Source organism: Lutjanus erythropterus, chromosome 6, assembly GCF_056507025.1.
Source record: "Lutjanus erythropterus isolate fLutEry1 chromosome 6, fLutEry1.hap2, whole genome shotgun sequence".
In the NCBI taxonomy this organism is placed as follows: Eukaryota; Metazoa; Chordata; class Actinopteri; order Lutjaniformes; family Lutjanidae; genus Lutjanus; species Lutjanus erythropterus.
In genome coordinates this window covers 33,895,645-33,956,082 of record NC_139322.1, presented here as the reverse complement: position 1 = coordinate 33,956,082, position 60,438 = coordinate 33,895,645, and the positions used below count along the sequence as shown (strand labels likewise).

The following is a 60,438-nucleotide window of genomic DNA, read 5'->3' as shown; positions in this document are numbered from 1 at the left end:
AGTGATTTGACTCCAGCACTGATCCAGTCGCTGTTAAAAGTGCTTTTAAGGGAAACTTATCCAGCAACTTAACAATCAGTCACATATATTCTGTTTTTTTTTTTTTGTTTTACAAATTTTATTTTTGTCGCTACATACTGGGTAAAAAAAAAAAAAAGAGAAACATGCAGGTTTGTACTTGTGAATTATTAATGGGTCCCAATATGCCCTTTTGTATCAAAATTTCTTTGACAAAAATAAAAAGGTTACTATTTTGATTTGACCCATTTGAACCATAATCTTGTCTTTCTGTAATATCATATCTCTAATCATGTGCATTCATTTGACATAACTTAAAGGGATAGTACATAACATAACTTGACATAACTTAAAAGGATAGTACACCCAAAAATCATTTAATCATTTCAGCTGCTAAGAGTTCTTTTAACCACAAAATATTAACACAATAAGATTTTTGATAAACTGTCAACAGTAATGTGGATATACACCGATCAGGTCTAACATTATGACCACTGACAGGTGAAGTGAATAACACTGATTATCTCCTCATCATGGCACCTGTTAGTGGGTGGGATATATTAGGCAGCAAGTGAACATTTTGTCCTCAAAGTTGATGTGTTAGATGCTGGAAAAATGGAGGATTTGAGCGAGTTTGACAAGGACCAAATTCTCCAGAACTGCAGCTCTTGTGGGGTGTTCCCGGTCTGCAGTGGTCCAAGGAAGGAACAGTGGTGAACCGGCGACAGGGTCATTAATGCACGTGGGGAGCGAAGGCTGGCCCGTGTGGTCTGAGCCAACAGACGAGCTACTGTTACTCAAATTGCTGAAGAAGTTCATGGTGGTTCTGATAGAAAGGTGTCAGAATACACAGTGCATCACAGTTTGTTGCGTATGGGGCTTCATAGCTGCAGGCCACATCAGAACTGGACCAAGGAGCAATGGAAGAAGTTGGCCTGGTCTGATGAATCATGTTTTCTTTTACATCACGTGGATGGCGGGGTGCGTGTGCGTCACTTACCTGGGGAACACATGGCACCAGCATGCGCCATGGGAAGAACCATTTATGTACAAAAATTAAATATTCTCATCTAACTTCTACAACTAATCTAAAACACAAATTTGAATATTTCCCATTTTTAATTTTATATGTAAATGTGTAAATTCCATCTAACTTTTGAAAACACCTTTGTATATTATATATATTGTTAGATGTCATTCTTCACCTGCTGCTGCTCCACAAGTAATGATACTGGTTTAATAACTGCTAAAGATGATCGCTACTGGGGTTTGGCTTGCAGCCACAGACAGGCGTGTGCAGAGGAAACCACAAAACGTTGGAAGCCATTTACGCAATCATGACACCTTTCTCGGGAAAATTATGTTAAGTTCATATGTCACTAAAGAAAAGCACACCCTACTCATCACTCAACACAACATCAAATCAAACCACTGCTCCATCACACTCTCTTACTGGTTTTAACAGACGACATCACATCACCCCAATCCTGGCTTCCCTCCATTGGCTTCCCGTACGTTTTAGAATTGATTTTAAGATCCTTATTTGACGCTGCAAAATCATGGTAGCGTTTAGATGCAAATATGTTTGGGTGTCGCTATATCATTGACATCATGAGATGACGCTTTTTATCACATAAGAATTTATAACAATGCTATCCTGGACGGTGTGATATGGCACAGCCCTAGTTTTATGCCTATTTAAAAATCAATCTTATCATAAAAACAATCATCAGATATTGTTTGTTTTATATTTTAAAGGCCTTTACTGTATTTTTAAATGATTTAAAGTCGTGTCAAGGGTGTTTTCTGGCACGGAGCAAGTTTAGAAAGTCAAACAGATGATGAAGCAGGTCATTCTCAGTGCAGCATACTGTGCTCACAAACCTCAGATCAATATGTAAAACTAGATAGTATCGATCAATATTCTGTTACTGCATTGCTTATTTCTCATCTAAAATCTTCCCTGAAAGTGGTGCATTGTTACACTGGAGACAAACACACAGAAAAAAGGTGATTAGACAAGTTGCAGTGGTGTCATCTGTCCACCAGATGTCAGGATTCTCCTCTATAAATTATATTAACTGTTTGAATGAGCTGCTGTGACATCTGATGAGTAAAAACATCTGGAAAATCTATGACACACACGTATTTAACAACAATATATCTTAACATTTCTGCTGAGGGGTCACAGAGGTGAATTTTTAACAGGTAATTAGTGTAACACTTTAGATTACAGCCCGCAACCTACTGCATAATCACTCCGGAGTTAGTGAGTTAAATTAACAAGTGTTTTCTGATGCTGTCATGCTGACCGGCTGTCAGTTGCTTCTTCATTTATTGTTGATGATTGATAATAATTGTGGTGTTGGGGAAGTTGAACTTCTCTCGTGCCAGGCATGCCAGAAAAAATTTGGGAACCACTGCCATAAATTAAGATCTTTAAGGAATAGTTTGACATTTTGTGATGAGCACCTTGACAACAAAAAAGCTAATTTCACTGCTTGACATATTAATATGTCATATCTCATGAAATTTGTACAAAAACTAAAAACAAGCTGTAGTTAAATAAAGCTACCCGTCTCCTGATTCTAGAGAGGTGTTGATTTTCTCACCCACCTTTTGGCAAAAGGCAAATTTGAATATTTCTAATTTTTAATTTTACATGTAAATGTGTAAATTCCATCTAACTTTTGAAAACACCTTTGTATATTATATATATTGTTAGATGTCATTCTTCACCTGCTGCTGCTCCACAAGTAATGATATTGGTTTAGGAACTGCTCATGACACCTTTCTTGGGAAAGTTGTAATAAGTTTATACATTACTTAAGAAAGCGCACCCTAATCATCACTCAACACAATATCAAATTACACACCCATTTCCAGTGAAAAATATGTGTGATTAGTGTGAGCATGTGTGCTGATTGTTGTGAGTCATGTCAGTGTGTGACAGTGAGTGACATTACGACATTAACTGTCTTTATTCTTGTGTATGGATTGTATTGGTTCAAAAACATGCATTTAGATGTTGCAATAAAGCACTTTAAATTTATAATCATAAACTTAACATGCCATCATAATAAGCTTACATTTCGTTATTCAACAACTGAACATGAGCACATTATAATGTAGAACATTTTGTAATTGGAGTTTATGCAGTATACAATGGCTTAATTTAGAAAAACAACCCAAACACTATATATCCTCATCACAAAGCACTTTGAAAATACTAGAAGGGTTTACTTAGTAGAGATCACATCTCTGCCAGGCACTCTGAAAAGAATATCTGGATGTAACGCCTTTGTAATCGCCAACATTTTAATTACTAAATGTACTTTAATAACAGATTTTTCCCAGTAACTGTAATAAATCCCACTTTGCATTTTAATTATGTGCAATTACACTACCAGTCACAAATTTGGGCAGACATTATATTGTTAATACACATAAAGAGTTACTCTCCACCATTGATTATATCCTATCAGGCTTTTGGTGAAATTTTGTCATAATTATCTCTTCATGTGATCTCTTGTGTGTGTGTGTGTGTGTGTGTGTGTGTGTGTGTGTGTGTGTGTGTGTGTGTGTGTGTGTGTGTGTGCGTGTGCGTGCGTGCGCGTGCATGCGCGTGCATGCGTGTGTGTGCGTGCGTGTGGTGGACCTGGACTTTGCCTGCAACTAATCTTGCACAGTACTGGACCCATTAGCCTAATTTATTTGTGCACATTCATGACTGAACGCTGAAGGACTTCTGGAATTTAGAATATCTGAAAAACTTTAAAAAGCCTGTTGTTATGCTTTTGGCGACAGTGGTGGGCAGAGGCGTTATGTTTTTGGGTCATTGCCTTTAACCACCGACGTCGAATCAGTTCATCCTGGCGTCCAAGTAGACATTTGTGTCAAGTTTGAAGAAATTCCCTGAAGGTGTTCTTGAGATATCATGTTCACAAGAATGGGAGGACATGAACACATAAAGCTGCAACCACAGTGTGAGGCCACAAAAAAAGGTTTTCAAGGTTTTCAAGAATTGGGTGTCACAGAGGTCTTTCAGCATACAGTCATGGATGTGTGTAATAAATAGGCTGATGTTCCAGGTCTGCACACACGCAAGCGATTGCATGACTCTGCAGACTTACCACAGGCAGAGATAAAAATAACAACTTACACTCAGCAGTTTACATTCAGCTGTACATCACGATCATCTCATTGTGTGGCACTGTGTTTTTTGAAATGTGACAGTTGTCATTTCTTCACACCTACATACCTGCAGTGTGAGTTCACAGCAAATGATGTAAAACAAGATGAGTTTTCTCTGGAATTCATCACATGACATAGAGTTTCTCCACAGACAGTAAGTATGCAAACTTTGATTAATCACTTCCAGACCTGATGGATCACATGGATTTTGAAATCAAGTAGTTTTCGAAATTAAACCGAGCACGTGGAATCAAAATGAGTGATAATTTTTTCAGCCATGCCATAGTGGTGTGGTTCTGGGGAGAGAAATGTCTGACCACATCTGACCAAATTACTGAGACCCCAGAAAACCTACATGTCTCAGGTTCAACAAGTGACTTATTTAATGTGAGTTTTATTATGTTCATGCAAGTCAGTGATATATTTCATCCACCTCTTTTGTGTTAATGGAGAAGCATCTTGACTCCTTAAAGTAATCCAAAACCACAAACTGTTTCAGAAATGACTGAAGAGTGGAATTAGCAACACTCTGACATTGGAAAAACCAATAAAACATACATTTTACATAGGTAGTTTTTATTACAGGGATGATGCAATGGATTTAAAAGGAACGTCATTGTGTTTGTTCTTGCTATTAAATCCCAGTGTTCTGCAGAGTCTTTACACTGAGTCATCTAAAGCAGTGGTTCCCAACCTTTTTTCCTTGGAGCCCTCCCTACATGTATCTAAGAAAAGCTGAGACCCCCCAGCCCAAACATAGACTTTTGTATAAATTGCAGGGTCCATAATGGTGCTGGAAATCCTTGAAATCACTTGAATTATAATGCAGTGTTTTCAAGGTTTGAAAAGTGCTTGGATTTTGGATAAAGTGCTTGAAACCGCTTGAAATTGTAATCGCATTGCTTTCATGATAAATTGCTGCCTGACTGACCTTGTTAACTTTTCAGATGAAGAAATAAAATAAGTCAGATATTTGGTGAGCCTGATTGTACAGGAAGTTAAGGATTAATCATTAACTGATTAATTGCCAAATAAGAATTTAACCAATTAAACATGTATTTATTGATAATTAACCAATAATCTAGAAATGGCAGTAATTGCACCCCATTTGACAAAATACATAATTTTGGTTTGGTTTGAAAAGCACAATAACATCTGATTTAATGCAATGAAGAGGTAAAATACCATGGACCATGGAGCAATGGAAGAAGGTGGCCTGGTCTGATGAATCGTGGTTTCTTTTACATCACGTGGATGGCGGGGTGCGTGTGCGTCACTTACCTGGGGAACACATGGCACCAGGATGCACCATGGGAAGAACCATTTTTGTACAAAAACTAAAAACAAGCTGTAGTGAAATAAAGCTACCCGTCTCCTGATTCTAGAGAGGTGTTGATTTTCTCATCCAACTTTTGGCAAAAGGCAAATTTGAATGTTTCCCATTTTTAATTTTACATGTAAATGTGTAAATTCCATCTAACTTTTGAAAACACCTTTGTATATTATATATATTGTTAGATGTCATTCTTCACCTGCTGCTGCTCCACAAGTAATGATATTGGTTTAGGAACTGCTCATGACACCTTTCTTGGGAAAGTTGTAATAAGTTTATACATTACTAAAGAAAGCGCACCCTAATCATCACTCAACACAACATCAAATTACACACCCATTTCCAGTGAAAAATATGTGTGATTGGTGTGAGTCATGTCAGTGTGTGACAGTGAGTGACATTACGACATTAACTGTCTTTATTCTTGTGTATGGATTGTATTGGTTCAAAAACATGCATTTAGATGCTGCATTAAAGCACTTTAAATTTATAATCATAAACTTAACATGCCATCATAATAAGCTTACATTTCGTTATTCAACAACTGAACATGAGCACATTATAATGTAGAACATTTTGTAATTGGAGTTTATGCAGTATACAATGGCTTAATTTAGAAAAACAACTCAAACACTATATATCCTCATCACAAAGCACTTTGAAAATACTAGAAGGGTTTACTTAGTAGAGATCACATCTCTGCCAGGCACTCTGAAAAGAATATCTGGATGTAACCCCTTTGTAATCGCCAACATTTTAATTAGTAAATGTACTTTAATAACAGATTTTTCCCAGTAACTGTAATAAATCCCACTTTGCATTTTAATTACGTGCAGTTACACTACCAGTCACAAATCTGAGTTATCTAAAGCAGTGGTTCCCAAACTTCTTTCCTTGGAGCCCTCCCTACTTGTATCTAAGAAAAGCTGAGACCCCCCAGCCCAAACACAGACTTTTGTATAAATTGCGGGGTCCATAATGGTGCTGGAAATCCTTGCCAATTAAACATATTTATTGATAATTATCCAATAATCTAGAAATGGCAGTAATTGCACCCCATTTGACAAAATACATAATTTTGAATTGGTTTGAAAAGCACAATAACATTTGATTTAATGCGATGAAGAGGTAAAATAATAATTTTTTACATAAATATGGTATTTACCACAGTGGTTAAGTGCTGGAAAAGCTTGAAAATCTTGAAGAGAGCTTCAATTCGATTTTGGAAAAGGTGCAGGAACCTTGAAATGTGATTTTAGTTGACATGTGCAAATCTGACTTTGAGGTTCTCAGAAAAGACAAAGTCTTTAGGGACCCCTTATGATTTCTGGCGCCCCTCAGAGGGGGACCTGGACCCCAGTTTGGGAAAAAATGATCTAAACTCCCTCAGTGCTGTATATTATTGTAAACTGTATGGTGAGATACCACCACTTGCAGTTGCAATCACTTCTTGTTAACTTCATTGACCAATGGGAGCAGAAGACAGAAAAAAAAAAGAAAAGAAGGCAGGAGAGTGAGATATTTATCAGTGGGAAGGTGTAGCCTGTTTGTCATTCCTTCAGTCACCTGTAACTCCTGCAGTCAGACAATGGACTACATGCAACAGACAGTAAAAAACATATGTGGTGAGTTCATGCTTCAAACTCTTAATTCTCCAGAGAAAGGTGTGTGCATGCTTTTGAGTTACTTTTTTGTTCCATATTGTTAATGGAATTTCTTTTTTTAATTTTAATTACTTACTCACTTCATTTCTGGCTGGCAAGACACTTTTAAACTTTTACTGTCCCAGACCATGAATGAAGTATTATTTCAACTCAAATCAAGTCAAGTTAAAATGAGTGACTTTTTTTTTCTTCTTACTACCACTTGGTTGAAACACATGTTTGACTTTGTAAGTATTTTAGTCACTGAGGTGCTAATAAATTCACAAAGACAGGCTGTAAAGTCATGAATGCAAATAACATGGTTGCAAAGCAGAGTATGTGACAGAATGTGAGGATGGTCTGAGCAAAGGTATGTGACAAAACAGTGCAGCTTTTCAACGTGTGAAAAGGAACAGCCGAGCAGAGTTAGTAGTAAATATTTAGTCCAATATTAGTTTAGTTCTTTTACCCACTGTCTGTCACCCTCATTGACCTTCATCTCCAAAACTTAACACGTCTTTATATTCTCTAGTTCTTGACTGATCTTTGTGACTTGTCCTGTGAGTGAAAACGGTGTTTCTTCGCCAATCTTTGAATCAGTGTATTTTTCGTAATACATCATCTGGTTCCCAGGCACCGACGAAGGCTGCTGCCGACTGAGGCTGCTCAACTTTCATGCTCATGAAAACCACATTTCCCACAAGACAGAGGGCCTCAGCAAAAAGCAGCTGGTGGTGCGACGAGGGAAACCGTTCAAACTCACTCTGCTCTTCAACAGCCGTTCGTGGAATCCTCACACTGAGATGCTGGTCCTGGAGGTTTGGCTAGGTACCAAAGATGAGATTAAATCTGCTCACATTTAAAGGTGGGGTAAGCAATTCTGGAGATAGTGAGACTCTAGTATCTGTCTCCTGAATCGCTTACCCCACCTTAAAGCACAACCGTGTCATTTATCAAAGATAAAATAACGGCCTTACCCTGACAAATGAAAATTTTACTTTATGACTTACTCAGTAGCTCAGGGGGAAATCTTAGCTACTGTTAGCAAACTTTGCAATAGAGGTATTACTGATACTACTGATTCCCTACTTCCAGTGTTTATGCTATGCTAGGGTAACAAAGTCCTGACTCCAGCCTCATACTCACTTAGTTGAGACCAAGTCAAGACCAAGTCAGGATGAGAGTGAGTCACATCTCCAGTGCTCTCACCCTGGTGAGGGGATGGTACTGCAGCATATAACGTTTATATTAAAACTAACATCAATTAATGTTGTCTGTGAAGATTCTCAGTCATCCAAGTCATGGTATTGACCAAGGGTTATCATAGGCAGGTGGACTTGGTTAGGTTCTTGAAGATGTTTCACCTCATCTTTAAGAACCTAAGCAAGTCCAGCTGCCCACAATAACGCTTACCTTAATGTTGAAGTAACATAACTATTTAAACATACACTACATAGCTTTATGTGGCCTGTTTTTGTCACCAGCAAAAAACAAAACTTAGCTAACTGACTTTGCTAGTATCACATTAGCTTACCCTTCTTTAAGCTTCCTGTCTAAATGCTGATATAAGTTTGATGGTCCCAGCTGTCTCAGTAAGTGCTGCATTGCAGAATTTACCTGGTGTTATGTGTTTTCTTTTGGATGCTGTTTTGCAGATCAACTCTTTAGGGTTTAGGTATGTTAGCCAAATTTTATTACAGACGATTTGGTTGGCATATCATTGGCAGCCACAGCTTCTTCTCCTGTCTCCCACATTCACTTTTTTTCATTCAGGGGTAGGGAGGGGAGCGGTGACAACTGGTAATGGTAACAAAAATATCCAATTAGAAACTAGCGAAGTTATTGCTTGCATTTAGAGCAGTTTTAAATTCAAACACAGTCATGATCAAATAAATCAGACATTATTGCTCCCAAACTGAACATTTCTTTTGTAAGATGGAAGCGATGTTATTTCTTCATTTAAAAGATAATCTCATTTTAAGTAAACTCCAAACTCCACTTTTCTTCACTATACAGGCGATATGTCAGAGAGGGTCCCAGTCCAGTTCCCTGAAGAGAGGTCCAACCCCCTCAAGTGGTCAGCCAAAGTCTACCCAGAGGACATGCATCCTCAGTCAGTCACCATCCACATCTGCTCCCCTGTTCTGTCCTCGGTGGCTTTGTATCACCTCATGGTCCACATAGAGACCATGAAGACAAGAAGGAGCTATACAGCGGGAACATTTGTGCTGCTTTGCAACCCTTGGCTGAAAGGTGGGCCCATGTATTTAGGTTCCTGTTATTATCCACAGTTTTTGTTATTATCTTGTTATAAAAGTCGTTCCATACCACTGTTTTTGCTTTTCAGATGATCCAGCCTACATGCCACTGGATGCCCAAATAGAAGAGTACATCAAGAGTGATTATGGGTTGGTGTACATGGGCACCAATCAAAACATTGCTAGGCGGCCCTGGTCGTTTGGTCAGGTATGTGACATTCTACTGTTGTATAGTGCTAGGTTCATCTATGTTGAAAAGAAAAGCAGAATGTCCGTGTTTCAGGTCATTTTCAGGTCGTAGTGGTGTTTGACACAGGGACAGTAGAGTGGACATGCCCCCAGTGTTTTAAAGCAGAAAGAAATGCTATTTTTGCATAATTTTGACACAACATTTTATATACTCAGTGACTTTTTTAGCATTTAAATGTGGCTTGGTGGTTGACAACACATTTCTGTGTTGTGACAAACTGAGAACGCACATTTATTGTTGCTTTACATGATCTTTAAAAGTTGCTGAGGAGCCTCTGAAAGTGACATAAAGTCACATCTTAAGTTAGCTAATATTACCAAAAAGTTCACTAACTAGCTAGCTAATCTACATAAATTGTTAGCTAACTCAGCATTTTGGTAACATTAGCTATCAAACTAGCTAGCTAATATACATCAATAATGACCTAGGTAGTTACATTTGATAGCTAATGTTAGAAAAATGCTACCTAAGTAGCTAGCTAATTTTCATCAATCATAAGTTAGCTGGAGTTTTGCTGATATTAGCTAACTTAAAATGTGACTATGTATTTTTCACTTTTACAGGTCCCCTAGCAACATCTTTTAACCATCCTCAAAATCTGGCTTTCTTTTCGACAAAGACAAGCCTAGCACATAGCATATCTGTCTATCACAAAAGGAAAGAAGGAAGCTGATTAAGGTTCTGCCGGGTACTAAGCTTGCTCAGCTGTTATTGAAGCGTAGAGCAAAAAGGGGTGAAATTCAGGAAAGGTCAGTTAAGTATTTTATTAGAAATAACCAGATTATTTACAAAGTAGTATGGCTTGTGCAGGGTCAGTAGTGATGGAATGTATGTCAGTGATGCAGGCAGCAAAATGTTTTACTAAAACAAAACCTGGAAGTGTAGATCCTAAGGAGAGAGAGGACTACAGCCTTGGTAGAAGTCTACACAGGAGCCACGAATCAGTGTAACGACCAACCTCAAATCCGGGCTCTTGCAGGAGAAGACAAGTTTGCGTTGTGCAGGCAGAACGGGAGGGATTGTACCAATTATTGGCTGGTAAAAAAATCAGCACAGCTACACTTGTGTTTCCATGTGTGCAGTATGAGCCTGGAGTTCTAGAGGCATGTCTGCAGCTCCTGCAGGTCAGCCCGCAGCACCTCAGTGACAAAAACAAAGACTACGTTCTACGAGGAGACCCCGTCTACATCAGCAGGGTGGTCTGTGCTATGGTGAGATAACAATCGATAACATGCCTGGAATTTATTGAACGATTTTCTCCACAGCAAAGAAAGAAGTAAAGGTCATTAATGTTGCCTTCCTGTTCAAGGTGAACTGTAACGATGACCTGGGTATTTTGATGGGGAAGTGGCAGGGCAGCTACAAAGATGGTGTCAGGCCCACAGACTGGAGTGGCAGCGCTGATATCCTTCACCAGTGGATCTCGTCCAACTACAGCCCCGTGCGCTATGGGCAGTGCTGGGTCTTTGCAAGTGTCCTCTGCACAGGTACTTTGAAAAACTGCAACACAAGAGTGTATTTATATGGAAACCATGGGAGACATTTCAATGTTACTGAGTCATTTCCAAAGCAAGGCAGTTGCTCAACACCTCATCGAAATTTATTGGCCAGTAACACAGAGAAGCACTCATAGTTCTCAAGGTTTCAATTTCATACAGTGTTCCAGATAGTTTTTTTTTTCATTTATCACTCATCTGTATTGTGCAAGTGTGATGTATTATCCACTGTCATTCTTATTTTGCAGATGACTTAACAATCGTAAATATGCAGTTTGCACTTAAAGTAGATCACTGAGTTTTTTGTCAGAGGTTAAATAATGTCTTTGTTAATCTGATTAATAGGAAACATTAACATCACAATTTAGGCCTTGGCTTTGTTAAATCGTTCTGTATAGCAGACGGTTACTATGAATAAGACACTGTTGCTATGGACAGAGTTCTGATCATGGACTCTAAAGCAGAAATACAATCCAAAATATTTTTTTAAGTGAATATTTTGTGTCCAAATCTTGACTTTTTTGGTCACTAACCATTTAATAAGAGGGATAATGTACAGTGAACAGCGTATTATTGCTAAATTAACCCCTTCAAGATGATTCAAGACCCCTCCGCTTCATGTACGGGTCCTACATCACCTTGACTGGGTTTATTTTGCAATAATGACCTGCTCACTGTGCATTATTCCTTACATGTTGGGATCTATGGTTTTCTTTCATTACAAACAACTGTATTTTCTCACTTTCCACTGTTGGTGTCTGCTGATAGACCATGATGATACAGACTGGCTCTGTGTTGTTGTAAAAATTAAAATAAGTAATAAACCTTTTTATAGGTTTGGTTGATTTTTTTTCTTACAATTTTGTCAAACTGAACTTAAAAACATCATCATCAACATTTTTTCCATGATTTTTTTGTGACTTTAAGGCTAATGTTTTTCTTCCAGTGATGAGAGTGCTGGGGATTCCCTCCAGGGTGGTGACAGTTTTTAACGCAGCCCATGACACAGACGGCAACTTGACAATTGAAGAATACTACTCAAGCTTGGGGGAAAAGCTCAGCCTCTCAAAGGACAGCGTTTGGTTGGTGTCTATTGCTCTCATATTGATGAAAACTTTTTTTTTTACAGTTCAGTATATTGTTAACATTACCCGTATTAAAATTTTAACATTGCCTGTTTTAACATTAAACTAATGACAGTTTTATATGAACATATGAATCCACAGAAAAGTAGAGGCCTACATTTCTGTGGATCATTGTCAACACCTTAGTTATATTTGTAGTGTTTAGTCATTTGTTGAGTGTGTGTGTGTGTGTGTGTGTGTGTGTGTGTGTGTCCTCTTGCAGGAACTTTCATGTGTGGGTGGAATGCTGGATGACGAGGCCAGACCTTGGCGTAGGGTTTGACGGCTGGCAGGTAGTTGACCCGACGCCCCAGGAGAAGAGTGCAGGTGGGTCCATCCACAAGTGGGCTTCCACATGGTGCTGTCATTTATTCAGATATGAGTTTTTAATAACTTAATGGATTTATTTCACTCCTGTCAGCAGATATGTTGTATAACCCAGAATTTATCACTAATTTCTCATTTTAACTGTGCAATGCATACAGCATAATTATTTACATATTTATTACATATTAATTACATGATTCTTATTTTGTTATTTTTCTATTTCCCCTTTTCTATTTTATATATATATATATATATATATATATATATGTATTGTTGTTACTTGTTAATAAGGCACATATTTTACATACTTTGTTTTTTAATTTGGTATATTCTTATTGTTAAATAATTGTTGGTTATATATTGAACATTTTTACATGCTATTTTCTCATTTCTTACAATTTCTCTATGGTTATATTTATTTTTATTGTTGAATTGAAGCACCTGTAAAGTGACCCAGTTTCCTGATTTACCTTTTCAATTAATCTTGCTGGAGATACCGAATCAAAACTGAATAATTAAGGTCTGTCTCCTTGTGTAAATGTCACAGAAGGTGGAAAATAATGAATAATATGACTTATATATGACTGATAACTACCTAAACACATCATTCTCTGCAGGGATATTCTGCTGTGGCCCTTGTCCAGTAGTTGCCATCCAGCAACATTGCCTCCGTGCCCGTTATGACTCCTCGTTCATCTATGCCTCTGTTGACGCCGACATCGTCCGGCTGATTGTGCGCAACGGACTGGTGGTGGGGAGGATGGTGGACACTGAGTCTGTGGGACAGCTCATCTACACCAAGAGCATTGGCTCAGACAGACCAGAGAACCTGACTCACACTTACAAGAGAAAGAAAAGTGAGACACTGTCCTCTACTGTGTGTGAGGCTTTCTATAGAGAGAGATTTACAGAGTTAAAGGGACAGTTCACTCCAAAACCAAAAAGCATATTTAGAGATATCTGTCTTCTCTCCAATATAGTGGGACAAAATGACAGAAGTCCTGTATTGTTTTAAGCACCAAAAAAAAAAAAGAAAAAAAAAATTCAAATCCAGCATCACTTTCCAAAAATCATGACCTCATTACTTAAGAAATTTCATAGATCTTGTGGTGAGCAGTTTCATGTAGGAACTACTTTCTCTCTATTAGAAAGGAAGTTGTTCTAGTAGGTTCTAAAGTAGTTCCAGTAGATTCTATTCCAGAAAAAAAGTAGTTTGAAGACAAAACTGCTCACAACAAGGTCTGTGAATTATTTTGAGAAACTAGGTCATGATTTCTGTAAAGAGACACTGGTTTTTAATTTTTCTAATGTAGTTTTTGGTGCTTGAAGCAACACATGGCTTGTGCCATTCAGTCTCATTATGTTTGAGATAAGGTAGAAATCTCAATGGTCAATATTTCCCTAACTCTGCAACTTACACCAAATCAGTACAGATGAATAAATAGCACTGCACTAGAGGAAAAATTTATATTTTTGATTGTGGGGTGAACTGTCCCTTTCACAAAACAGGTTAGATACAGTACAGTGTATCTCCTTAAAAAAGCTGCCAATTTGCGCAATGAGAGGAGTCATCATGATGCAAACACAACATACAGACAGTAGTAGTAGTGTGCTCTCCCTCTTTTTTCTCAGCTTACAGTATGTTTAAGTTTTTGTTTTCTGTCCATTTTCAGGGCAGAAACCAGCAGACATCTCAAGATGCAGGTCGTTTGGTTAGTAGCATCTTCACCCTGCACTCTGTGCAGAACACCCACACAAATACCTTAAAATGGAAGGTATTTTGCAACTTAAAAGTCCTCTGTGGACTTTTTTCCCCTTCTAGTAGTAGTATGGCGCTGTTTTTACATTCTTTGGTACCTGTTCTGTTTGTCTCGCCTCACACAAGCACATACACAATACATGTTGCCAATGGCTTTACATTATTGCCCTGATGTACGGATGGCGGTGACATGCCCAGAAAGGTGAAGGGTAATAGAGGGTGTGGACATGATGTTACAGCAGGTGGAAGTCACTGCAGTTACACCCACTGTGGCAGTGTTAGCTTTCAGCTTGAATGCTGTGAAAACATAAGAAAAGAAAGATATCCTTTTATCTTCTTCATGACAATTTAATACTCTCACTTCTTTCATGAGAAAATCTCTCTCATTTTTACAGTTTCTCGGTCTGAGCCGGCCATGAATATGAATGCTATACAAGGTAAGCTTCCTATCTACTCAAACTATCACAAAGCATGTGCTTAGACACCATATTGGTTTTATTTTTACAATGCCTCCATAGACTTGTGACTTCACTTTGACTTGAAGATTTAAAATTGTTATTTGTCAAATCACATCATAAAAGAGAAAGTTGTGTGATTGAGTGTACAAAAAGATTCGACAAGAAGTTGACAGAACAAACTGACAAAAGCCAAAGAAAGAGAAGAAAATAAAAAAGAGAAGAAAATTAAAAAAAAGAAAAAGAAAGTTAATGTGGTGACATTCTGATGCAAATTATCACGTCCAATAATTTTCACATGGGCATGAAGAGATTTCTTGGAGGCCAATTTAATTTCAAGTAGCCTAAGCTGCACAACAGATAATTAACAGCTGTTTCCATCACTCAGACATCAATTTGAACGTGATTGGACAAATGCAAAACCCGCTGGTGGTCTTTGTTTTCCATTTTTAACCTACAATAAAGCTTGTCAGATGTTCCAGAGACCTCACATTCCTTCCTCTTTATTATCCACATATTAGTTACTAAATAATTCAAAAACAAGAAATAGGTTGCGCATTTCCAAATGAAGCTGCACCATTTTATGTGCACAAAGAATGAGCTCAGAGCACGTAGTCAGGCTGAGCAAGTGTTTTGTTCTCTTCCAGAAAGATATCCTTTTATCTTCTTCATGACAATTTAATATTCTCACTTCTTTCATGAGAAAATCTCTCTCATTTTTACAGTTTATAGTTCTGGTGTGCAGTCCATGTATAGTCAGTCTTTCGCAGGTAAGCTTCCAATCTACTCAAACTATCACAAAGCATGTGCTTAGACACCATATTGCCTTTATTTTTACAATGCCTCCATAGACTTGTGACTTCACTTGGACTTGAAGATTTAAAATTGTTATTTGTGCCATGAACCAATTCAAGTCCCTTCATTTTCTAAATCAACTAATGTTAACCCACTGCTGGAATATAGTAATATTATCTGTGCAAATGAGGAACTTTGAATGAAAACATTTTAGACTGTCTATTCACATTGTCTGAAAATCAGCCGCTTATCCATTCATCCACTATTTCCCACATAATAATAAAGCCTCAATATTTTTTCTTTTAAATTTCTTATATTTACGAGTAATCATCATGTCACACATGTCCCCACTGACTTCTCCTAGACTGGCAAACTTCTATCAATGGTGAAGATTTGCATTTTTAGTTTTCAATTCAAAATGTGTTATGTGTCCAACCAAAGCAAGTCATTTAACACCACAGCTTTCCAATGTGACAGGAACATTTGAGTTAGTCTGCATGTACGCAGCTTGTACTGATTATTAGGTTCAGGAAATATACACAAACAGCCCGATTCAAGTAATATTTGATATATAATGACATGCTTTAAAGGAGAAATCTGTAATATATTTACTGTAATAAATAATATAATGAACATTATATGTCATGAGAGCTCAATAAAACATGTTGAGTTGAAATACTCACTTCTCTGACTCAGCAGCTATTGTGTCCCCCTTTGAAATTTCTATTTTGGGCCGGAATAATAGACTTTCATATGGCTATTTAATCAAAGTCAAAGTCAAAGTCAGCTTTATTTGTCAATTTATTCACATGTGCTTGACATACAAAGGAACTGAAATTACGTTTCTCGCTGTCCCAAGCGTAGACAAAGACAACAGTAAAGTGCAGATGCACAACAAGACAACAAGACAAATCCTAAACACTAGGGTAGTATTAAAATAAATAAGTTGTAAGTAGCTTAGGGCTTATCCCATAGCTAGTGTTACTAACATAACAAGATGTAACCAGACAAGACAAGACTTAAGTACAGTAAGGTGTTTCACAGTGTGCATTTGAGAAGTACTGTGTTGTGAGGTAGCTCCTCCGGTTGTAGTTGGTAGGAATTAAGGTTTTTTGGTGCAAGGACAGTCCATGGCAAATTGTAGCAGCAGTAATGAATATTAAATGGTAAAAATAGCAGCAGGTGTGTGCAAAATTGCATGTGCAAGGTAGTCATCAATGATAGTAGATGTAAGGGTTTTTTAGTGCAAAAACAGTCCATGGCAAATGTAGCAGCAGTAGTAATAATGGCAATAGATAATATTAATTGGAGTTCAAATAAATGCCAAATGTTCACTAAATGAATTAGTGTATCTTTATGCGTTGTAAGTGAACAATATGTTAATGGAGTTCAGCAGGCAGTGATACAGGCAGTCACTTAACTCAAAGTCCAAAAATCTCAAAGTGTGAATTTACAGAGCAGTGGAATTTTGTTAGGCTTAACTTTACATTGAAAAACAAATGAAAGTTATAAGCAGCTGATCAGCTTGCAGTGTAGGACTTGTCATTACTTTCTCTTGTCAGTTTATGATGTTGCATGCGTCTTGCATTCCTGTGAAGCTCCTGCAGCCTGCCTGAGCTTACCTGAGTATGGGGAGGAGGGGGCAGAGGAAACAACTCACTTCAACCATAGGTCGTATATTGTATAGGATTTCAACCTATTTAATATACCATATATGGCTCCATCTCACTATTTGGACTGCTGTGCTCATTTTTGCATATCCAATTGCTACATATTGTTCCTGTAAGTGTGTGAGATTTATGGGGATTTGTTGAAAGGATATGACAGAAATGGAATGAAACACTCAGCATTTATACCTCTCTTCCACGGAGGCCACCATGTTGCGTTGCCATGTTTCTACAGTAGCCCAGAACAAGTTTAAGGCCACTGTGGGTTCTCCTACACACTTGGAATGGGAGGGTGAGGTGAGGTGTTTGCTGTTTGCAAGTTCACCACTAGATGCCTTTAAATTTTACACAATGTGTCTCTATGGGGAGGTTAGATGTCAAATGTAACATGCTTCAAAGTAGTTGTGGTGACCACAGAATTTCATGCAGTTGAAAGTGACAATGATCTTGAGCTTTTGTTTTATGGTGCTTTGAGTACCACAAACCAAGTGCCATTTAGTCTCATTTGGCTTGATAGAAGGCAGACATCTCTACTATGCAACTCACACCAAAAAAATCTATATGGATAAAAATATGGGGGGGAAAATTTGTATTTTTGGTTTTGGGGTGAACTGTCCCTTTAAGATTGCAATGTTGGGTACAGTATCATAAAGTGTTACCAATGGAATATTTTCCTCACTGGTTTGTCTGGTACTTATTTTTAGCAACGCTCACATCTCTTCCTTTCAGCTCCAGAAGCGAAGTCACCTGGTCTGGACGTGTCCCTGAACATAGATGGGGTGCCATCAGTGGGCAACAGCATCGTCATGTGTGTGATGGTCACAAACCAGTCAAGCAGCCCCAGAATCCTCATGGAGCACGTCAACGCTCAGCTGAAGGAGTACGACAGTGACCCGCAGGAGAGCTTCTGGAAATCACACAAAGAAGTGCACATACAGTCGAATGAAGGTGAGGAGTATTCTTTCAATACATTTTTCAAATTACATTTTTTGTACAATTGGCTTGGGTGCAATTATATTACTGTTTGATGAATTGAATGGATAAGATAGAACTTTATTACTCCAGAAGGCGATTCTTGTATTGAAGATTGCTCCAACATTAGAGCAACAGAATCAAACAATAGAGCAGCCATTCCCAAACTTAAGAATGCCAAAGGCAAATGTGTAATCTGGAAATCTTCTGAGGCCCACAACAACTTTAATCACAACTCTGATCAACACATGAGATTAATCGTGTCAACGACAAGATACATGATATGGAAAAATTAAGAATAAGTCATTTAAATGCCATGGCTTGGGTTTAGTCATGATTATTTTTATGAGTTGATCATAAATATTTTATGGTCATTTCAAACTCAAAAAAATCCAACTTAAAAATATTTTTATTAATTCTTTTTCATGATGAAAAGAAAGCAGAATTCTGCAAAAAATATTGTAATAAGTAATAGTAAAACAAACACTAAAGATTATTTGTAATTTCTATTTGATTGGTTTCTTTCATGTTAATTTTTCCACATCCTTTACGTTCTCTGCAGTGTTGAAGCTCTGCCACACCATCCCTCTCTCTGAGTATGAGTCAGTGGTGGCAGCTGACGACATTGTGAACGTGGCGGTAGTGGTGAAGGACGTGAGGACAAAGGAAAGAGTCCTGGCTGCGCAGGAGTTCAGGATGAGCTCACCAGAGATCACCATAGAGGTAAAGCAGCATCCAGCATCCCTACTCTTCAGCTCATAAATAAATGATGCAGTGTTGTCTTCCCTTCTCTTTCTTTTTCGTCTTTGTTCACTTTGATCTCTTTTGTGGGTGTCAGTTGGACATGACAATATGAAGTTATTATTTTAATGAGTACAGACAGAACTTCATATCAAACTTCATATTCAGCATCACCCCCCCCCCACCTCTGTGCATCCATGCTTGGTGACCTAGATGTTAGAACCTTTCACACTCACTAAATAATATCATATTTATAATACATCATTATACACACAAAATTTGCCATGTGTGACAGTTTATTTCCATCATCACACAGTCTCACAGTCTTGGAGGTTAATGTTGTACACTAAAAATGGTCTGAGGGTAAAATAATTTTTCTTTATTCTTTATTTCGATCCCTTTAGCCTCCACAAAATGTTTGCTCATCTTCCAGGGTTCCACACAAAAGCAGCATCAGTAAAAACAAACTACAACTTAAAATCTAACACTGTCAAAAGAAAAGGCAAAACAAGTTGGATCAGTGAAATTATTTTCTACATATGAAAAGGTAGATAACAGGAGTGTGCAATGAAAACACACAACAGAGGAAACCAAAAGAAAATGGGAAATCAAACCAGGTCCAAACAGCAATAACTGAAAAATGTGTGAAATTTGTAAACTTTTGTGACTTCTAGTTTTGAAACTAACAAAGGAGCAAATTCCAGCCAAAGGAAACTTTATAGAGAACAGTTCTCATCATGCATGTGAAAATGCCACTAATAAGATGGCCAGTGCTCACTTGACATATATCAAACTGTCTTCATGACAAGAACTTATTCATAATATGACAAGTTGCATAAGTAACAGATGACTACATGAATTCATCCTCTACATTTAGCTATGATAATCATCGACACATCTCACACGTACATGCATTGAATGGAAAATGAAGAGAACAAATAAAATATCGCTGCTCTGTTCTGTGCAGCGTGATTATTTCCTAAATGCTTCTCAGCAGCTAATGTCAAATGTCTGGGCAGTACTGTGTGACAGAGAAATTACAACAGAAGAAACTGCAATGCACATTTTCGTCATGGAAACAATATGACCAATCTTAAATTAAGGCAGTAAATTATGCAGTTTAACACCCAACAATATGGTCTTTGTGACAACTGATATTTCATCTATAGACAGGTTGAGAGGAGTGGTTTTAGTAAGAAATTTCCTGCAAAAACAATACATTTAGTTTTGACAATGTTCAGTACTAAACTGCTCATTCTCATCCATTTAGTGGTATGCAGCTCAGCATATAGAGTCAGTCTTATTAATGTTGTTGAACAGAATTGAGTCATCTGCATACATTACTACAGAGGGGTACCAGCCACCATCCAAATGCTGGTAAAATATCCAAGTGTCCTGGTACATTTGCTTCACTCACCAGCCCAAAAACAATGCTAATGAGTGGCTGGTAAAATTTGAACAATGACTAGCCATTATGCTGGTGCAACTAATTACAACCACTCAAATTACTGTGATTATAAGTAGTTTTTTTTTCTTGATACTTTTTTCTTGATGCTTTTATGAGTACATTTTCAAATCTGTACTTTTACTTTAAGTATGCATTACACAATATAATCTACTTAGTTACTTTTAAAATCATAGTTGAGTACTGAGTACAATTTGAATTAATATCCAAACCTTGCATCTGCATTTTAGTAGCCAGTAAGGTGATTTGATCGCAGATGGACCAATGAAAACCTGAACATATGGATGAAAAACAAAACAAAATGCTGCAGCAGCTCATGTTTGGAGTAAGGAAGTTACTGATCAGTAATTAATCAATTAATTGCCAGTAAGAATAGAAAGAAGAAGAAAAAAAGAAAATAAGGGGAAAAAACTTGTTTTGTATCTCGTAAATTATCAATGATTAATCAACTGTTAGCATTTTCAACCATGGGTAACTGTAACTATGGTGTTTCCACAGATCGAAGGAGGGGACAGCATCCAGATGAAGAAGGAGTACACTGTCCACGTGTCCTTCGTCAACACATTTACCAAAACTTTGAGTGAAGCTGTGCTGACTGTAGAGGGATCTGGCTTGTTACAGGGCAAACAAGTAGCCGGGTAAGTCTGTTTATAGTTGGACTGAAAGACAGACAATAAATCATCATTTTAAAGAGATATTTCTGGTTACACAAAACTCCAAGGCATTTTGTTTTAAAACCATTAAAATTCCTTCTTGGTCACAGAATGGTAACACTAGAGCTTAAAACAAACAAACCACATAAGGACATTTTTTCAGGACATGATATGACAATAAAGGCATTTTAATTGTTTTAATTTATAACTTTAGTTGAGTTCATTGGAGTTTTTTGTGATTTTCCAAAGAGCAACTCAAACAAACTCATTCAAGCTCAGGAAGTGAAACTACCTAAACATTTTTTTTTTTTTTTTTTTGATATTTCTGGTTGTTGCCTGCGTGGCTCGTTAAGATAACAGAGGTGTTCTTAAAAAAAAAAAAAAAAAAAATACCGTCCATCCTGCGATCACATTCTGGTCATGTCATGCATGTCTTCCTCGTTTGAGGTGAGAAGGAAAGATCGGTTTGTGGTTGAAGTGTCTGAGGAATGTGGTCTGGGAATGCTGTCAGGTATGTTGTTGCAGCAGTGGGAACATAAAGTTGTTACAACTGAACGTGGCTGCATAACTTTGTGGGCAGAGTAAACTACTTCTACAGATGACTAAATCACAGAATTTATAAGAAAAAGAAAAGTGAAAATAACTTCATAATTGAAAGTAATGATGAGTGCATCAGAAAAATCAGATTCATGTGCATTGTGTCTCTCTGGCTGTGACATGCACTGTCATTTTTTAATATTTCATCACAACCATTCTGTGGGTAATTTCAAATATTCCAAACACATTTTTCAGAACAGTGTCTGTTCCTTAAAATATATACCATTATAACCCATGACCAGCTTCTTAAATCTTCAGCTGACCTCAAGGTATCCCTCCTTAAACTGTAATTTGCATTATTGTATATTATATTATTGTAACGTTACTGTTCATTTCAAACAAACCTAATCCACTGCTCTCTACAGTGGTCGCCTTATAGTTGCAGCATGTTTAACTTTGCTTTACTTATACTGAAACATTAATCTGCACCTTCGCTCTGTGTGCAAGTTAGAAAATGTGTGTTTTTCCACATGTAAATATTTAATTTTGTTTTGGTCTGAGAGTGTGTCATGTTCTTAGTATTGTATTTATTTTCATACGGGAGACTAGGGGCAGTTTTAACAGGGGGCAAGTGTAACACGCTTTATTTGCCCAATCACAAACAAGCTAGAGTGATGACACTTAACACTGCACTGGAATTTATAATCTAGTTACCACTACAGTAGCTTTGCTTTGAATGCATATGATGCCTGACATCTAAAATAATTTGAAAAATCTTAAGTAATACTATCAGATACTGCCGCAATAATGTGATTAATTTCAGGTTCATTTTTATTTGAGATACAGTGGGTTAATATGATTTGTTTTTTCAGTGTTACAGTTGAGTCCAACCCCCCATCTGCCCCATCGGACAGCTCGAACAGTGCGACTGTAATACTCTTTTTGACGCAGACATTTGACTAATAGACTTTTTGCATTTAATTTAACATTATAGTCTTGTATTTCTTAATGAAAATATATCAGTTGTGTTATTAATTAGCATCAAAAGATTATTGGTGTACAATTGAGTTATGAAGGAAAGTGTTAAATATGTTACAACTGTCCCCAGTCTCCTCTAAAGAGCTTGATTCCTCTGTCTTTAATCAGTGTTGAAGGACGTGTTGTCTTGTTGTGACTCCTGTTAGCAGAGCTTAAACATTAAACATTTTGTCTGCAGTCAATATTCCATATTTACATTTTGCGGTTTCCTTGTTTGCAGTTTTAAGATGTAATCCAATTTCCTCTGTTCCTGCCCTCCTTTACTTCTTTTATGGCTTTTACAAACTTTGTTAATGAAAGTTTTTTGGTTTTTTTTACTCCTTCTTTTCCTGCTTCAGTATTTGCCCCTTATTTCAGTCCCCTGGAGACACGGTGGCTTTTTATTGGCACAGACAATGAATCAAAAGTTTCACCCCAGAGACGGGTAAGCTAGCTAATTAGAGAAGAAATTCAGCAGAGCCATCTAGTTAAGAGGTAATACATCATCATGCTAAATACTGGAACAATGAAAGTACTTTGGCATTTGCTTCTTTGGCCTGGGAAAGGGCAGAACGTGAGGTCTAGGAGCCAGAAAAATCTCTGTACCTGGACATGGATTTGTTGAATAATTGGTGGTATTAATCAGCACTCATCACCCACACACACACACACACACACACACACACACACACACACACACACACACACACACACACACACACACACACAGATATATTTTCTGCTGTGGAACATAAATATCAAGCTAATTGCCCATTTCATTCATTGTCCAATATCATTGTCAGCTCTTTGGCAAAAGAATGGATCTCCAGACTGTTTCAGGGCTGCTCAGGAGATATTTTATGAGAGCCGCAATTTGGAAAGATTACATTTCTCTTCCCTCTCTCTCAGATTGGTTCTCCTGCAGCCGGGCGACAAAATAGAGAAGACGGTGTCCATCATGGCCACTTCACCGGGCACTAAACTGCTGATGGCCTCTTTCTCACACAGCCACAGCCCCAGCATCGTTTCGAGGAGCTTCCACAAAGTCTCCATCCTGCCTTAATGACGCTGAAGAGTCCATCCTCCCAAAACAAAAAGAAACAACCTCTTCAACCTTTTGAGTGGTGTTAGACCAACAGCACACATCCATTTCTTTGCAGATACATGCAAAAGTATGCTTTTTTATTCTTGAATTACTGTATTTTGATTTTTGATGTATTATTTGTATTTCTCAGAAAAGTGTAAAGAAGCAGTCTCTTTACTACTACTTTTTTATTACACAGCTAAAGTTGTTAAATACTTGATACTGAGGCCCTGCGGCCGTAACAATACACAAAAATATGTAATTAAATGTAACAACACCTGCGTGCTAGTTCAGGGAGTCAACTCGAGCTGCACCGCAATCACACGTGACACGCCTCACACGTTATAGTACATACCAAACGCACCCTTCCAATCTGGTGGTCTATTTAAACCGCTAAAACCTCCCATCTCGCCAGTGCCATAGCTGCCTTGCAGCAGCGTCACTGCCTGTTCATTCAGCCCCACCACCACCCCAGCACCCACCTGCAGGCTCCGACAGGGTGTCCAACATATGTGTTCATCACTCCTCTATATCTCTATGTTAACATAATCTGCGAGGAGTGATGAGGTCGGAGACTAGACGCCAAAGTCTAACTGTGTTCTGCTGCTGCAATAAACATTCTTAAATGCATCAGCAGGGCAGTAATAACGACAGAAAAATTGTTATGTAAAGAATACAATGCAACACTATCATCTCCTTTCTTCAAATTTCTCTTTGTATTTTATGTATGGGCCCTTCATCAGACACAAACAGGCTCAGGTGTCATGTCCAAGAAGTCAGGATAAGTTATGTTTAGTTTTTGTCTTGTGTCTATGTTGTCTCGTGGCTTCCTGTTTTATTTTGACACCTAACTCTCCTCTCGTTTCAGGTAACTTGCTCCTTCCCCCTTGTGTGATCCCACTGGTCTGATTGTCTGCCCTGCCCTGATTGTTTCCACCTGTTTCCCATTACCTCATGTGTGTGGGTATATAGTCTGTGTTTCCCTTTGTCCTGTGCCAGTTCGTCTTGTCTTGTGTGCCAGAGAACCCACGTCTGTTTACTCCACAACTCTTGCCAATTCAGGTTTTGTATTCTTTGATACTTTGTTTTGCCTTATGTTATTTTGATACTTTGCCTTGTTATTTTCCTCGAAAGAGTGATTTTGATTTCTTCTGTGTTTATAGTATATTTCCTCATCAGAGTGTTTTTTGTTAGTTTGTGATCTTCCTCGATTGAGTGATTTTCCTTTGATACTTTGTTATTAAAAGATTGTATATTTGACCTCGTCTCCAGAGTCGTGCATTTGGGTTCAGTCCTAGTTCGGTTGTGACATCAGGTGTGTGTCAATGGCTACTTTTACATGCATGCTAATATACCACTATTATGTGGTCATGAATGTTATATGGCATATTCATTTTAATATTCATTTTCAGATTAAGACGTGGGATATGTCTGTATTTTACAGTTTTTAGGAGCTTTCTTCGGATATGTTTATGGCGCAGTTGGAATATGCATCTCAATCTCAATTATTTATCACAGTTATTCTTACCTTATCAGCAGAACTTGTCACATGTAGCTAGTAGGTCAGAAGCAGCTCATCCATCAATATCCATCAACATGCCCGGTCACCTTTGACTCCCTGCCGGCACGGTTATTGAGTTGACACCTGTGAACTTGTCAAACGTACAAGACTGAAAGCCAGAGAAGTTTGTTTGCTGCAACAAAGGCTGAGATACTTCAAAAATCCTAGATTTGTAGTTGAATTAGCTTCTAATGTTTTTAATGTGCACAGTCGTGTACCTGTGGATTTTCTTAGATGAACCTGAATTATTTCAGTGCAGTTGCTTTTTGTTTGTACAGTGATTCACCTGAGAGAGTTTCATTCCCATCCATGTGTTTAAAACCCTGACCCTGTAGGGACCACATGATCTTTCTACTGGTGCCACTCCCAGGCCAAAATGTATAAACCTCGCTCCACTACTTACATTCCCCCTGACATGTAGCAGCAGTGGATCTGCCACATTTTTTATTTATTTATTTATTATTTTTTAATCAAAGGAAGTAATTAACTGGATGAACTGATATTTTCAGTATAATATACGAAATACTCACATTTCAAAGAGCCCACTTCAAGTATGGATTTTTTTAAAAAGTAGGTTTTAATTAAAAATAAACATTTGAAATGCTTAAAAATAAGTAAATCAAATAAAGTCTTATATATTTCTTATCTGATTACTCGATTAATTGCCAGAATAATAATAATTATTATTATTAATTATGCTTTAATTTTACTGGTCCGGCCCACTTGAGATCAAATTGGGCTGTATGTGGCTCCTGAAACAACATGAGTTTGACACCCCTGATGTAGACGTTGATACAACTACTACACTACTTCAGTATATATCACTCTCATAACACAAGTGAGACATTATGATGTTCTGGACCTTTGCTTTAGGAAATTTCTCTAACTGGACCTCTTTGAATTTTAGTTGAATACCCCTGGTCTAAACCCAAGTGGTGCCATAATTTACTGTTAATTAAGATTAATTAATTGTAATTAATTGTGACTTTATAAAGTTTCTACAGAGATGGAGAAGAAGTTATGTAACTGTTTCACAGGCTTCACATAGTTTGTTAATTGATTTTGCTGTGTAAATTTGGTGGATTGCCCCTTTACAGCTTAAGCTGGCTTGTGCTGCATTGCTGTAACTGAATTTCACCACTAGATGGCAGCATTGGAGTGTGCACTTCTATGTTTGTGTCTGATTTTTCTCTCTAAAATTCACTCTGAAACTGTTGAATTAATGAGGTGAAGAAAATAAAACATTACTCTGTTTTTGTAGTTTCATGTTTCCTCTCTGGTTTTATCATCACTTTTCATTTGACTGTGCCTGGCTTCTGTGATCATAATGGGGGAATTAAAGGTTTAATCTCAATTTAGCATCAATTTTATTAAGTTTTCCTTTATCTTTCATGCAATGATGAACTAAGCATGCACGTTCTTTTTGGCCTGTTTTAATCCTGTATGTGCTGTCAGAGAAACTGCTGGTGACTGAGGGGACACAATGCAACGACAAAATTTCACAAGATTTACTCTCAGAATTTCTCTCTGCACAAAACCTCCTTCTTTTGCTTTACACAGAGTTGACTTCATCAATCATCTGTAATTTGTTAAATGGGAACAATGTTTTAAAAATGCAGTTATCATTGAAAAAAGTGTAGACAAAAGGTCTGAAAGGTAAAGTGCTTTGAACCTGCATTCTCTTTCATGGCCACCAGGGGACGACTCCTCATATTCTTATTCTCATAGTCTGATTGTCTATGAGAAAATGACCCTACTTATTGATTTACTACCTCAGTAAACATTTTTTCTAATTATTCAGTCACTAGTTTCAAGTCTTCTTCCATACAGCATGACAGTCACTTTGTAAATTAAGGTCCCATTTAGATTAAAATAGATGATAAAGCAGAATATGCTTTAGTGGCTGGCTACCTTGTGATTGACAAGTCGCTATGACAGCCTTCACAGCTCCGCCCTCTCGTCCAAATATGGTCACCTCTGACTCCAAAAACACAAGATTGTGATGGCTATAATGCCAAACTTGCAGTCTACAAAGCGATGGGTGACATCATCGTGTCCACATCCACTTCTTTTACGTAGTTTATGGGCCCTGTCATGTGCTGATCTAAAGTTCAAGTTCAAAGTACACAGTGAAGTAGTTTTAATTTATTCAAGGAGTGTCCAAATCCACCTTTGCCGTCTTGTGCCTGGGCGCAGGGGTATCGCTGTTTAAGACACTTTACTCAGCCACAATCTTCTGTGGAAACAAACATGGACATACTGCAGTGTGCTGCAGGCTTTGGGCTTTAATGAGGTTTTAGCTGGACAAAGGCGCAGGTGGTTTCAACTTCAATGTGCCGTTGACAAGATACGACATGCACCTGGCCACGCCTTCATTTTGCCTTCATTTTTAGACCTACCACAAGGTGTAAGTTTGTTTGCTGTTTTGCAGTCATGAGGCTAATGCCGCTAACATTAGCCATGCTGCTAACTTAGCAGCTTCAGGTGAGCACAAATGAAAGACCTGGAAATATTTAATACAATGTTATGTAACACAGGGAACAGAAAAAAACAATCAGGCAGTTTGAAGGAATGGAAACATGACAAAACAAAGCACATGAAGCTATGTTGCTATGGTATTTTGTGTGTATTATGTAATTATTACAGCAATGTGTACGGCTATAAAATGCTGTGTTCTCTACATATTGTACTGCAAACTTAAACTTAATGTTACATTCCCTGTAAAATGTAAGGTTATTCATTCATTTCCAACATGAATAGTGAAAGGAGAACTGCACTTTGTGTATCCCATCTTCATGTTTGGATTTGTCAGTCTTTCTTGTAACAACTTTGTATTATTTTAAAGTCTGGTCATATTATTCCAGGTCTGGGTAAATTCCATTGCGGAGGACGTAAAGGATGCCTAATCATCTTTGGATACTGTCTAGAGAACAACAACAAATGAACATATGCACACAATTGGAAAAATCTGACAGAACTGTGTTATTTCATTTGGTAGAGTCATTTCTTCAAGGTCATACTGTGGACGTGTTGGGCTTCAGTGTGCTTCTCCATGCTTCTCCTCTAGGCTTCAACAGAACTGGCACCAAAGTCTGGCACCAAGCATAGCATGATGGTTTATGGTGTAATGATATTTTCTTTTCTTTCGTTTTTAGTTTCCTTGGTTTACTGCAAGAGACCAAGCAATTCCTTCAACCATTCAGAAGCAGGCCCACCAGATAGCCTGTAAAACTATACTGAGTGAGCTCGGACGAGGGTACTTTACTGCAAGTCCTGCACTTTCCCTGGCAGTATAACAGGCTTATAAATGGAATAATATAGAAGATCTAAAGTCTGTATCTGGGCATTTAATTCAAGGTAGCTGCGAGAGGTTCAAAGATGCTTTACACAGAGATAATTTGTGTCTGTACAGAAGCAGCTTATAGACAGGGATTGTTTTCACCTAAAGGATTCTGGGCTGACATGTGTGTACCGAACAGCTTGTGATCTCACCTCAGTGTCAGGGAGATTGAGGCAGAGGCATTGGCAGACGGAGACGATAATCAGACTCCACGCTCGCTGATTTTCAGACAAATTAAACGTCAGGGGAAAGCAGGGAGCGGGACCGCTGGGCTGCTTTGAAAAGCTGAGGCTATCATAAATTATTAATGGCTCCCCGTCACGGCCTCCCTCCCTTCATCCCTCGCTCTTTTCAACCATCCTGTTCTTCATCCATCTCTCCCTCTTGGCTTCTCGATGTTGATAGCACTTCTTGCTTACTTTGTTCTTCTCCTTCACTCTTCCTCTGCTTCCTTCCTCCTCTGTGCCAGTCATCTCCTCTTTTCATCCCTCTTTCCTCTCTCCTTTGTCTTCCCTCCCTCCATTCTCCCCCTCCACCTCCCTCCCTGCCTCCTTTTTGACTCCACTGATTTTCATCCCTCCCATCCAGCTGCTCTTCATTACCTCTTCCCTCCTTAATCTTGATCACTTTTTCTTCCTCTGCACATCCCTCCTTCCTTTGCTTTCCATCCTCCCTCTCTTAATCCCTTCCTTCTTTCCCTTCTTGCCTCCTGTTTCCTCTTTTTCCTTCATCACTGTCTCCCTGCTCCTGTTTTCAACCCTGCATCCTCTGTCCTCTTATATTTTTATTTATCATGGCTCCCTTATTGTCTTCCCTCCTCCATTTGTCATTGCTTTTGCTTGGTATTGGAGACTACCCACGACACACAGAACTCCCTTTCCTGTGTGAAACCATTCCTGCCAATTGACCCTTCTTATGTCCCGCCTCTTTTCCCTCTTGGTACATGGCAGAACCTGCTCCTTTCCTGCGGTCATGTCTAGAAGAGAACCCCAGACTTACCAAGCACACAAATCTCACAAGAGTTTTGCAAATCTAGAGTTCCCTTCTAGAGATGACTCTTTCCTGTTTTCCTTAAGTAGGTTAATGTTGGCAAAATGCTAGCCAACTAGCCAACATAGATGTATAATACAAAGTTTAGATACAACATTACTGCTCAACCTTGCTAGCTAGATAGCAAGCATTTTGCTAACATTAGCTAATTTAAGATGTGACTATATGTCGCTTCTCTTAACTATTTTTCTTTGCAACACAGACTAGCCTAGCACATGGCATATCTAAGTGGCAGGGCCATAGTGAAGAAACATTCTGTTACAAGTAAAAGTCCTGCATTCAGAAATTTATTTAAGTAAAAGTACAAGTGGCAAAATATACTTACCATCAAAAGTAAAAGTACTCGTTATGCAGAATGGCATGTTTGAGAATAATGCATGTAACTGAATTATTATTTCTGATGTAGTCATGAAGTAGAGCTAATTTTAATTACTTTCTATCCTGCTGGACAGCATGTGAATTTTGTCCAAGAGATTATTGTCACTTTTGATACACTGTATAATGGAGCAGAGGTAGAAAGTAACAGGAAAAAATACTCAAGTAAAGTAGGTAAAAGTTTAACTGTTAAAAATGTGTTACCATAATATGTGCTGTGTTGCTCCTCAGGATCTGTGCGACTCAGCTCTGGGTCCTTCTTTCCCCTCCTGCTGGTGAATCTGGGGGCCTGCAGCCCATGTGCACCTGTGGATGGGGGCTGTATGCACAGGTGATCAAATTAATGGAAAAAAAAATGGGTCCAGGCAGACGTCAAGCTCTCTCTCTCTCTTTAAGACAGGTAACCTACATGAAACTATCACAACATGAGCTATAAATTCCCCCTTTCCCTCTCACACACTCTTAAACTCTCTCACAGTCTGACAGCTAACTAGCTGGCTACATCACATATCACATCACTGGCACTGGCATTTATTGTATGTTGTTTTCAGGGGCTTCTATCATGATGTGATTTCAACTTAGTCTGATTCTTTCTGTGTTTCTCGACTTAGAGCTGGGGAAAGCAATTTATTTTTGGTGTCAATGGGTAAAAAATTGTAGGTCAAGTGGTAAAAGTAAGAGATTTCTGTGCCTTTCCCCAGGCCTTAATCCAGCCTGTGATGAGATTTTGGCCAATGACAGGTCAGTTAGATAGTTGATTGTTGAGTCTTATTCCCAGGTAGACAAATAATTACATATTGGGTCAAAGCCACCAACCCAGAGCAAAGTTATTTGACTTCCTGGGAATGAGACGCAACAATTAACAAAGCAATCAACCGTCTTTCTCCAGAACTGCTTACCGCACTTTAAACTCAGCCTAACATTGTCCATCTTGCATAACCGGTATCACAGAGCTGGTTATCAACTGGCTCTGTTAACTCTGGGTTTCCAATCCAGCTACGAGCACGCTGACTAAACATTTGCATTTGTAATTATGGCAGCTAAATTACAGTGTACGGATAGAAGATGACAGAGGGTATACAAAGTCTCTTAAATAATGTTTGTGTAATTAAAATGCAGCTATAATCATCATTGTGTATTTAGTGTGGTAAACTATCCTCTGTTTGTTAGAAGCTTACAGTGGATATGGAAAGCCTGGAACAGAAAAAGTATTCTACTGAGCAGTTAAAATATATTTTGCTATTTGTAACTTGTCACTTTGTCCTTGTCAGGTTTTAGGAATGATGACTTCAGCGAGCTGATTGGACAGTAGGGGGGCTGTTGGACAAACTGACTCACCATATTCTGCATCCAGTTTTATGTTTCTTCCTTCTCTTCTAGCTGGAACTGGATATAAAACAAACAAAACGTTGAGGTAATATTTTCTGGCTATAGTTACACAGGCTGCTTTCATGTCATGTCATAAAAAAAAGAAAATGCCACGATTCCTAGTGGTGTACTACAAGTACTATAAAGTTGGTGCTTGTTTTGCACTCATTTTTAGCTTAGTGACCTGAAATGACTGTTCAGCTTAGAGCACTGCATCATGCAGGAAAAAAAAAAATCTGACATATTTCTGTGAAACCTGGTCTAAGTCTGGCCACCGCTGTGAGACTTGTTTTGCTCCACCTCTGTTTTTGCATCAATCACTTTTTGCCTTGTCCTCTCTCTGCCCTTCAATGCCTTTGTCCCACCCCTCTTCTTCCTCTCTTGCTTCTGGCACAGCTCCATTAATTCTTCTTAACATTTGAAATGCCAACAAAATGATAAGTCACAGTTCTTCACCTCTGAACATCAGGCTGAAGCTGTCCAAAAAAAACTATCCATCGCTTTATTTATTCTCAGTTAGTTGGGAACATGAGAAATGACTTACTATCTTAATATGTCATTTGGTAAAGAACAAATAATGCAATGGAATCAGAATAGAAACTTCTTCTTCTTCAAGTTGCTTGTTACTATTTGGAAAAAGTCAGCTCAATAAATTCCTTGGTATAGTTAAAAAAGGTCACACATCTACCTTAATTAATTACTGATTTAATGCAATATTATTCCCTTCAAGTGAAAAATTAACCTTTAAAAGTTTGGCTCAAAAGAAAAAGAAAAAGAGATAAAAAAAAAAAAAAAACGTAGTCTAAGGATGTGGATATATATTTCATAATAATTATGCAGCTAGGAAAAGATAACCACGTCACATGTGAATCAGTTAGTTAGTTGGGAACATGAGAAATGACTTACTATCTTAATATGTCATTTGGTAAATGACGTTCCTCATCTAATTTCTTTTTAATTCAAGATGGCGTTTCCTCATTATCATGATGTAACATGAGTGCTGATTGTATGGGTTTGTGTGATCCTGTGTGTGGGTGTGTGGGTGTGTGGGCGGGGTGGGGGGGTATTCTCTTTTCTATGATTGTAAAGCACTTTGTGCTACAATTCCTTTTGTATGAAAACTGCTATACAAATAAAGTTATTATTATTATTATTATGAAATGAAACTCACGGCACATTAGTTCATGTTAAATCATGTTTTAATTCATGCAGTAGTTCATTCATTAGTTAATGTTAACTAATGCATTAATTCATGCGTTATTTCATGGTTAAGTTCACATTAACTAATGCATTCATTTGTGCATTAGATCATGCATTAATTCATGTTAACTAATAAATTAGTTCATGCATTAGTTCATGTTGACTAATGTTTTAATCCATGCATTAATTCATGCATTGGTTCAGTTTGCGTTAATGAATGCATTAACTAATGCATGAATTCATGTCTTAGTTCATGTTAACTAATGCATTAGTTGATATTAACTCGTACAAGTTCATGTTAATTAATGTATTAATTCATGCATTAGTTCACTACTGATTACAACTCTGGAAAATTGCAAGATTGAAATTAATAGATTGAGTGATGACTGATTAAATATTGAATTAAAAATCAATTAACATACTAATTACACTGAGCCAAAGCTCAGTGTTGTTAATAATGTTAATATCTTAAGTTTCTATACAAAATATTTTGTTCAATAATGATTGTTTTTTTTTGTTTTTTTTGCTGTATAGATTTACTTATTCTCAGACCAACAGTTCTCCACAATTCATTATTCAAATTGCTAAACACTTATTCACAAACATGAATACAGAAAAATTTGATGTATGTTTGTGTGTTTTTTCTTATTCTTTTTGCTCTGCTGGTAAGGCCTTCTTTCACTGGTGGCTCTGTTGCAAATGGTCTGCAAACCCAATATTACCCTGTGCAACCTGAAAATCAGCAGAGTTTTTCTGAGGTAATTTACACATTGGGTATAGGAATAACACCCCCGTAGCTTTACAGTAAGAAGAACAGTAATGATTGCTTCCAGGGAAGTCATTAGTCAAGTCACATCACTGCTGTGGAAATTAGGTATTATATGACATATTTAATACACTCACCCCTGCTAATTCACTCCTCCCTCTGCTTTGCAGCCCGAGAAACACAAGTTTGTAAACTTCCTGCTGCAAGTCGACAAGAGAGAGAGCATTGAGGGAGCAGATTGATAGATGCGCGTTTGATGGATTCCACCGAACAGATGGAGCAGCTGCAAAGCCCTGAAGAGGCCGTCCATCGTCAAACTCTTGTGAGCAAGCTGAGACAGGATTTGTAATGGGCCTATTCACCAGATTCAGAGCTGGAGCTTCCACCCATGATGGTTAAAAATAAAATAAAAAAGAGGATTCATTCTACGGGGCAAAATGGACTCATCCAAATATTATTGGAAAGTACAGTCCTCCTTATTACAGTGGATAAAATATGAGAGAATTCTAGTTAAAATGCTCGGAGCTATCGTATAGGCGAGGAGATAATTTTTCATAGTATTGTAATGGTCTATAACTGCTTGTAATGCTCTCTGTCTTCTGCTTTCATTTACACACACACAAACACACAAGTGTGCACCTCAACCAGCAACCCCGGCGAGCTGCAATAAAGGCGGCGCTGATAATTATGATAATGAATCTAGCTTCTGTCTGCCGTCTATTGTCACCTGGTAATGAGTTTGTCCCGAAGGTCACCGCTGTAATAGCTCATTAGCAACGCTGGCTAATGCTGCTCTGTGATGTAGCCCACAATTGCCGGAGGTGCATTGGTCAGCCAGGCTATTTGTTTGCCGTAGCGGGTGAATCGCTGCTTGACTGGCCCGTCTTTCACCATTGATCAGAGCGGGGTTCATTACCACTGAGGGACAATGTGGCTGCCCATGTTTGTGTGTACAAGCGCCTTTGTGTACTTCCATTTTTTGCGCACACATGAATGCCTGCATATCTCTTCATGTGTGTTTGGCAGAGTATTTATGTGTATGAAGATTTTATTTGACCTGTTTCTATGTTAAGTGCGTGTGTTCATCAAGGGCAGGAGTTAAGAAATATCCATGGGGTGGCAAGAGAGAGACATGGAGACTTTACAGGTGGTAAAAAAAAAAAAATACTAGGGATGTCACAGTTTCATTAGTAAATTGAAAACTGATCGAAATGACCTTTCGATTTCAGTGAGCAAAATCAAAGCATCTGGCATGCTTCCACAGACAGAGAGGAAAAAAAAAATACAAGGCATCAAAGATGACAGTGTAGCTAACCACCTGTTATATCACACTTCATACCATAAACACTATTTTTTAAAGAAGAATTTGAAACTGTAATTGACAGTTGTCAGAGCATGAAACCAATGACATGTTCATCTTTACAAAACGAGGTTGTAGTCTAGCAATGGCATAATCAAAAAAATCAAATTGAATCGTGACCTTGAAATCAAAATTCAAACTGAATTGTGGGTTAGGAGAATCGTGACAACCCTAAAATATATATAAACTGATTTAACTGCAAACAATCACATGCAGTCAATCAATATTTGCTTGAAAATTAAGATATTTTAATGCAAAACCATTACATTATTGTGGTACATGAGTTAAGCATTGAATAGAAATCTAAAGGCAACGCTGGAAATCAATAAACTGTTTTACTACTCAATCTTCTGACACTTTTCCAAATAAATTTATTTTTTCATTGAACATTACCCTCCTTGGAAAAAAATTTAAATTTAAGGCACATTATTTTTTCAATGAATCTACTTTAATCCAAAATGAATGGATTCAATTTGACAGCTCAGATGTGGTGATTTCCTGTTTTATTTTGTAGTCCTAGTCCTAGTCCATGTGACTTGACTTTACTTCCTGTCTTTTCCTGCTCTTTTTGATTACCATTTATTTCACCTGTGTCTGATCAGTTTCACTTGTGTCTGATTAGGTCTGTGTCTATTTAGTCCTTGTGTTTCTTTGTTTCTGTGTCAGTCTGTCGTCACCCTTTGGTGTCACCCTCTGTGCTTCAGCTCTTTGTTGCATTTGCTGGACTTTACTAAAACACATTTTGAGCTCTTTCTGCTTTGCCCTACCTGCATTTTGGGTCCACCGCCTTGTTTGGTTTTGACACACTCCCTGACAGCTTCAAGGGATTTTCTTCAAACTTTGCACAAATTACCTGTTGGACTCAAGGATGAACTGATTAGATTTTGGTCGCCCGAGGTCAAAAGTCATAGTCTCTATGACCTCACAAAACACATCTTTAACTCAACTATTACTTATAACTAAATCAAGCAAAAAAGATGGTGATTACAGAGGGGTTACATCCAAATATTTTATTCAGGTTGCCTGGCAGAAAGCTGTTCTCTTGAGCGCACTCTTCTAGTTGTACTTGGATTGTTGTATGTCACAATAAAGACAACCTTAACCTTTAACCAGATATCGCTCTCTCCAAAACAACCTCATCCGTTTGGAAAATCAGTCATTTCACCTCACAGAACATGGGAGAACACAAACACAAACTCTACACAAGGGTAACAAATCAAGGCAGCAGCAGACAAGCGACTCCTGTATTTTGTGTGGTAAAACTACTGATTTTGCCGATGGATTCTGGTTGGTTTGGAGAGAGAGATACGACGGTGGTTTCCCATTGGAAAAGGAAAAGGTCGTCTGGCAGCATTTCAGGGGAAAAACAAAAACATTTCAGAAAATGAGACATTACAGAAAACACTACAGTATTTATGATACAGCATTTCATTAATTAGTTTTTTTTTTAATACAAGACATTTAAGAGAAAGTAACATTTCAGAAAATAAGTTTCAGCAAACACAATGTTTCAGAAAATGAATCCAAAGTATTTCAGGAAACATAATTATATCACAGAAACATTTCATCTCTGAAATATTTTGCACTTCAGAGCTACTGCAATTCTGATCTATTTCTCTATCCTGTGTGTAAGTGTGTGTCTTCATGAGAGCATGAGCAAGAAAGTGTGTGTGTGTGTGTTCTAATATGACCAATACTCACCAGCCCAGCACTGCCTCATTAGCTCGGTGCAGATGGATGTCCCCGGTCACTGCATTTTCCCGTAGACAAACTCTTGCTATTGCTGCCTATGGGGCATCCTAATATAAATGAATTGGCCCCAGCAGGTTCTTGCACAGGCACTTGGCAGCCCACCGATAACACATTTTCTCTCTAATGCAGGCCTTATTTTTCAGCCTGGGACCCACATGACAAATTCATCCCCATTTTGGGACCAAGGCTCATGAAAACATATGGCTAATTTTACCACAGATACATAGGTCATTTTGAGTTTGTTCATATTTTATAAACAGTGAACAGAAAAGGGGGAGTTCAATGAAATCTCGTGAAATGTAATAAAATGTTGACGATATATGTAGGCTATCAGCATAATCCTGTCAGGTGTAATAGTTATAGTTCTGGCCCTGGAATGAATCACAGACTTACTGCTGCTGGATGCCTGCAGGAAAAATAAAATTTTTACTTAGTGACTGACTGTTTGGATTTACAGAGTACAGTATGTGTTATTATCTCTACCAGGCAGTGGTCAACTGGGCTGGACATACAGTCCATGTCCACAGCCAATGGACCCATCAACTTAATATTAATTATTAGTTATTAATAATATTGAAAAACCTTGAAAAATATATTGTTTTATACAGACTACTGACTTCTCACTGCTCTTAACCAGGGCTGCAAGTCATCAACAACTGCTAGGTATTAAAACAAACATTTTGGCCTGTGTCATGGCTCAAAAACTGACATCTATAAAAAGTTTGATTTGATCTTAAACTGGAGCATTTGCAGTTTAATTCCATGCACAATTATGATCCACTGAAGTCAGGCACAATCTGACATGAATAAATCCCTGTTTTGTTAGCTTTGCCACCATCTCCGCTGTATGCATCTTCGCGGTTGCCATATTGTAGCATTCAAGGTCTGCTGAAAAAATGAGACACGCAGAATTCATTACAAAAGCAACTGTAACTCTGGAACTGACTTTTATGAATTTTGGTTTGTTATAAACCTGAAAACTTGAACATGATGATAAAAATTAATTTAATTAAATTCATATAAATGTGGCCCAAATGAAAGTGGGCCAAATGAGTATTGAAAGGATCAGATTCCTTGTGACACTATCATGAAAAAAAAGGATCTAAAAAATGAAAAAAAGAAAGAAAGAAAAGAAAATCAGATTTGGGCCACTCAAATTCCATGTAGTAACCTGGTATGTATTTAAAATAAAAAACATAACATTTATGTAAAGACTGTACAGCTTTTTTCATATATCAGCCTGTGAGAGTGGTAAAACAGCTATGCTCCTATGAAAATGTAGACAACGGTTTCTTTAAATTTAGCATATTTCATGGTTAAGCGGTAATGTGTGAGGTCCTGCAGAAGAAGCCTTGGCGTCTCTTTACTTGTTCAACATCATATCTGAAGAAAAGAGGGGAGAAAAAAAAAGTCATAGTGGCCGTAAAAGTCAAAGAAATTGGACTGCAGTCAACCATTTTGCAACCAGAATACGTGTCACAGTTTAACGAGTCAGTCAGCCATTTTGGCTTCTGGAGACACGACTTAATCAGTCAATTAGAGCAGCGGTTGATTAATATGACTGGACTGGGAGCAACCTCAGCCAAGAGAGAAATGGGCCGGTGAATGAATAATCGCCACCGGAGTGCTGGAGCGAAGCTGCGTGAGCAGGGGTGTAGCAGGGGGTAAACCCAAGTAAAACTCAGGTTGTTTACCTCTTTGAAATGAGGCTGAGAGTTTATTCATCTATTTACAAGCCAGCTTTATCAATCAGTGAGGGAAACAAGGTGGGTAAACTACATTTACCACTACACCTGTCTACATGAGTCACAGTCATCAAAGATTAAAGGACCGGTGTGTAGATTCGCTAGTGTCTTGAAGTGAATTTGCAAACACCTTGACTCGCATTCCCCTTCCAAGCATGAAGGAGAACCTGCAGTGGCTGTGAAACTTGCTCAAAAGTGTTCTACTGTGGAAACATGCTGTTGCAAGATGGCAGCCTCCATGGGAGAGAATTCCCGCCTTCAGATAGAAACTTCAGATAGATCTGCTGAAACAAAATGATTATTGCTTTCAGGTGATTATTAACAAATGGAAATATAATAATATATATATCTATAATGTCACGTGATGTTTATACAATATATATTATATTCCATTTCTGCCAATTTGCCAATACATCCATGTAAATTTTACACACTGCACTTTTGCTAAGCTCTTCTTCCAAACAGCAACTGTTCAGTCTATTGATATACCTAGAAATAGACAACATGACAGCTCACCAGAAGTGAAGCCTAAACATCCTAACCCCCCCCCCCCCCCCCCCCCCTGGTGGCTGGCTGCAGTATATGTCATAAATTCCATCTCCCCAGTGTTAATAAATAGGACATGGGCCAAACTTGTACATCAAAATACGCCTCAAATAAACTGTTTCTGTCATTTTAGGTAATTCTTATCATGCTGATGCTTCTTCAAGTGATCCTTTTTTCTGATTAGTTTGGTTTTAATTGGTTAGTTCTTGCATTTAAAAGGGGGGGTTCATGTCATGATTGACAGCTGAGCTCTGCTTGTGATTGAGTCGTCCGGCTGTGTGGTGGAGAATCAAAAGCGTGGCTCTGACACTGATCACTACTACACAGACTCCAGCTCTAAACAGACTGACTCACCAGAAGCACGCTGCGGGTATAAGCCTGCCATTGGTTGCTTGGTTTCAGTCGGCATGGCATTTGCTAGCTACATTTTGAAATACCTTGGAAAACAACCTCTCTCTTTCTTGCTGGGATTAAGACATTTTATTGTCATGGCTCGCCTCCCCGTGTGTTTCACCAAAGGAAAGTGGGCGCTGCATCTTGAGTTTAGCTCCACCCCCATGTTTTTTCCCTTATGTAGCAGAAGTGTGGAGCCAGACCTTTCAGACACTGATGAAGGACTTTAAAACTGTCTCCCAGAAAAGTGTCAACATATTTGAATGAGTTTGTGATGTTTTTAAGGCTGCTGTCACAGTGGATGAATATGTTTAATAATATGTTTTGTGTGTTTATTTAGTATAATTTGATTAGAAATGTGTGACTTTTTTATGACACAATATAAATACTTTTGTCAATCATTATGGTTTATTTGCTTACTTAGCCTTTTAGCTCAGTTTGTGCAATGTAGGCACTTTCTTTTTTAATTTTTTTTGGGGGGCATTTTATGCCTTTAATGACAGGACAGCTGAAGACGTGACAGGAAATGGGGAGAGAGAGTGGGGGAATGACATACAGCAACCCCACTGGTGGCCAATTTCTATTGCAGATTTCAAAGGGTTATGGGAAATATACTTAAATTTTAAATGTGGTACCAGCTTTCAGCTATTGAGGATGATGATGTACGGTCCATTTTTCTGAATGAGTAGAGAAGGAAAAAAGTTCAAAGACACTTATTTGCCAATTGAACAATAACGATACCACTGAGGGCTATAAGGAAAAAAAAAAGTAATGAATAAAAAAGTCCTGGCTATAATTCACTCTCTCCTACCTCACTTTCAAAAGGCTGAGTAGCCCTTAGATGCATGAAAACAGAATCGTGTTTTAATAATCAATATTTTATGAGATACTGAGTAATTTTCATTTCCTCTCAGCTCCTCTTTGGTCATCTTTGAACCAGGATATATCATCATTGAGCTACTGCTTTGGAAGGTGCTATTAGACTATCAAAGCTGATCGATTACTAAGGCTGCCTGCGAGGCAGCAATGCTGAAAATTCAATACCTAAAATGTAATACCGGAACTTGAGTCCCAACTTTCATACCTTTCAAACAGTAAGTTATTGCATATTGTGCTGAAATTGCATCCGTTGCTCCCCAGTGTGAGCTGGTGTCATTTAGGAACGAGTGCTAAAAGAATGATTTCAGTCGAGTGCCTCAGTTCTAATAATGTCAGACAGCAGAACTGAGCAACAAACTAGAAGAACCGAGCATCAAGCCGCGCTGTTCGTATAACATTAATCATAGTGACACACACTATGCGGTACACTGTCCTGACAACAGAAAAGATACTCTCTGACAGGTTAAAGGTACTATGTGAAATTTCCAGAAAATATTGTATATTATTGTCACTGGTGGCCATTAAGCGAAAAACGAGTAAGTATCCTGTTGCTCATCATGGGATTGACCGGCATCATGTTTATTGATGGGGTAATTAAAGTTAGGCTTGTGTTGTGGTACATGCTGGTCATTTGTGGATGTTAGCAGTAGGGCTATCAAAGAGACAGAGAGAATTTCCCCTGCGATTATTTCGGTTTGGGGGTCGGGGGAGATCCGCTGTCTCACTGTCAAACAGGACTACAACCTGAAAACAACCTGAAGCATGGACGCTCTGTCTAGTAGGTTTAGTAGACATGTCCAGACATGACAGACACAACAGCCGGAGGATGACAGGATGGTGTTTTTTCTTCTATGTCGGATTATTGGACCCAAAGTGAGGTGAGGTGAACTTGTGGACTGAGACAGTTGTTAAGAGAGATTCATTACTGACCATTAGGGAGGAGGATGTGGTGTTGTTTGTGTTTTGGTTCTTATATAGTGTTTGTTTTACCATGGTTCCGGCATGTCACCGAGCCATGTTTCAGGTCCACCCAAAAAACCCTGAAAATAGAAACCACGATGTACAATGTGTTTAGGAGAAAAACTCCCTTTTTTCCTTTAAATGGACTTTAAGTTGTGTTACAGTATGTTCATACATTGGTAATACAAAGTGATTAGGCCTAATACATGTAAAATGACTTCACACAGATAGGCTTACCTTTAAAAGGATAAAAACACATCTACTCATTACTCCTTCCACCTTCCTCAAGGTGCTCAAACAGTGAATGTAAAAATACCTGTGTAAGTGTTAATGTGAACAGTAGTCAAAAGGTGTAAGACAAAGCAATAAAGGATCAAGCAAACTGTGAGTAAAAAAGAAGTAAGATATTTAGTCATACAAATCTTGACTTGTGGTGAGTTGAAGGCAAAAAGTCTTAAGGATAGTTTTGCTTGAAATGTCTTTTCTTAAATTCTAAACCTGCAGCCTTTTTCTCTCCCTGTTACAAAACAACAGAAGAGACATACTGTTTTATGCACCACATAAAAACTGTTTATGTTGATCAAAAACATACTTGCGAGGACCATACTTGATAATAACCTGGTAAGCTTTACATTAACTGTTATGTGAAATTGCTTAAATGAGCCCATGCCACGATATCTGACAAGGGACTATAAATCAGTTTGTCTCTAACTATTGAAGCTGGAAGAGTAGCCCAACAATGCAAGGTCACTGAATGATGCTGCAGTTGTGTCTTAAAATTCCTTTCCTTTTCCTACATTGTTTGAAGTGGAGCTATGTGTTGCCTATTTATATATCCTTGAAAAAGAAGTGAAAAATTTACACCTTCAGAGAGTTGTCATTGTATGAAAAGTATATTCAAGTTAACAAATGGCCTTGTAGTCCTGGATCCACATTCTTCATATTTATGCAGTGTTAGACTGAGGCTTTCTGAGAGGCAGGAGTGAAAAAAAAAACAGTGTAAGGTTTCCCAACACAAAAAGAGGTTCTTAAAAAAAAAAAAAAGAAGCATCAAAAAATGTTTGAGGCACCATAAGTGGTCCTCCAAAGAATTTTTGTGAAAGTTTTTTGCAGACCTTAACAGTTTCAGTGAATAATCTGGGTCTTCAGAAATGTATTTTATATGAAATTATGATGGGTAGGTTGAAAGACTAATATATGGACATAATTGTTGGCCATTTTTGCTGTACTGACTCTTTGAAGGTAGCGGTCAACTGTATTGTGACATGTACAGTTATACGGTTGTGGCAAGCAAGGTGGGTGGTATTAGTTGGAGGAATTGCCTTTTTAAACCACCCAAAAGCCAGACAATATCACCTTGGGAATTTTCACTCAGTGAAGCAGGAGACATGGTTCCATTCCAAAGAAAAAAACAAACAAACAAACAAAAAAACAATACAATATTTAGAAATTGCCAAAACCCATTAAAACACACAATTAAAACAATTAGTAGGATTACTTCTCAATAAAAACACCTAATCTACTAACTGAAAACAAAGTAATTTTCAAGTCTTTTAAATTACTTATGGGTGGTTTGCAGCCACATAATTACAAATACAGCAGGATAACCAAATTAACATAAAAACAATCTGAACTGCAAAATATATTCAACTAGTCACAACAAAATAAACAAAACCATCTACCAAAAACAAAAAGGAAATACTAATTAATCAATTAATCTTATCAAAATTACTGGAATGAAATTAAAGCAATAAAGAGCAAGTCAATAAAATTAAAAATACTAATTACAAGGTATTAAAAACTGTCTACTTCAGAGAAACATAAAATAAGTCAAATGGCCAAACACAAAGACAAAATCAGTCTAGGGGAACATAGAGTCCTAAAACCTTCAACAACAACAACAACAACAACAACAACAACAACAACAACAACAACAACAGAACACTTGTGGATCCACAAGTCCTAATAAATGCCACCAAATAACTCCAATAAAATGAAGAACCTTTTAAAATAGTCCTTTTTTAACTTTGTAAAGTACTTTGAAGACCCACATGAAGCACACAAAGAACTGGCTCCTAAATAAAGAGGTTCTTCTATCGGTGATAGCTCCTTGTAGAACCAGAGAACCTTATGAGAACCATTTTTTGAACCATTATTTTTCTGAGATTGGGGGTAATCAAGGGTCTAAGGGCAGTGGGTGTCACACTGTTCAAATTGTGAAGTTCCCTGAGGAAAATTGTGATTTGTGATGTTTTTTTTGGCTATAGAAAATTCAATTTGTTTTCACTTAATGAAAAATGTAATGGCACAGGAGTCATGTGAGATGATCAGAAAAGTTTTGCATAAACACAGTCTGTTATATCTGTTCTGTTGATTTGATCATAAATCTGTTCAATCCATCTATTTGTTTAGTTGTTGTCACCTAAATTTAAAAGCCTAACCAAAGATAGTGACTGCAAATGAGCTCCAACTAGACACACTGTGCATCTGTACTTTACATGTTTTTGGTTTATAGTGAATCTATGCAAATGCAGAGGGGGTGAGCGGAAACTTGTTTTTTGAATAACTGAATTGAAACGGGGATTGTCTTTAGCTTGTGATTGTCAAGAATTCTGCATTGCTTTTTAGATAAACTAACAAATAACACACACCAAGGACCACCTAACAGTTGTTGTCAATTTTTGCCTTCAATCCATACACTGTATTTAAAGATGGAGGACACATCTTTACTTCCTCCCACTGTACAGAAATAAAGCCACAATATCCAGGACGCAAGTGCTGCACTGGTAATGCAATTCAGAGCCAGAGTCTGTACAGTAGTGATCAGGATTGAAATTGACTGTCAATCATGAGGTGAAACCCCTCTTTTATAGCATCAAATAACTAAAAAAAGAACAACCAAAATTGGCAGAAACTTATTTGATGTGCACAGTGATGTTTTAGTTTGGCCTCTCTACAAACATGGAGGAGGTGGCCTTTATGACCTATGCTGCAGCCAGCCACCAGGGGGTGATGGATATTTTTCTATATATGCCAGCGTGCGGCACACAGAAAGAAAGCACCTGTTTACCTTGATTAGTGATTTTTACAGCCCATCCTCATCATAGACAGTAGAGTTATTAGTGGATGGAGCATCCATGACATCACCCATGGGTTTCTAAAGAGCCACGTTGAAGCCCACAGTGTGGCCGTAGTAATTATGACAGGAGAAGTATAAAGAGTGAGAAAGACTGGGGAGGAGACATCGGGGGACGTGAGGTGGATGAATCCATCAAACACAGGACTTTGACTCAGGAGACTGTGGTTCATGTCCTGTGTGAAAACCAAAATCAGCGTTTTCATTTTAAACTTTTTTAAAGTTCAAGTTACCTAACCTTAAGTAGCTACATGAACTATGTCATGTGACTTACTCAATTTACGTCATGTGACTTATGTGATGTAACATATTTATTTTAACACAAACCATGATCTTTTCTCAAACAATGTTTTTTTGTTTTGTTTTTTTGCCTAAATCTAACCAAACGGATGCTCATTATCCTCATTAGCTTCCACAAAGTGGTTGCTAGTCTTCCTGGGGTCCGCACACAAAACAACAATAAAAAATACATCAATTTAAAATCACACACTATCAGTGAGACAATATTCAATATATCAGCCCAAAATTAAGAAGAAGAGATGAGTAAAAAAAAACCCAACATTGTCACAAACACACTGCACCAAATAAAAAACTCACAAAGATGCCATAACAAAATTTACATGTGATTCATCAGTTTTAGTTAGTTAGTTAGTTACTTTGTACTGGTCATGTGTCATTTTGGGACTTACTGGCACTTGATTTATTCCATCCTTTAGGTATAAGGAGGTGTTGGTGTTTATATATTTATGTATTTCTTCCTGCAGAATACTTCCTGTTTTCATGATGGGATAAAACTCTGGTTCCTTTGTTTGTTCCTTTCTTTTTTATTCCTATTTAATCTCCTGATTATTAAACCAGCACTCATGAATGCCCATGTAAAGGCCACGGTAGGCCTTGAAATTACGTGTCAAATCAATACTTTCCCCTTCCATGGGAAAATTGGTAAGAAAAACAAGGATCCTCCAAGACACTGACTGTGCACGAGATCACAGAAATTAATAAATTGTCAGAGAAAACAGCGAACTCTTCTCGGCACGGCAGCCACATTCCCAGAGGAAAGAGTCATGTATGCTGAACAATAATAAGCAGCGGATAATTCCACCACGGAGGAAAATAAGTGTAAAAAGTGTTTTCATCGCAGAGCCTTGGACCAACTCCAACCTCATCAGAGGGGCAAATTTATTTCGGAGTCAGAAATGCATTGGCTTTAATTTCACGCTGCACGCATTTCGATACCAGCAAGAGGGTGGAAAAAGAGCAGCGTGCGGAGAGAGACAAAGAGGAAGAGAGAGAAAATATGAAGTTTAATTTTCTGCCAAAAGTCACCATACCAAAGAGAATTAAAGTCGATACACTTACAAACAAAGGAGGGAGAGAGGCAAAATAAGATAAGGGGACAGGGAATAGTTTATATATATCGAAGTTATGTAAAGTCGGTGCAGGTAATTGGAATTGTGCTTTGGAAATAATTGAATTCATTCAGTGTTTGATGCTTGTCTTTAACTTTGTGCAACTGATCGTCAAGAATGCTTTTAAAATTCCTTCATTTCATTTCTGGGAGTGGAGTCAAAGAAAAGGTTAGGAACACAGGGAAATTGTTGATGTTGTGGAGAGTCTTTGTCTGATGGAACTTTCAAAATAGCGGGTGGAGAAATGAGGGGACAAATGGAAAAACACTTATGCCTGTGTTTGAAAATGAAATGTTTACCTCCGAGTCTTCATATTGAACACCGAAACAAATACACAAGCCATGTTACTGTATGGGTGTTCAAAATATTTCTTTAGCTCGCTGGATGGGTTTAAATCCTCAGCTTTTATCTCTGAGGACATGCTGCGCCTCAAATTGGGGTGTGTCACGCCTGATACACAGTTCACAACTTCCCAACTACTGACATTAATAAAACAACAATTTGATAATATGTATTGTAGGTACACTTACCAACTCGGAAGACAGCATGAATATCCATCCATTATATATCACCACTTATCCTTTGGAGGGACACAGGGGCTGGAACTGATCCCACTGGGTGTGGTCAAAATTTTAATTTGTCCAATGGGAAAATGCAGTGGTATGTGGTGGAAAATTTGAGTCATCAAATGACAAATAGACAAATAGTTCAAATTTAATCTATTAGACCCGTATAGGCTATATGGAAACACATTTTTTTTTTTTTTTTTTTTTTTTAATTAATGTAGTAGGAATTAATATAAATATATAGAAGTAAATATATAAAATATAAGCATATTGGTAGGTTGGTAGGAAAATACATTCTATCGTTGTTCTGAGTCCATGGTCAAGTTAGTAATAATACATATGTAAGATTCAGTTGCACTTTCAAAATAAAGCTCTTGCAGGTTCAGACACCGAAACTACATAGTGTAGTTTGGGTTAAAATAACTACTGGCTAAAAAAAAATCTATATACTCTTCTCACATAGGAACCAAACCCCAGCGTCCTTTTTGAATGTCCTGTGTTTGACCCACCTGACTGTGCTGCCAACTGTGTGTCTCGATGAACAAAACTCAGTAGTTGAAGGAAACTCACATTAATTCTTCTCTCGGCTTGTGTGTGTTTTTGTTCATCTCAGCCACTGACTTCCACTGACTTCCTCTCATCTGTTCGTGTATGAAGCAGATTCCTGTGATAAGTGCGAGGTTTTTTTTGCTCAAGCTGAAACATTTTGAACTCGTGGGGACAAATTTGTGCGACTGTGCCACCTCTAAAATTCTCCCAGTGCTCTGAGCCCACAGTTGGGCTTGTTTCCATTTTAGATTCTTGGTCGGTGGGAAAATAACATTGTCACGTATAAAGTGCGTTGTGTTGATAGAGACGGATATCTTTTTTTACTTCAGCGGTGAAAGTTTGTCTTTTGACAGCAGCTTTGTGTTCTAGCATCGGCTCGTTTATCATGTGGGCTGAGCTGTTGATACATAATGTCATCATTTACCACCTCAGCTCACCCACTGTTGACACAAACACAGAGGTATAAGAAGTATTAGGATGGATGAGGGAGAAGATGCCAAATGCTGTATGCTTGTGTGTGTGTGTGTGTGTGTATGTATGAAAATATCTTAAATGAGTGAAATAAATGGGAATAAAGCTGCTGGTTCCATATAGCATGTTATTCCAGATTTTTATTGGGCTTTTACTAAAAGATATATACAGATATGTTTATATTAATTTATGATATTACTGGTTATTAGAGCATGAGCACTGACAGGGCAAGGACCCTATTGAGATTGCATCAATTATTATTCATAATAATCATGTTTTTTGATGGGCTAAACATGCTCAAAAACCTGATTGGCCTACCAAAAGTAGGCCAGTACATTCATCATATCCAGACCTTAAAAAAAAACCTCCTGGAGCGATATTCTAAACTAAATGGGTAGTCGGTCCTACTGAAGTAGTCATTTTTTGCAATTATCAGCCACTGTACTTGAACAAAGCAGCCCCCACGGCATGTTTTACCTATGTGTACAGAAATTGGTAGACACATGTATCATGTACAGAAAAGCCTCTTGGAGCCATACTCTAAATCAGCTTCATAAATGATATGTCCAATCTAAAAACCTTTAGAAATGAAAAGCTTGTGGTCTTGGAGTGGCACTGACTTTACATATTTTGACATGAAACAGGAAATTACTGCAACTTTTAAATATATAAATGGCCAGATCTCCCCCAGACTTCACATGAGTCCTGGCCTGAACACATCTACATGACAATATCCAGTCATAGTCATAACGCCACCTGCTGGAAACAGGAAATCACGTTTTATACTGTGATGTGCTCCTCCAAGCAGGTTTTTTAAAAAAATGCAGTGTGGCAATTTCAGTGTTTCACCAAGAAACAGGAAGTTGTTGTATCTTTAATGTAGATTGTCCAGTCTGCCCCAAAACCTGCTGCCATACAGCCCGACACACGTGGGGCTGCGAGGGCCTGTTAATCTGCTTACGCAATCAGCAACAAATGGATATTAACAGCTGATAAAATAAACATTATCCATTATGGATTAAAGAAAACAACAGCTTTTCTTTTTGCACTTTCAAAAATAGTCATTAATTTTGGCATTATCGAGTTGAATCTAGAAAAGAAAAACTATAATTTGGTCTTTATTTCCCCCAAATGAAAACTAAGAAATACATCCTCAATGGTTGAGCATCCATCTAAGTATTCTTTCTCCTCCCTGAAATCCACGGTGTGCTATTAGAAAGCCCTCAGTACCCCAGAACTCTCTCTCCAGATCTGTCACTCTCTCTGCCTCAGCTTGCATCCAGCAGCCTCCTGCCTGCTTTACTGTACCTGCCAAGAGCTGCTGCTATTTATGGAGCTGAGAAACTGCTACAGGGACCTGCATGACAATACAACACAGGCTTCCACACAACAGCGCTGTCTCCATGTGATTATTGCACTGATGAGAAAGACAATTAGTTACCTAGTTATGAACAGAAAAAAAATCAACCAAAAATGAAAACAGTATGTTCCTACAAGATCTTATGTGACATAATGTTCATGTAAGACTCAGATCAGCCCTTGACCTTGTCTGTTTTTATCCGAACCAAATACGCTTTTAAATGCTCTACAGATGATGACTGTACAAGAAGCTTGTTCAACAGGAATGGCTGAGTCACCACTCTGTGTGGGAGATGCATGCACAAGGCAGATGTAAGCAGGCTGCAGAGGGCATGCCTCTACACACACACACACACACACACACACACACACACACACATACGCACACATCAACAACAACACAGGGAGAAAATATAGCAGAGGTCTGTTGATTTTCCAATAGACTTCCAAAATGCTTTTTTGAATTTTTATTAGTCAAACTAGCGGCATGTGATGTCGGTGGTCCACCACTTTAAAGAAAATTATCTCAACAAATATGGCACTAGTTTCCATGAACTTTGCTACATGACGTAATAAGCTGATATTAAATGTGATCGAGATGTGAGCTTTAAGTTCCCCTCAGGACACATTTTGGTTAATATTTTTGTTTAACATGGCTTTTCCGATGTAAACAGTTTTCTTACAAACTCTGAAAGGGGACTGGAAGAAAACCCTCTTTTTCTCTGTCATTGAAAGATCCTGGTCTGGCCTCGCCTGCCACCGCTGCTCACTGGGCTGACTGGCACGAGAGCAGTGTGTATCAAGATGACAGTCCCAAAATTTCAGTGGTAGCAAAGTTGTTGGTAGTGGAGTAGTTGCAGTAGTAGTAGTATTGACAAGTCAGCTAGCTAAGTGGATTTTTGTGTATCTAAAAAAGGGGTAACCCTGCAAATAATGCCCACTTGTACAAAATATATCTATTATCTGATAATAACTTTTTTTCTGTAGGCTACTTTTATTACCCTTTTTGTATTGTGTCATTAACACTTTGACAATATTGTTCACAAGACATTCATGGCAATAAAACATACTGAATTGGAAACTGAATTGAAATTGAATACAGCTACCTTTTTGTATCCTAATTACATAACTCTGTTAGATGTAATCCATTACTTCCTAAGCCTGGAAGTGATTAACACAGCTAATACTAACTCTAATTCTCTGTACTGACAAATCTGCTCTCTGCTGGAGGTTTCAGGTTATTTTGTCTGCAGCGATTTTCCAATTTGTTAGGTACCAAATCTATCATACCTCTTGAGAAAAAAACTTTGTACAGATACAAATCACTATAATCAAGGTCAGACATTTGAAGGGACACAAACATAAGAAAAACACCTTTTTTTTAGTGGAAAGGATCTTTAAGAGCAGCTACTTCTGCTGTCTTTCTTCTGTACGCACAACAGTGTCGTTGGTAAACCATTGCACAGCCACCTTATGACCATGCTGTGGAATAGAGGGCCTTGTGTCACACTTTTCATGTTACTGGACATTGAACACACCTTTACTTTAACATACTTGATCCTTTGAAATAAATATGAAGACACTGATGCCAGCGCTGCAGGATAAAAGTATAAGTTGTGTTGTCTAGAGATGAGAATTTCATGATTAACCGGATCAATTGCTGTGATGACTTTTGATTTTTTTTTCTCAGTATTAAATCGACTTTTAAGTACTTTCCAACTTGCTGTTTCTTCATCAGAAATGATGCAACAGTGTGAAAGGCAGCAAAGATACATGATTAGACTGTTAACTGTGCAGCCATAGACAGGCCTTCAGCACTGACCACAGTGTGAATACAGCTTATAGTACAAGCGCACACAAACATACACACACACGCCTGGGTATCCATCCTGACACGTAAAAGGAGGAAATTGTAGACATCAGAACATAATGTGTATCTATCTTCACCACATGCTCATTTTAAAATTTAATACGTGCTACAAACAGTGTGATGACACGAGGACAATGATGGATGACTTTATAAACCAAGTCCAGCATGAAGAAACATGTTCTACATGCACAAGTGAGAAAGCAATTACAGCAGAGATAATTCTCATATAAACACAAATGTCAGCTCACTCCTCTCTGTCTCCTTCACCCACCGTCGTCTGCCTGTCTCTGTTTCCCTCGCCACCAGTCACTTTATCAAATACTGGAGCCAGTGGAGCTGCACTGTATGTGTGTATCTGACATGATCAGCCAGCAGGCTTGAAATTAGATACATCTTTTTATGACTCGGGCGCTGACTTCATTTTAAGCATTTAAAATCAACAAACTCATCAGTTAATCAGTGCACGCCGCCATCATTTCTGAGCTCTTTAACCATCTCTGATTCCTGCAGCTGGAGGAGCGTCGCATCAGGCAGATGAGCAGAGTTTTGAGCTCACTTTGGTTTGGATTTTTCAGGAAAATTAGCCGGAGTAGACTTAGTGGAGCCAGAATATGGTGTTTTCCAATCAAAGAAAGTGGTTACTTGAAAAACATCTGTTAATATTCTTAACAACCTTTCCTCAGCGCAGTTTGATTTTGAAGAGGCTAGTCTCTAGTTTGCAGAAGCTGTTTTCCTTCTGATTGCACAATATGGTAGAGGACAGCATCAGTTACTTTGATTATAATAATTTAGCACTTTGTTCTTGTTATTTCTCTGATGTCACACAATTTATTTTACTTCAGCTTGGAGCCAAACTGTTTTGACAGTGTATTCCCACTGAATTCTTATGGGCAAAAAGCAAGGAAGGCATTTCAGTGCAAAAGATTTTTAAAAAGTTGGATAAGCATCTACAAATTTCTTTCAAATGAATAAATTCTTGTTGGGTTTCTTTGGAAAAAGCATCAGGGGTCAGAGTGTCCCAGAATGTACCTGTTATAATTTGTAGGTGGATATGACTGTTTTACTTTAATTTGTGTGTGCACCTGTAAGTAAAGCAAGAAATGACACAATTAATTGGGGTGGTGAACATGTAACAATTCCTGCGTGATTTTTAATTGAATCAAACTCAAATATTTGAATCAAATTTAAAATCCTAGACAGCTAGACTACATCTGTTTTCTTATATTAATATTTGATGTCAGGGGTACTGGCAGGAAGTATACATGTTTTTGAAGGTGGTGGGGAAAGCTGAGCTCTGAAAGGAAACCGACACAAGCACAGGGAGAACATGCAAACTCCACACAGAAGACATGCAAGTTTATGATTTTCATTACTTCCCCAAAGAGCAAAGGATGATGTAACAATACCTCAGTCAACAACAAGTACAAGTACATTTAGAGAGTTACGCAATCCTGTGCTTAGCCATGTATACTGTTACTTTGTTGTGCCGAGTACGTTACCAGTCTGTAGAGAAAGAGTGGGTGCTTTGAGGCACCTGTAAGCGGGTGGTCCGTTTTGCGAAAGGAGAGTCAGGCTGGAAAAAAGGTAATCCAATGTTGAAGGGAAAGCCTGTCCTTGCTGTTATTCTGGTTGCAGGAGGAGGGAGGCTCCTTTCTTGGCATTGCAGAATTAGCAATCCTGGTGCTAGCTTACTCCTTTTAGGGTGTGGAACTAGTCAGACTTTGGGTTCTAGCTGCTGGTGCCAAATAGATTCACTTCCTTTGTGAAGGTGAAGACAGTGCTGTCTTGAAGAATAACATGCAGTGTGGCTGCTTCAAGCAGGCCGCATGTGGTTTGGGGAGTCCAGAAGACGAAGAACTGAGAGCAGCATGTTTGCACAGACAGGGACCGGTGAGGAGACCTGAGGGAGAAGAGCAGGCAGATGAGAGGAGAGAGAAGAAATGGGGGTAGCCGGTCTTTGACCTGACTGTGGATTGTGGGTCACACCCATTCAACCAATGGGAGATGATTGCTGGGTCCAGAGGTGCGAACACCTGGAGGATTGTGGGAGACTGAGCTTTGTGTTCACAGAAGGACAAAAGGACCATGTGGTCCACCATTTTGGTGGAAGCCCATAATAAAAGTTTAATTTTATGCAAAGTGAACAAATTCATCTGTGGAAATCTTTGATAATTCTGATTTCAGGTTTATTATAAATGTACAACACTGTCAAGTTGCAGTGGGTTCTAGAATTTTTAAATGGTCTATGAAGAAACTGATGGGAGACGTGGTTCTTCTAACATCTCCCATCTCAGTGGAATACACCTGTTTTCTCTCCTGCACACTCCCCTTGTTAATACTTTTGTTCTTTCTTTCCTCCCTTTATGATGCAGGATTCAGCAGAGCAAATACAGTAACAGTAGTGCACACACACACACACACACACACACACACACACACACACACACGCACACAGGTCCTCTGAACAAGGCCTGAGAGCTGTTCCTCTGGGAGTCACAGCAGCAAACTCTATTGGGTGTTTTAAGTCACAGGTGAAGACCTATTTTTTTTATAGTGTTTTTGTGCTTGAAGCATGTACAGTACACACACACACACACACACACACACACACACACACACACACACACACACACACACGATGCATTGGTACTGCACCGATGTAGGCCGGCATAGACAAGAAGGCACAGCTTAAGTGCACTCCTCGCACCACTACAGAGCCACAGAGATGCACATGCACACGGTCTGCAGAAGACTGGGTTGCTATAGTAACATCAGTAGAGAGATACATAGAGCATCTTGTTTGGTCACTGCCCTTTAGAAATCATCATCCCCTGAGGCACTTTTCTGAGGAGATGAAAGTGCAGACTAAAGATACTGTATGGACTATAAGTTGTCCTTCATCCTGCATCTACACCAAAGACTTACACATATTTCTGCTACTATGTCTGAGTGGGCTCATACATGCCATTTCTGCCTATTGTTAGCAAAGGTTTAATTAAATGCTGACTTTTCTCACCTTTTCCACTATCTGTGGAAGGGGTGAGAATTATTTCATATATTCTCATATACAAACTTTATTTCCAATATTTAAGAAAAATCTATTTTGATCAAATCAAATTTGCATCATCTGCTGGGGCAACCCTCATTCATTCAAAGCAGATCAACCAAAACAAAAATCTGTGTTTTTTTGCTATTAAAATTTTGACTGGAGCTGTTATGAAGATTACAATATGATATATAACCAGCAGTTAAGTGAAACTGATGTCACTTTAGGTTAAATGTCTGAAAAAACATCACATCACATTGACATGATAAAAGACTTGGAGTAAAGACTGTAGCGTGCCTTTTTTTTTTTTTATTTCTTGAATTACTTGCAACCAGTGATCTTTTCAGTAAATATTTTGTACTCTAACTCAAGTAGTATTTTTACTTTAACTTACTACATATTTACTACTATTTACTTAAGTGCTCATTTTTTTGCAAAGCAACAGTGCTTTTAGTTAACAGTTTTGGCTTCTCTACCCATCTCAGGCCTCAGCTACAATTGTTCCCTGGCCTTAACCATATCATATACATGTACTGGTATTATGAAAATTATTCTGACACTGAACGTAAAGTAATATTGTTTGGCAGCAAATACTGAAACACTGTCCCTGATCCAGATCATAACTCTCTCATGGTCTTGCTACTAAAGAACAATTATACTCATCTAATAGCATCACCATATACAACAATAGGACATCAGAGGTTTTTATGGGCTCCCAGCCAGATGGAAGATCCTGAATGTACTTGCATTTTTCCCCTGTAATCTAGGTCTTATTTTCTTTTTTCTTTTTTATTATTCCTGCCAGTTATGATCAAATGTTACTCGCCAAGTTAAGTGATAGAATTAGAATACCAGAAATACAGATTTAATTGCATAGAAAAAAAAATATGCATGTACAACTATGGGAAGTCAATAAAATGAACCAATATGTTGCAATATAATTTTGATGTATCAAATGAACAGATTGGATTCTTATTTTCATATTTGCCTTTGTTTCATGCAAGGAGGTAAAAAAAAATCCTGTTTGCTCTGTGCTCCAATAATAGTTGAGCAAGCTTGGTAACACACAGAAACTTGGTCAACTTTCTCGTTTCCTGTGCTTGGATGCGATAGGCTGGTCTATGTTGAAAAGAAAAGCTAATTTTGAAGATGGTTAAAAGATGTTGCTGGGGGACCTGTAAAAACAATATATAACATCTTAAGTTATATGTTATATAACTATATTACTATATTTAGAGGTCCCCCAGCAACATCTATTAACTATCTTTAAAATTTGCTTTTTCTTTTCTACAGAGGCAAGCCTCGCATATACATGCAGGAAACAGGAAAGAGAAAGTAGTCAGAGGTTCTGCTGCATACCAAGCATACCAAACTGTTACTGGAGCTCAGAATAAAAAAGGGCAGGACTTAGGATGGGTCAATTATGACCTAAAACTACACAAAACATTACCCAGACTGTAAAAGGATGAATATTTCCTTCAAATCCACCATTCTGACAGGGGAGATGCGAAGAAAGACAAATGTGAAGACTTCTAAGCATCGAAAAAACATGAATTGTGCATAAGGCAGTACAACTCAATAATAAGAAGGTGTTGCTGTGACAGTGTGTGTTTGCTGTATAGCTAGCAGGTCTATATGAAAGCAGGCAGTGCGGGTGGTGATGCACTGTGGTCGATAGGATTCACAGAGGGCCTCCAATATCACAGCATCACACAGGCTCTTCAGCTCAAAGCTCCATCTTAACAGAGGTAATCATTTATCCTCTGTGGATCCTCTCTCTCTCTCTCACACACACACACACACGCATGCACACATTAGTCAATTCTCGCTCCCTCTGCTGACACCATCACAGATAGAGTGATGAAATGATTTTCTCCTCCAGTGCTTTTCAATTCACATTAGGGGGAATATTGTGCTCCCCTTTTAAAACGACCGCAGGTAAATCAAACTATATTGGGTCCACTGAAAGCCAGCCCTTATCTCTTTATCAGAGTGATCTACAGAGGGCCATATATGTGATTGCACATCTAGCTTTTTAAAGTGGAGAGTAATTTTTATTATATAGTGTAAGTGCAATGGGATTTTTATGTGAAGTCTAAGTTATAATCATTTTGCAAGCTTTACCTCTCTTTATAACTCTATATGAGTGAGAATTTGCTTCATATAAACGTATACACTCCTCTGATATAAAATCTGGATGCTGGATATGAAGACAGAAATCTGCAGCCAGTCACGCTGTTTTTCTTTCTTTGCTCAGACCTGGAATCGGTACAACTTTGTTAGCAACAACTTACATAAACCCCCAACGAGAAGCACACACACACACGCACACACACTGGTACACAAACTCAAAGAAAACAGAGATTTCTGTTAAGAGTGGCTGCAGAGAAGCTGATGAACAAACAGTTCTCTGAACAAGAACAAAGCACTACAAAGCAAATCAGCACTCGATGCCAGTGTAATGACATCAGGGAATTAAATCACTTTAGAGAGCTGCAGTCAGGTATTACCATCCAAACTCAAAAAAAAAAAAAAAAAACACACCGACAAACTCTGCAATTCAAATTGACGGCACGGAGTCAAAACAGTCCTTTTTCTCTTTCCACCTGGAAGAGAAGTGATGTCCTGACAGCTGTTTCTGGTTTGGGCACTAGCCAACAATTTGTTTATTGGCGCAGGATTTCTAAATGTAGTCTGCTGACATACATACACGCTTCTTTCTTTACCTCCCATAGACAACAGCCTTAAATAGCCTCCCAAAGTGAGCAGCAAATAGAGCTTACCTACTTTAAACGATGACAAATCTTACTCAAGCAGTATCTTGGAGGAAGTGGCAACGTTTGTTGTCCAGTACACGTTCACTTTACACAAGCTTTGCACACTGTTTCCAACCAAAAGATGCTAATTTACAAACACTTAAAGACTGGAGACAACACATTTATAACAGAAAACCTGTGCTACAAACTGGAAGCATGTAGATTTTAAAATATAGGCTTTTACTGGGCACTGCAACTCAGTAGGGTCTTTTGTTATAGAGCAGCAATATATCTTTATTTATAAAAAGAAATAGAAGAGGAGATATAAAATAAGAAATTGTTTTGCCTGCCAGATTTTCTTTACTTGCTTAAATTTTGTTGATTTGGTCAGTTTCCTTGATTTTTGTTGCTTCTACCATGGGTGAGTAGTGTTTAAGTAGTAGTACTAATTAAATGGCTTCTTTATTAGTCTGCTTTTACAATCATGAGTCTGTCTAACCAGTAAGTTGTAATTGTATTAGAATAAATTTTAAAGTAACCCTCCCAATCCTGATTATAGCTGAGTTTATCAGCTATTGGCCTCAGGAACTATTGACTTTATTTCTCCACACAAGCTTTTGCCACATCATTCACCTTGGTTGGAAGGTAGGGAGAGAGTTGTTGTTCAACATAGAGCATGAGAAAAAGTACAGGATGTAGTAGCTGCTGATACACAGCAGATACATGACACTCAGATTATCAAAACCAAGAATCCAATTATAGAAATCCAATTAATAATGCAGCTATCAATAATTCTGATTAGTCTGACCCCAAACCTTAATATATCATGCTCCTTTCTCTCTAAGTTTTCCTTTATTTTTACTCTAAATTCTATTCCTTTATTATCCCAGCTGTTCATCAGAGACTACATAGCTCGAGCAGCTTATAAAAGAGAGGAATTTTCAGTTAGTATGATCAAATCATACTGTGGTAATTATTTGGATTGATTTATCTGTCATAACAAAAGACATTCTCCCTCTCCCACGGCCTCCCTTTCACACACAAATAAGGAGCGATAGGAATGGTGGGAGTTGAGGGCCCAGCGTAATTACCCATAGTTCTCCGTGGGACATCTGTTCGTCTGATAAGACTTGGGTTCATTTATCTCCCTTAAAAATCAGTTGGCTCTGAGAAATCGTTGTGGACCCCTGGCCTGGTGTGGTCCGGGGGGTGAGGTTGGTGAATCTGTGTGTGTGTGTGTGTGTGTGTGTGTGTGTGTGTGTGGACAGGCTTTGCATTTTTAGTTCCCTAAGACAGAGAACTGACACTGAATGCCTAACACTTTCTCTACCTTTTACTTTGCTATTCACTAGTTGTCTGTCTCTTCAGTATAATAGTGTCCAGATACTCACCCCAACCCCAAAGAAATGTTTGAAAAGTGTCGAAGAAATGATCAAATTCACATTTACTCTCAATAATACATATATACCTGTTGGTCTATGCTTAGATAAGTTGTATATACTTCAGGTCCCCCTAAGACGTTACTGTCCTTGCATGCAGGTGTAAGATCAGGTCTAAGGTCCCCATAAACTCTGATTCCATGTTTATTGTATTCTTGTATAATATGTTAGTGGGAAAACTACTTAGAAGTGCTTATAAGACTGAGAGCTCACCAGAGACCTTGACCCATGGGTCTGGGTGCATCACAGATGCATCAGCGGAAACATTCCATTCTTTACTACATTATTATACAACAGAGAAGCACTTGACCGATAATCCTTGCCTCCTTCACTCCTTCCAGAACCGACATGCTGACTCACAAAGAAGAAGAGTCTTTGCTGTTTGTGATGGAGACCTCTGATCCCTGCATGCTGATTCCATTTGTGACTGCTTGAATAAACCTCACGGACAAGCAGGTTTTTGTGTTTTTCTTTTAAACACAATTGATACATCCTACAGAAATGCATATTTATACATTAAATAATAAATATATAAATATGAATTATACGGCATTATAAATAATAATTCAATTATTTATTTTACTTACATATTTGTCCTTTTGATGAATGATAATATTGCTCTGGATATGGAGATGTGTAACTATTAGTGACTGAGCGTGTTCTCTGTACTGTAACAAAAGGTTATAACATATCACTTTTGTGTTCACAGCTTTCTTTGCTTTTTCCAAGTGTCTGAAAAGAAAATCAATTAAATCAGCTCAGATAAAAACTAAAATGCGCTGTAGAAATAAAATGTTAGATAAAAACTTGGAGACTAGGGGTTGATTGTACAGTATTCTGAACTTGTACTGTGAGCTGATAATAGAGGTAATATCCACAGGAGCAGGCCTGAATCAAGTGCTGTATCTATGTTTGTTTTAAATATAGGCACCCACACGCTCCTCATCACAGGGCTTGTTCAGGGCAAATCCAGCACTGCAGTTGCCTGTCTGAGGGCCTGCTGTGTGAGCAGATCGACGTGCTTTGGATTCTTAATTTTCCTCAAAGTTATGCAAACATACTGAGTCTGTATGAATGCAGACAACAAAGGGCTGTGAGACTTCAGAGAAATGGCAGAAATCACAACGCTGCTGCTCATATCCACAGAACGCCACCAAAAAGTAAAACAAAGCCATTTGGAGAATTTGCTCATTTACTTATTGGAGTGAAATTAGTCGTGAAACCACTTTCCTGTGATGTACCATATATAGAGAGTATATCCATAGCAGCATGAAGAAGAAATAATGAAATATGCTGCAGCGTTATAAGCAGCTGGGTTCATGTGGGAATGGAACATTTAGACGGAGTCATCTGCATTTAATGACTCTGTCAAGCATTTTCAAAACAAACTAATTCATAGCAATACATCTGTTTTACATCCAGAGGAGAGAGCTGTGAGGGAGCCGGAGAATAAAGAAAAACAGCGCACAGAAAAGACAGGCAAGTTAAGAGAAACAGAGATTGCCACCTTCAATTCTCTGCCCAGGGATAAAGAGATCGCTACCCTCCATTTCACAAGTCTGTCCCTGATGAGCTGGTTTAGTCGGTTCTGCTTAGAGGTGGGCCAGCCACAATTACTGGCAATCCACTTAACTCGTGACAGCTTCCCTAAACGTGATAAATTACACTGGCGGGGTAGAAATAACATTCTAAACTTTTGTTTGATGAATTTGGTCTCTGTTTTGTTCCAAAACTTTGCAAGGTAATGAGCGAAGTCCCACAACTCCCCAGGTTTTAATTGGTGTGTTTTGTTTAGATTGGTTTTTCTGAGGGGTGTAAGAGAATGTTATTGACACTCATTTATTTCATCTATCTATCTATCTATCTATCTATCTATCTATCTATCTATCTATCTATCTATCTATCTATCTATCTATCTCACTTTATTTGAAGTGAAAATAAGACATAAGACTGTCATTGCACTGTTATAATCATGTCATGAACATGAGGAAGTCTTTATGAATGTTTATGACTGTTGTCATTAAGTGTCATTCAGTCAGTTATCTCATTTGTAATGCAAAGTTGACTTTGTTTCAGATATCTTTGTTATGACAACTTGACATTAACCAAGACAACAGAACCTCAATGTTTTTGTCAGGACAACTTGATATTATGAAATTTAAATAAACTATTTAGTTTTGGCACTGACCGTCCATATTAGGTGTGTAATGAATATTCGTCTTGACCTCAAGTAAAATGTATTGGACATCATAAGGATGTCATTAAGTTTTGTGACTGTCAAATGCCTTTCTAACAGTCTCATGAATAATTCCCTTGACCTCATGTAAAGTGGTACCAATTGGACTTAAAGCTGTCATTAAATGTTATAAGGCTAGTTTAACGATAGACACAGTACCAAGGCGACTTGGTCTGCAGGGTCAGGTGGTGAACAGACATCTGTTAGCTACTTTACTTGCTAAAGTAGGCTAAATTGCTGTCTGCTGTTACCTGTAGCTGGCATTAGCTAGTTAGCTTGGTTAGCTGTGGAGTTAGCTGCCTAATTAGCTGATTAAGCCTTGTGTTGCAAGGAGAGAAACCCACCTTAGTACTGTATTCCCTGTCAAACTGGCCACCATTGGTTTCTGAGGTTATCTATCTGTCTATCTGATGAATGACAGCTGAGAACACTTTTTCCATCTGAGAACAATCACTAGAAGAGAAAAGAATACTTTTTATTCTTCTTCGGGGAAGCTTAGTGTCACAAAATTCATGTCT

General features: G+C 38.1%; 1 protein-coding gene and 1 long non-coding RNA gene across 2 annotated transcripts; both read left to right on the top strand.

Annotated features, from left to right (window-relative positions):
- Positions 1–7,133: 7,133 nt before the first annotated feature.
- On the top strand, positions 7,134–23,770 carry LOC146325620 (protein-glutamine gamma-glutamyltransferase 2-like). The gene is made up of 13 exons (XM_084719877.1): positions 7,134–7,209; positions 7,822–8,016; positions 9,205–9,441; positions 9,536–9,654; positions 10,779–10,907; positions 11,006–11,183; positions 12,139–12,274; positions 12,540–12,643; positions 13,261–13,520; positions 18,024–18,267; positions 18,854–19,014; positions 20,996–21,135; positions 23,614–23,770. Exons 1-13 carry the CDS (start codon positions 7,134–7,136, stop codon positions 23,765–23,767), a joined length of 2,133 nt encoding a protein of 710 aa, XP_084576003.1. The 3' UTR covers positions 23,768–23,770.
- Positions 23,771–31,391: 7,621 nt separating this feature from the next.
- Positions 31,392–34,126, top strand: LOC146325619 (uncharacterized). Its single transcript, XR_014770651.1, has 2 exons — positions 31,392–31,528; positions 33,619–34,126. It is a non-coding gene; the product is annotated as an uncharacterized LOC146325619 (long non-coding RNA).
- The last annotated feature ends 26,312 nt before the right edge of the window (positions 34,127–60,438 follow it).

Excerpts from the sequence above, each read along its gene's own strand:
- LOC146325620 (XM_084719877.1), top strand. The coding sequence starts at position 7,134 with ATGGACTACATGCAACAGACAGTAAAAAACATATGTGGTGAGTTCATG. Across the intron at positions 9,442-9,535 it reads TTGCAACCCTTGGCTGAAAG|ATGATCCAGCCTACATGCCA; the intron begins GTGGGCCCATGT and ends TTTGCTTTTCAG. Across the intron at positions 10,908-11,005 it reads GCAGGGTGGTCTGTGCTATG|GTGAACTGTAACGATGACCT; the intron begins GTGAGATAACAA and ends TTCCTGTTCAAG.